The following is a 72089-nucleotide window of genomic DNA, read 5'->3' as shown; positions in this document are numbered from 1 at the left end:
AGCTGCATTTCTCAAGTATCTTGTCCAGGTAGTGAGCTTGGCTTAAGACAATACCACTTTGGGTTCTAGTTATCTTCACTCTGAGAATCACATCCGCTAAACCCATGTGTTTTATGTAAAACCTTACTTTCAACATGTCTTTAGTGGAACTGATCATTTTATCATCACTCCTAGCGATAAGCATATGATCTACATAAAGGGATAATATTGCATAACCTTTGGGTGTATCTTTCACACAGACACATTTGTCACACTTGTTTATTTTAAAACCATGGTCAAGTATGAAATAATCCAACTTTTGGTATTATCGTTTTGGTGTTTGCTTCAAGCCATACAAAGATTTAACGAGTTTACATATTTTGTTCTCTATTTGGTGCATCTTAGGTACTCATATTGCGTATTCGCTACTCATTAAAATGCATATCGTTATAAAATATATTATATTAAGTCATTTATATATGCAATAGGCTATTGAGAAAATAATCTAGAAAGTGTAATAAATCAAAACGAAATATGTTAATGGTTTATAAGATCCTATGTCACGTTTATATTTATGAGTATTTAAAATAAAACAGAGGAAAAGAAAAGATCACATGGAGTGGAGGGGCATTGCAATGTCGATTTTTTCTATTTTGGCGAACGCATAGTGGAGGGGCTATATTGATTGTCGATTTTTGACATGCGGCACCATGTCAGTAAGGGGAGCGATTTTTATTTTATAGTGTAGTGGTTTGTAGTCAAAGATATTATCTCATCACATTACATATATGATGAGGATCCTAAGAAAACTTTTTAAAATTAAGAACTTTAAAAACCATTTTGTACAACAACAGGTCCCTTAGAAAAAATATTAGAAAAAAAAACAAAAAAAAAAACAAAAATTTTAAAAAGTAAAAAACCAAAACGTTTATCTATCATCCCGATTTCATAAAACAATAATAATAATATCGACTTAGCTAAATTATACATATATGTATATTATTATTTAATCTGCAGTTACATAATATATACATATGTACATTATCATGTATCTTAATTGTACATATGTGTATAAATAAAATGCATATATACATATATGTATATGCGTGTTTATAATTATTATACATATATGTAGCATATATGTATAATTTAGCAAAACCGAGATTTTTTTTATGAAACCAGGATGCTAGGTAAACGTTTTGGCTTTCTTACTTTTTTATTTCTCATTTGTTTTAGTTTTATAATTTTATTATTATATTTTTATTTTTATTCTTGAAGTGTTTTTTTGTGGTTCAAAATGGTTCTCAAAATTCTTAATTTTCAAATGATTCTCATACGATCCCAATTATATATATATATATATATATATAGGGTTGGTATCATTTAAGAACTCTAAAAAAGTTAAGAACTCTTAGGAACTCTTTACAACCAAACATTTTTTTAAATTTTTTTATATATTAACATTATTTAAGAGTCGTTTTATCATATTTTATATAAAAAAAATTTAGTGCATATATTAATCACAAGTTTACATATGTGTAAAATTTATATACTAACAAATTTACATATCTGTAAAAAAACATAAATATGTATAAAAACTAATTTTCAAAATTGTAATCGTAAACACAGATATAAAAAATATATATATTACACACACATAAATAATATAATATTTATTTTCAATCACAAGCAAGCGACATGCATTTGTCCCCCCCCCCCCCCTCCCCAACCATAATAATTGCCTAAAATCGCCCGGGGCAGAGTTTATGGGATAAAGGGGTGATTTTGCCCCCAAAACCGCCCCACTGCACTTGGTGATATTGATAGTCACGCTAGTGATGTAATTGTTAATCAAGACTCGTGGAACAAATATAAAAATATGGTGCACTTATTAGTCAAGATTGCGGACTAGTGATGCAATTGTTAATTTGCCATGGGGCGAATAAGAAGGATCTAAAGAGAAGATGAAAGAAAGCTTGTACTACCTCAAAAATAAACTTATGGGCCAACTCTCTTGGGTAGGCCATAGATAGATAAGAAAAGACTAATTATATAAATTGTTTTTTTAGCAGATTTTATCGCTTGTTTTTTACTTTTAAAATTGAAATGTTTTGTACTTTATGTTTTCAATTGCTACACTGGTTGTCATTCGGTCCTAACCCAGCTAGTTTTTTTTGTTAAATCTGATCATGCACATTGCACATGAGGGCAACTAAGTCATTTTACCCTTTTATTTAAAAAAGATATTCTAATAATTAAAAGAATATATTTATATAAAAATAAAGAACAATTTATGTAATTCTGTCATAAAAAAATAAGGGTTGCATTACAAATAATGCCCTGGAGGAATAAATGTGTTTCTTTTTTTTTCTTTTTTTTGAGGGGGGGAGGGGGTTGTTCAAGGACAATTAGATGGATCCTATGAAAAATTTTGGTAGCGGTTGTGGCGGTTTTGACGGCAGGGTTCCGCAAATGTAGCATTTTGGCTGCTGTGCACGGAGATCGAGGCAACAAAGCATCATAGTGGGTAACAAACTTTTCATAGCTAAAAATAGGTAACAAACTTTGTAGCAAATTTTCATAGCTAAAAATAGGTAACAAACTTTTTTTTTTCTATATTTGTAGCTAAAATAATGACTTTTTTGTTGCAAAACTGTAGCAAACGTGACTCCATAGCTAAAACTCGTACAAAAACCCATAGTTAAAATAGCGACGTCTCCTTTTGTTGTTAAAGCCGTCGCAAAGTATGATTTTGTAATTAAAATCCGTAGCACAAAAGATATAGCTATGAGACATGTAATTACGAACAAATTCATAGCAACTCCGTAGCAAAGGTGTTTGCTACGCCGTATCGAATACTTGCGTTTGTAATAGTGATATAGCTCCACTAAATAATGTCATTGATTTAATACATCCGGCAATGAAAATTTGTTATAATAGTTTACCAGAAGGAGGTGATACTCTGTAATTTCAGCAGCCTCCATTTAATTTAATGTCAGGATAAAATTAGTTTCCTATATTGTAGTCCATGCACGGCATCCACTACATTCAAAAACCTCCAAATCAGATTCAAAACATGGTTTTTATTATACACTGGTTAACTGATGTCCAAAAAAAATAAGAAATCTAAGAAAAGATAAAATATTAGTAGTTGGAAGTAAGCTTAACTCAAACAAAGTCTAGAAACTATATATATACTCTCACACACACACAATATTTACTTAAAACACCCAAGAAAGCTTTTGTTCCTAATAATGGCAGAGTTACAACCTCATGTTCTCGTAATACCTTTTCCTGCACAAGGTCATGTGATTCCTACTTTGGAGCTTTCTCAATGTTTAGTAAAACAAGGAGTCAAAGTTACATTCATAAACACAGAGGTCACTCACAAGCTCGTGACAAGCAATTGGTTAGACCATGATGACTTTGGAGATCTGATACAAATGGTCTCGATCCCTGATGGTTTAGAACCGATGGATGACAGTGGTGACCTTGGTAAGTTGATCTTGTCGATACTAGAAACCATGCCTGACAAGCTAGAAGAACTTATAGAGATGATTAGCAAAGAAGAAAGCAACAAAATCACGTGTGTTATTGCTGATGCTAACATGGGATGGGCTATACGAGTGGCAAAGAAGATGGGAATTAGAAGTGCGGCCTTTTGGCCTGCATCGGTTGCTACATTGGCGCCCATGTTGCGCTACAAGAAATTAATTGAAGACGGAATCATAAACGAGAATGGTGAGATATGTATATATGATTATAATTCATAATATATCATTATATGTCTTGATAACTTCTTGGATGAGCACGTAGTTTAGGATTTACCAAGGCTTCGGTCCCAAGCAAACTTTATATAGTTTTTTGAAATACCATGGACCATGGGTTAAATTTGGTAAAAACTCTATTGAGTTTATTTGACACTCACCTTTGGAACCAGTGAAATCCAAAAGAAAAAAAACTTGTCATGACTTCCTAAGGATGGCAAACCACCTAAAAGTATAAGAACTTTCAAAAGTTAAAAGTATTTAGTTAAAATATATGCCACCTACTAATCTAAAAAATTCTATGTCCACAGGATTCATTTAGTTCTTCTTGAACTTTGTATTGTATTGTAGGCATACCTATAAGTGAACAAATAATTCTGACTGTCAGAGACTATGCCACCTATAAAACCGAAGAACCTCGTGTGGTTGTGCTTTGAAGATGTGGTTACTGTGGAAACGATGTTTAAAATTATAGTAGATGTTGAAGAAATGTATAAAATAACTCCATGGTTTATATGCAACTCAACTACTGAAATGGAGCTTGCGGCATTTAACCTGTACCCAAAGTTATTACAAATAGGCCCGCTTTTAGCAAGCAACCGACTTGCTTCCCAAGCAGGCCATTTCTGGAAAGAAGACCGCTCGTGCTTAGCATGGCTTGATCAAAAGCCGGAAAGGTCTGTCATTTATATTGCATTTGGGAGTTTCACTATCTTCCAACAAACGCAGTTAGAAGAATTGGCACTTGGACTTGAACTAACCAACCAATCCTTCTTGTGGGTCTTGCGGCCCGGTATGACCAAGGAGACCTCAACTGCCTTCCCAGATGGTTATATTGACCGAGTCAAGTCTTGTGGAAAGATTGTGACCTGGGCACCTCAACAGGAGGTCTTAGCTCATCCTTCGATAGCATGTTTTGTGAGTCACTGTGGTTGGAATTCTACTTTAGAAGGTTTGACAAATGGATTACCATTTTTGTGTTGGCCATACTTTGGCGATCAGTTTCTTAACGAGGTTTATATTTGTGACATTTGGAAGACTGGATTAGGGTTTAAAAAAGATGAAGCTGGCATCGTTATTCGAGGAGAGATAAAAGATAAGGTTGAGAAGCTACTCGAAGACAATAAATTCAGAATTCAGGCTTTGATTATTAAAGAAAAGGTTAAAAGTGATATCCAAGAAGGAGGGCGTTCATACAAAAATCTTAGCAAATTTATTGAGTGGATTCGTACGGAAGACAATGATGTCAAGGATGAAGTTGAGTCAATGTGAACATGTATACCAATATTATTAGGTATCTACTATTAATAAGGGTGATTAGTTTTGTGTCTTCGTTGTTTTATGTTATCAATTTCGTTAAATAAGAAAAGAGTTAAGAAGAATTTCTCTTCTCTAGCTATTTTAGAATAACCTAAGGGCTTTGATAGTCAGAAGTAATGTAATACCACCATACTTAATATTACATAAAATTAAAGGAAACAATCCGCAAAATATTACGTGCAATATTTTAATGTCTAAAATTGACATCTTAGTCAAACACATGTAAACCTATAACTCTTCAATGCAAGTACATTTTTTTAACAATCCTATTTCTTTCTTCTCTTCCTAATATGTTGTAGTCGTGTATGAAGAAAGAAAGCACAATAATGCGAGGATAAACAAAACTTTTTGTAACATCTCAAATTTTTCGTATTTGAATTTGTATTCGTTTACCCGACTCGAGAATATATTTTGAACCTTTCGTATTAATAAAAACTTATATTTATTAGTATTTAACTTGGTTTAATTAATTTTATATTTTAATAACTTTTAAACTTATCAAACAATTCTTAGAAACCTTTAAAATTGCTTAAAATGGCTTCAAAATGCATTTTTGGAAGTTCAGGGACTAAAAATGACAAGTTGGAAAAGTCTGCACACCACTTCACGCCACGTCGGACCGGGGAGGAGGCGTTAGGTCCCTGGACAGTTTTTGTTTGTTATTTGGTTCGTTAATTCGTTATCAGTGCTAAATCTTTCCTAATCAAGCCCAAATCATGAATTTTGAGCCCCAAGAAAAGTAATCTAGTATAGTATAATGTTTAGGTTAATTCCCCACTAGTTCCCTAAGATTATATTGATCAAAAGATCCAAGTTTCGTAATTAATGCATAATTCGGTTTTCTTAACCGATTAATTGCTTAACTAGGTCATTAATCTCTGTATTACTCATTATAATATTTTCCCTAAACCCTAAACCACTTGTTCCAGCCATCATCTAGCTACCCACATGAATTCACTCATTCAACCATCTTAATCTTCATCAATTTATCAAGCTTGTTCAAGGCTTGTTGACTTTGAAGTTCAAGACATCAATTGCTCTCAATTTCCTCTTAGTTCCTAATCTCGTTTGGGTAAGTTGTCTTGTGTAATATTGTAGTTTTTCATTCAATAAACAAAAGCCCTCAATCAATTTCACTGATTAAGGGAGTTGGTGGTCAATTTGATCCCGGCCCGTCAAGGGGTGTTTTAGTCAAGTTTAGTTGACTTGTCAACATCTCCATCTTCTGGTTGGAATTAGCTTCGGTCTAGATAACTTTTTTTGTTAAGTGTACTGACCAAAACCCGACTCCCGACTCGTTGTTCGGATTCTGGTCAGTACCAGCTCGCTTAAACCTTAAAATCTCATAACCAGAGTTCTATATGTCCGTTTGGATTGATTACGACGGCTATATTCTCGGTTTTAATTATAGTTTATTATCTCTAAGTTTCAGGTCAGTTTGGATTATGTCAGTCAGTGTGTTAAAGTTTGGTTTTTCGTTATTCTTATTATTTTATAGTCTCGTTTAAGTGATAAGGTGATAAATCATTCCCCTTTTTATTTACTATTTTTCAACATATTTTGGGGACGCATGCATACTTACAATATTTATTTATTATATTATACACACTAGCAAACTGTTATATATTGTACGTGTATTCAATTAAATGACTAAATGTTACTTGATTACTTGATTCTGTGTGACTTGGTCATTTGACGCTTTTATTTGGTCATGGTTTGATTCTTTTACATTCACAATAACATTTTTGCCTTTTTATTATATTTATTATTGTAACAAATCTGATGATTATCTCACTCAACCATGTGTTGACAAAACTATGTTATTTTCTATGCATATGCGGGTTATTAGTTGGTGTGAAGCTAGGTGAAGAGACAACTAGCAAGACTTTAAGAATAAAATTAATAAAAGACTATTTAAGTTAATTTATTTTTTTTTATATGTTTAGATTAAATTTGGATTGTTTTATTAATTTGCTCAAACTTGATGTACTTGGATGATGTTTTATTTATCTAAAAATAATTAAATAGATAATGTCATATTATATTTCATGATTGTACCTTGTGAGCTGTCAGCAATTAGTTCGCGCCCCAGGATTTCCGCCTTAGGTTGGGGTGTAACACTTTTTAGGTTGGGTGTAGAGTATATATGTTAAACCACAAGAGGGAAATTTATTATTATTTTTACAGTGAATTGTGGTTTTTGTCCCTGTGGTTTTTCTAAATCTGCGATTGTAAGGCCCCGTTACCGGTAACCCTACTTTCGTGTTGGATTTACTCATAAACACAGTTCTAAATATCAGAGTTAATTAAAAACTTTACGCGGAATATAAAACTTTCATAAAACATTACATATCAATTCATAATCATGTCTTTAAACATTCCTCATGTCTTTCAAAATCAAAACGTAACTTATAAAACATATCGGATCTTCAGATGCCAGGCTTTAGTCTTCTGCCATGTGTCCTCCACTCAAGCCAGCTGTCTCAACCTACTCACCTGCGTGCATACTAAAAGTCAGCTACGCTGAGTGAGTTCTAGTTAATCATACACTACCATGCAATACCTTGTTACATACATACGTACTTAACCTCATAACTTTCTTTCATACACACATAAGTACTCATACCTTCATTCTTACTTACATACTTTCTTTCTTACTTACATACTTTCTTTACATTCATAATCATACGTTTTAAAGAGCCTTTCGCCCTATAACCTCACAGATATTATAAGGGTCTGGTCCCTAACATCACAGATATTATAAGGGTCTGGTCCCTAACATCACAGATATTATAAGGGTCTGGTCCCTATCATCACAGATATTATGAGGGTCTGGTCCCTAACATCACAGATATTATTAGGGTCTGGTCCCTAACATCACAGATATTATTAGGGTCTGGTCCCTAACATCACAGATATTATTAGGGTCTGGTCCCATGTTTTCGAATATTAGTAGGGTTCGATTCCCTCTTCGTTACCATACAACCATACATCATACCTCGAGTATTATTAGGGCTCGGTACCCCTTTTGTAACCATATAACCATACAACCGTCATTTCCTTCTTTTATTAACTTTCTTACGTTCATACACATAAACATACATATCATACTTGCCATATTTATAACGTTACAACCTGACAGTACGTGCAATATCCGAAGATCGTTCACGAACCATCAAGCAATCATTCATACATATCACATATATCACCTATGGCATACACTTATCACTTTGGATAAATGTATTAACAACACATCAAGTATGCACACAGCCCCGAAAACATAACAAGGAATGGGGCTAGAAACTCACCTGTATCCTGTTACGCTCGCCGTTGATCGTAATTCCTTTCTTTAACTGGGCTCGGCTAACTGTATAATATTTACACATATCAATTAACTACTGCTACTCGTTTGTATTTCTATCTATATATGACCCACAACGAACGGGGGTCCGGGGGCAGCGCCCCTGGCAGCGGGGTTCTAGGGGCGGCAGCCCCTAGCGGGGTCCAAGGGGCAGAGCCCCTGGCTGGGGTTAAGCTGCCAGGTCAGCTTGGAAAAATTTTATTTTCGATAACTGCCTTAACACATTTTCCATTAGGTTTTTAATTTATTTTATAGACGAACTTCGCTTCAGGCGAAGTTAAACCTTAGGCGAACTTGGAAACAGCTTGGTTCTGGCTTGATTCGATCGAATAGGAACACGTTCGATCGAATAGGAACACGTTCGATCGAATACAACACGTTCGATCGAATAGGAACACGTTCGATCAAACAGGAACACGTTCGATCGAATAGGAACACGTTCGATCGAATACAACACTCATTCGATCGAATACAAAACTCATTCGATCGAATGAGTTGGAGACCATTCGGTTGCTTCCCTATTCGGTCGACTGGACTTGTTCGATCTACGCATTCGATCGAATGGACTGATTCGATCGACTGGTTCGATCGAATGAGTCTGATTCGACTCCTTCAAGCTGGGCGACGGAGAAACCCACGGTTTTTCCAGATTTTCCAGATTTTTGACCCAAAATCGAAGTTTTTGACATGGAAATGCTCGGGATTGAAAGGGCTATCGATTCCTAGTACTTTTAAACACAAAAGCTTGCATTTTGACACCAAAACAAGGCGGTTTTTGACCCGAAAACTCAAGTTACGTTTTTGCTCGATTTGAGGCCGAAATGGTTATGAAAACGGATGATTTTCGAGAGGGACTTACCAAAAACGATTAGGAACAAGATTGTGGACTCGGATTTGTGATTTGAGAACTTTCTCTCTCTAGCTTCTCTCTCTAGAAATGAGAGTGTTTGGGTGGGTGTAAGTGAAGGAAGATGGTGAAAAATGGTGGAAGTGTCAAGAACTTTCGTTTATATACTACGGGTTTGGTTAGGCTCGGGTTGGCTTCCTACGGGTCGAGACAGGCCGAGTTCATAAAATAACTAAGCCCAAGACCCGTTCCTTACTCGACATTAAATAACTAAAACGTGAAATTACTAAACATAACTTTCTTTTATTTATCAATATAAAAATTTTAGGATGTTACAGCGATTTTAGTCCAATAGTTTCAAATTTATGATTTTCGTCATTGTGGTTTCATTTGACTTGCAAATAAACCCGACCCCATTTTTTAGGGCTACTATTCTATATTATTATTAAGATTGTGTATGTCTTTCTGTTTGCTTTTAGTCGGTGTATTACATACTCAGTACATTTATTTTGTTCTCATGTAATTTAAACTTGGAGAAATGAGTACCATATAAAAGGGTCACTTTACTTATTTCTACACAACAACTTTAAAGGAAATAAAACATCTTTCCACAAATTCTCTCTTTCTTTCTATGTGCTTGCAAACTAAGATCCGCGATCCAAGTGTTTTTAGTTATTTTCGCTAACTAACAACACGGATCGATCTAAGTAAAGTTGTGAGATCCATCTAGAGTACCTACAATTGGTATCAAAGCTTTCGGCTCAACTTTTTGTGGGTTTCGGGTCATACTTTTCAGATTTTGATATTAGTTTTTGTTGGATTTGAGGTTGCTTTTCGCGTTATCAACTACTGTTACACCTTAGTTTTACACGAAAATCATCAAATCTATGTTTTTGATGTTTTTAGTTTTTATGTCCGGATTGTGATTTGGTTGAAAACTCAGATCTAGGCCGATTTATTGGTTTTCAGGCTAAAGTCTTTTTGACTTTATTGTTGGTTTAGGTGTTATCTCTGTAAAACGAAATTGAATCAAATTTTGGCGGGATTCTAATTAAATCGACGTTTTTTGGCGGGAAACGAATCGAATTGGAAAAACAAATCAATCAGAATTTTAGGCGGGGAAAAAAAACTCGATCCGAATTTTTGGCGGGAGAAATTTCAATCAGAATTTTTGGCGGGAAAAAACTTGATCTGAATTTTTTGGTGGGAAAATTTTCGATCCGAATTTTTTTGGCGGGAAAGTTTTAATTGAATTGAATTTTTGTGCATGAAATTTTGAATCGAATCGAATTTTCTTCGGCCATAGCTATAAAAACCGAACATATTAATATCACTTTTACACTTAAAAACCAAAAATTTTCACACTTAGTGAAAACTATTGAAAATGTTGGTTCTGATCAAAAAGTTCCTTATCATTCGTTAAACATCACAACGAATGTGTACATTCGTTATCAGTAACACGAATGAAGAATTCATTCGTTACTGATTACAAATGAATACCAACGAATAGTCTCTTTGACCCAAATTAGTCAAAGGTCAACATTAACAAGAACAATTAAAAGTCAACATGCAATTTGAATTATCAAATCATCCAAAACATCATGTTTTTACATTAAAATTTGTATAGGTATCATCGATAAGACATTGATATCACAACCTAAACTTTTATTTGATTAAAATGATCAATTTTAATGGTTAGTTGGTCATATTTGTGTTCGTCACGGATTGTTTCCAGTTAAACCTTTAAAACTAAATTTAATCCTACATTATGAATATCATTCAACTCGTATTCACCTTCTAATAAAAATCAAACAAGTCTAAAATAGATGTTTTGATTTCTGGAAAAAAATTTCAACAGGTTCTCTCTATTTTCTCGTGTATCAATGGTAACAATGATTGAGCGAATGAGGGTCTATTCGTTTCCATAGGTTATATATACTCCGTACAAAATGACACTAAACCCTAGGTAACGAATCGTCTCATTCGTTATAATAATTCAAGGAATGACCTTTGATTCGTTAACAAAGTCAACGAATAACCCTCATACGTTAAAAATAACGAATAGCATTTGATTCGTTACTCATTCATTAAAATAATTTAACGAATAAACACTCATTCTTTATCAGGTAGTGGAAGCGAATGTGAATGAATAACGAATGTGATACATTCATTGTTTACTTTAACGAATTGGTGCTCATTCGTTTTGACCCGTTTCAATCATTTTCTTTTTTTAGTTTGACCAATTCTGACCCATCTTATACATTTTGATACAACCCATTCAACCCATGGGTCAATATTGCCACCCCTAGTTACACTGTAGTAACGAATGGTGTATTACTTTTAAAGAATGAACAAGTTACAATTCCAACCCATTAAATTAACCATCAAAATCAAACTTTTTGATGTTTTTACCTTAAATAAATTACTTTAAAAATTTACCCAAAGTTAAAAATTTAAGTTAAAATTCTTACTTTAACAAATTTAACTTAAAATCGTAGGAAAATCCTTTTCTTTTCAAACATTTATCCACATAGCTCGGTAATCGAAAATAACGCAGAAAATAAAATCTTTTTGAATTTTGTTTTGAAGTATTTGAAAAACAAAATTAAAATCTAAAAATAAATGAAAATTTGAAACGTCTATTACGAAAGCAGTACATAGTTTTGTGAGTTGAGCAGTGAATCATATTGATCAAGAAATCCATCCATAACAATTTATATTTCGGCTTTCTTATGGCAGCGTTAAGTCAGTCATTGGTGTTGTTATCCACTTAAATATTGCAACAATTTTTTAGGAATTTTTGTGATATGATTAAAGTTCAATTATGGCAGAATTTATCAGAAACCATCAACCTCTAATCTCGATTCAGGCGTAATTTGTTTTTTACCATGTCACCCCAACTTGACTTAAACCTTGAAATTATTTGATCAAAATTATTTTATTTTAAATTTTAACATTCTAGAAAATAATCCCCGCTATAAGATATACCCTCGTTATCAAGCAATACCTCGAGCTTCTTTCCCACTGATGAGTATGCACGATTTCATCTGTATGACTTACATACACTGTATCCCTTGTGGTCCGTTTCTTACTGGTATTAAGACACGAGCAAAGGAGAAACAATTGTATGACTCACAACATGGTTTGATCAAGTCAGTAGTGAATTTTGTGCAAAGTATAATATTGATCAAGTTTAATGACTTATAATGGGTAGAGAAATCTGTGGGTTCGCCTTTTGAGCAAAACAATATTCATGTTTATAAATACCCAAATGGAGTCCATAACTTTCCAAGCATCCCATCAATACAGGATTTAAGGCCATAAGACCATGCAACATTAAAGTTTTAACCATTAACTAGACGCTTGATTAAATTTGTAACATTTTTGGTGATCAAACAGATTTAAGGCTTGAGTATGACAAGACAATTACATTTTTGTCTTCATCACCAAGACTTTGTAAGAGACTAACACCTCTTTCAATTTGGCAATTTTATGCCTATTTTTTACTTGTTTGTCCAAGACCTACCAATGCACTAATACAGTTAAGCACACAGTCTGTTATGTCTATTTTTTTACTGAAATCTAGGATATAAATGATCAATGTACTATCATTTTCACTTTTTTCTTCAAAAGTCATTTTGAGGAGCAATTTGTCAATGTTTTTGAGTTTAAAAATTTGAATGTTTTTGGATTTTATCTTTACAAAAAACATAAATCACAATATTTTTGTATTTTCTCATTTTTCTCCCCCAAAAAAACAAAATATTAAAGAAACAAAAATTAACAAAAATTGTAAAAAAAACAATAAAAATGATTACCCGAGCTTAGGAATATCGCAAATGATTTTAAACCATTTAAACCAAGCAAAAATTTGAATCTCATTTTATAAAAAGCTTTGGTAAAAATGTCTTCCTTTTGATAATCCGTATGTGCCTTACAATGTCAATTAGTTTATTTTCATAACAGTCACAGATAAAATGGTATCGAATTTCGATATGTTTTGTTTTAGAGTGGTTCACGGGATTTTTCGTGATACATAACGCAACCGAGTTATCAATAAAAATTAGAGTAGTAAGAAACTTCAAACCGTAATCCCGCAAATTTTGCTGGATCCATAGAACTTGTGAACAACAACTCGAGGCTGCCACATATTTAGCTTTAGTGATTGACGTGGAGACCGCCGTCTTCTTCTTACACTGCCAGGAAACAAGTCGGCATCCTAAAAGCTGACAATCCGCCATTGTAGACTTGAAGTTGATCTTACATCCTCCATAGTCGGAATTTGAGAAAGAAGGAAGATTAAAACTATCATCCTTGGGATACCATAACCCGATGTCAAGATTACCCCTCAGATAGTGGAAAATACGCTTCAAAACCTCCAGATGAGTCACTCGGGGACTCGGTTGATACCTGGCACAAAGATAAACGACAAACATTATATCAGGACGCGATGCAGTCAAATACATAAATGAACCAATCATCTCTCAGTAAAGGGTCGGATCAACGGTATCCTCTAATTCATCCGGTGAAAAATTGTAACCCCCGGGAAGAGGAGTAGAAGGGACTTTTCGGTAGTCACATACTTCTTCTGATGGATACAAATCTCGTCGTTAGACAGATGAACCTACAACCCTAAGAAGAAACTCATCTCTCCCATCAAGCTCATCTCGGACTTTGTCTGCATCAACTTCTCGAAGTTCTTATATAACTTGTTGTTTGTTGAGCCAAATATGATGTCATCGACATAAATATGGACAAGTGCCAAATCTTATTCAACCGTCTTGTAAATGTAAAAGACAGTACAATCAACAGTCCCCCGTTTAAAGCCACTATTTATCAAATGGTCAGCAAGTGTGATGTACAAAGCTCTCAGGGCTCGGTGAAGACCGTATAGAGCCTTGTTTAATCGGTAAACACGCTTAGGAAAGTTAGGATCTTCAAAACAAGGAGGTCGCTTGTAGATTCCCAGCCGGATCTACACGGAATATCTCGTTCTACGTAGGTGCGGAATCCCTACGTAAGACGTTACGAGCGTAGAAGACGATACGAGTTAACACGATCGAACACACGTTAAAATAAGCAAAGACACGTTGTATATTGCAACCGGAAACACGTGATATCAATCACTGATTACAGGACTCGCAAACACGTAAACTAAACACTCAAACTTATCAAACTCAAGTCGTAACCTAGACCTTATATCAGCGACAACTTCGCCTGGCATGTTCAGGCGAAGTTGTCACTAACTTCGCTTATCTAACAAGTTCGCCTGTATCAGCGAACTTGTTAGCTAACTTCCCTTAACACAAAATACAAATCCAAACGACTCGATTACAGACACTATATACTGAACTACTGACATCATGTACCAACAAACTCCCCCTTGGCAGTAGCTTCAATCTTTATCTTCAAACACGTGTCTTGTAATCTTCAACAATCTTGTATCTTCATCTTTAAGCATGAACTCCTTCACATACACAAACTGATACAATTCTTTGATATTTCTTCGCTTCGTCTTTCCAAGCAGGAATATAAAATATCTTCTTCTCATTCAGCACCTGCAGATCAGCTTGCGACAAGTTCACTAGATGCATCGGATCATAGACTCTCAACAGCTCTTGTTCATCTTCGTCCTCCATTACTGCTTCAGCTGTTTCACAATCTACATACCACCACTTCAGATCCTTCAGCACATCCTTGGGCACTTGTTTCATCGGCACTTCTTTTAAACACCGGATCAGTTTATACTTCATAATCATCCAAGGCTTGCCATCTGCTCTCATCCCTCTATCTTTGTCTTCAATGAGTTTTCCCTTTTGTGGTTTCAACAGCTCGAACTTCTTTTCTTTTATACTTTCCTTCCAAACAATCTTCCCAATGACTCTAGCCATGTTATCATCACTTCTGTTGATTAACCCCAATCTGGCTAAGTCTCTCACTTCACATTTTGGCAATGTATTCAATGATCTCAACATCCTCTTGAAGTATTGAACACCATCATACCTTTTAATCATAAAGAGCCTCAACTGCTCATCATATATCCAGCATATAATCCCCTTTCTCGATTCATAGCCTCTAATGTTGTAACTCTTCTTAAACATAGTAGGGACCGCCGGTTTCTTCGTTTTTACAAACCATTGAGCATAGCCTTCTTTCCATCTTGGCTGCTCTTCCCATTCCGTCTCATCATTTCCAATCTCTTGACTCATATCTGCCTTATCGACTTCTGGAATCTTATGCTCCACATTCTCCTCTACTATCTCTCCCTCTTCTATATCATTTTCAATAAAAATCTCTGCACCAATCTTCTCTATCTCATCCACCGGTAATACATCATCATCACCTACAAATTCATCATCCATCTCCTCAACGTCCACTACCACCACATCATCACCACCAGCTGCACTTGTCGACTCCCCCTGAGTTGTGGAAGTCCCAAGAGCTTGATCAGTTCTTGGCAACTCTCCACCTGCACCTTTCGATGCATTGGGATCATCGTCTCTGTCATTTCGCTTCTTAGTCCTCAGCTCATCGCCCTTACAGCTCGTGACCCCTGAGATGCCAAGAACTCCTTCAAAGCATCAATGATTTTGCCATGTTCTATCAGCAGGGACGACTGTATCTGATTCTCTGCAACGAGGCGTTGAATAGCATGGGTCTGGATAAGATTCACCCTTGATTGTTTTGCCACGACCCGTTCAAGTGCTGCTATTCGTTCAGAGTCTGATAAGGTTGCATCGAAATCAAACCTCTAATGTGATATATCTTGAGTGTACTGAGGAGGGATTTCCGATGTAACCGGGACCTCAGAAGTAGGCATAGACGTAACCGCAGGTGGTATCGTCACCGATAACCCTGCAGTGGCCACAACCGTCGACTCAATAAATCGTGCTACGACCTCCGTTGGAGTAAGAGTTGGAGGTGGCAACGATACAATCTCTGGAGCCAATAGTTGGAATGTAGTGGGTGGGAGGCCAAAGGCAGATGAGGTAGCCACCACGGGAACGTCCGTGGCGCTTGGCCTTGTAACTTGTAATGATGAGGGAACGATAGTCATACCGGATAGTGCGGGTGGGGTGAAACGTACCACCCTTGAGCTCTCACCGGCTCCCGAACCTGCACCTGCCCGTTCCCTTCTTGATCTCCGAATCAACTGATGAACTTCTTCTTCATAATCTGACTCGCTGTCATCATCAGTTCTCTTTCGTTTCCCTTGAACCCGTTCTTGGTTAACTAGAATTCGTCTCGCTTCAGCCAACTCATCATCAGAATCAGAATCAGCCACCGTTGTAGCTGTCCTAGTCACATTCACACTTGAAACTTGTACATTTTCCTCTGGATCCACCTGATCCATATCAAAGAAGCCTTGACCGCCAAACGTAGCGTCAAGGTCTACATTCTCCTCCGGTGATACAACAGGAGCAGCAGGTATAGCTTGAGGTGCTCCTGCCTGTTGTGGTGCCGGGTCCCGAAACTCGTCCCCACGAGCTGGCACATACTCCGGGTTGATCAAGTACCCAAAAAGTGGAGTATGTCGAGGACGGAGCTCAGGTTTGCTCCTCGCACTGGAAGATCTCCATTGGGCGAAGATCCGTTTGCTCACACTTTCCACGTATCTAATTGGGCGGCGCTGAGGTAGCGTTGGAGCCACGTGATTCAAGATCATCTGAATGAATCTTGGATACATAATAAATCTCTCACGCGCCACCGCTCTTCTCTGTCGATCTATCTCGTAGAAGACCATCTGACTAAAGCTGTAACGCTTATTATAAGTCATAGCAGTCATCGCCGACTGCAAGGTCGCGCCCATGCCATCAGTGCCCGCCTTTCTCCCTGACATGCACACGATCATGACATGCATGAGAAAGCGCCACTGATCTAGTAAGAACCCCTTCCTTCTCTGAGTATCTCCCAAGGGACTAGAGTATCCCATCCTCAGAAACGCACCATCACGGAATGGAGCGACGAAATCTGTCGGGTCATCTCTTGTCTCATCTCCAAAACGCAAAGCCGCCCGGATCTGTTCAGATGAGAACTGAACAATCTGATTGTTGACCGTTGCTCGCATCACCGGAGGCTCGACGCGACAGTCATATTCCACGGTCTGCCAAAAATCCTCAATGTTTGGCATGGATATCGGCAGAGTTGTGGTAATCGCGTGGAATATACGCGAGCGTAAAAGAAACGTGATGATTTCGCGGAAATCATCAACTCCGCTCGCCTCTGGGTCTAATGTTATGTACATGCTATGACCCGGAAAGAACTGTCTTTGGTTGTCTCCTCCATCATCATTGCCTGCACCGCCTGCTCCAGCTACAGCAGCCATATCTGCATCAAACAGACTAAGTTAGATAAACGTCAAAGCAAATCACAAATTCGCCTGTTACCATGAGCGAAGTTGTGATCTGTTCTGTATAGGCGAAGTTAGAGGTGGGGCGAAGTTGGGAACAACTTCGCTTCAATCTTGAACTTCGCCAGATAACAGTTAAGTAAAAAGGGCCAGGCGAAGTTAATGATAACTTCGCCTAACCACAACATCGCCTCATATACTGTAACCTAATTAATTATTAGGTGAAGTTGAACCTCAGGCGAAGTTACGGATAACTTCGCCTAAACTGTAACTTCGCCGAATATGAAACGGCGACAGATTAGACTTTCAAACAAAACGAATTGGATCAATTTGGAGAATGTTCGGTGATAAACACATGATATTATGAAGATCTAGACGATTAAGTTGAGTATGACCACGTAAAACCATGTTTGAAAATCGGGTGTTAAGGTTTCATATAAACGAGGTCGCTAATCGGGTAGATACGACCTCTGAATAACATCAATTGACAGAGATTATACGATTCGACTACCCTACACACCTTTAATCACAGATTAGAACTGAGAAAGGTGAACACAGAAGATTCGATCGATAACTTCGCTTAGGGTTACGAAAGTATAATTTCGCTGGTTTTGCTGAAATAATGAACAGTCTGACCTTTAATATCCTTTATATAGGGTCAACGTCATACAGGCGAAGTTATGGATAACTTCGCCGGTATTAAAATTTTTAAAACAAACCCTATAATTTGAACAATTTGCAATTAAGTTTTAAAACAACCTTTAAAGTGTTAAATGATACGATCAAGACCAAGTAACCAGGTATAAAATCATACAACTACATAAGTAGAAAAATTTTAAAAATAAAGTACACGGGATCAAATTTCAGTCTCGATAGGGACTACCATGTTTTAGAAAAGATCCGAACAGGAATCATACTAATTACGTGACTGTCACACAGATCCGTGTTTAGCTGTATTATGACATAAAGAAACAGGTTGTAAGCAGGTAAATGACTTAGAATGGTTTTCATCGTTTCTGTGATACGGGTTAGGTTCAATTAAGCTCAAAACTTAAGTGGGCAACAACTCAGAGATTATGATGCCTCCTATCTATTCTCAAAGCGTATTTGACTTTCCCCAAGTCACCCCGAGTTGACCTCGACCCGTAGTGTCTGATTAAATAGTAATTACTCTTCGATCTTCAGACTCTTCTTCCCGTTCTCTTTCTTACATCTTGATTGAGAAGTCTTAACATTATGAACTCTAGAATGTCTCAATAACACACATTTTTTTAAGCAACTACACAAACTTCAGAGTAGTAAATAACTGCAAGTCCCGAATCTGGATCACTGCAGTTTCTTGACACGCTATCTTCACGGGAATCAGAACACTCACGGGCTCGTGTGTAACTGGGTAATCGCTTTTCTGCCTATCATTCGGAAATATATATATGGAGACATGCACAACTCATAAGGAGTTTCCACATAAAATCGAGTAGATTTAGTTAGTATCACTTGTACTTTTACGCACCATAAAAAGCTACCATGACATACAATGACTGTTCTAAAGTCTTTTAGGCCTTATAACTTCACTAGTTAAGCACACAGAATCAGTATATCTATCACTTTCCAAGGTTGGATCAATTTTCTGTTAATCATAGTAAAGGAACTTCTTACGAAGTAGTAGACTTGAAAAATAATTTCATTTACCAAAAGAAAAAAAATTTTAACTTCTATCGCCCCGATCAAGTCAAAGTCTTCAGGTAAACGGCTATCCTGAAGATCCAATGGATCAGCTGGACCGACCACATTCGAGTATGTGTCCTTCTAACTAAGTTTGAAGGACTAATTTTCAGCGAAAGAATAAAAGCACATCATAAACCGCCCCGGTCACTTTCAGTCATCTGGTTAATGGCTATCCTTATACTCTACAAGTAGAGATGAGGACCAAACATATCCGAAGATATGTCCTTCAAACTGAGGCAACCGACATAATTCTAAGCGATAGTGACGTTTTTTTTTTTTTAAATAAAGACAAAAACACGTTTACTCGGGATTGATCATCCCATTCAGCTCAACAAGGTTTTGAAAACGATTTTTGTCAAACGCTTTAGTAAACAAGTCAGCGAAATTATCTAACGTATCAACCTTTTCGAGCACAATCAATTTCTTCTCAGCACAATCCCGTATAAAATGATGACGGATGTCAATATGTTTAGTTTTGCTATGCTTTACGGGATTGTTAGTTACTGAGATAGCAGTAGTATTATCAATGCAAATAGGAGTATGAGTGAAATTCAGACCATAATCGCGCAACTGTTGTTGAATCCAAAGAACCTGGGAGCAGCAGTAGGATGCTGCCATGTATTCTGCTTCACAGGTTGAAATGGCGACTGAGATCTGCTTCTTGCATTGCCATGACACTAATCTGCCTCCAAGAAACTGACATCCACCTGTTGTTGACTTCCGACTCTGATTGCACCCTCCATAATCAGAATCTGTGTAGGCGACCAACTCCAAGTCTCCTCCTCTCGTGTACCACAACCCCAGCTTAGGTTCGCCTTTGAGATAGCGCAATATCCTCTTCGCGCCCTTCAAGTGAGATTCCTTTGGGTTTGCCTGAAAGCGAGCACAAAGACAAACTGCAAACATAATATCAGGTCTAGAAGCAGTTAAGTACATTAAAGAACCTATTATTGCCCGATATTGGGTTGGGTCCACGTCTGCATCGTTGTCTGAATCAGCACCCAATTTATGGTTGACGCAGACTGGAGTATCAAATGGAGTGCTGTCCTCCATCTTGAAGCGTTTGAGAACATCATGGACATACTTAGTCTGATGAATGAACATCCCATCTTTCTTCTGATCAACCTGCAGTCCTAAAAAGAAAGTTCACCCATAGCACTCATTTCAAATCTCTTTTTCATGACGGCCTCAAACTCCTAACACATGGCGACTTTTGATGCAGCAAAGATGATGTCGTCCACGTAGACTTGCACCAGTAGAAAGTCGCTCCCTTTTCTCTTGAAGAACAATGTGCTATCGATCTTTCCTCTTTCAAACTCATTCTCAAGCAAGTAGTCGGATAGTGTTGAGTACCAGGCACGAGGAGCCTGATGTAGCCCATACAGTGCTTTACTTAGCTTGTATACGTGATCAGGAAAGTCTGGGTCAGGAAAACCCGGAGGTTGCTCAACGTACACAACCTCATCGACTTTACCGTTAAGGAACGCACTCTTCACATCTAACTGAAATACCTTCATCTCCTTATGTGCAGCAAACGCCAAAAACAATCGAATGGCTTCCAATCTTGCCACAGGAGCAAACACCTCATTGTAATCGATCCCCTCTTGCTGATTAAAACCTTTTACAACCAGCCTCGCCTTGTTCCTGATAATAATCCCTTTCTCATCTCTCTTGCATTTGAAAACCCATTTTGTGCCAATCGCATGCACATTCTTGGTTTTGCAACTAAGTTCCATACCTCCATCTTCTTAAACTGGGCTAATTCTTCTTGCATGGCTTCGACCCACGAGCTGTCCTTGAGAGCCATTTGATAGTTCTTTGGTTCAATCTGGCTGATGAAGTAGGTGTACAAGCATTCGTTGATTATGCCCGTATCTTTAATGCTTGTGTAAACACAGGTGTGCTCATTCAAGCTTTGTCTTGTTTGTACACCGTCGGACAGATCACCTATCACATTCTCCAATGGGTGATTTTTGTGAACTCTCGTAGTCGGAACCGAACTGACATCCAGATTGTCTTCCAGGTTCGAAGGTAGCTCATCAATGGGTGTTTGTTGTTGAGAGTGAAAAGGATTGAAGAATTTCTCTTCTGTAGAGGCAGCAGGGGTATCGACAGCATTTGACGAGGAAGGCTGACATTCATCGTACAACGGTCTTTGCACAACATTTTCTTCCTCATCGTAAAGCATCTTCGAAGCTATTCTTTCATCTACTTCTGCACAATCCAAGTAAGGCATGTTAAAAGATTTAAAACGTCTATCATAGTCAAAAACCCCAGCGGGTCCCGTGCTTGGTTTTGGTGATTTGTAACTTGTGATATCAGTGTTACAGACCACCTCAACCTTGCTGGTCGATGTATTAAAGACTCGTCTGCTGGGAGTCCCAACAACGTATCCGACCAAAATTCCTTCGTCGGCTACTTCACCAAATTTAGAATTTGTCTTTAATATCGAACACGGGGACCCGAATGGTTCAAGACCACTCAAGTTGGGCTTTCTCCCATGCATAAGTTCATAACATGTTTTATTCAGTCTTTTAACAGTTAACGCTCTATTAAGGATATAACAGGCTGTTGCAACGGCTTCAGCCCAGAACACCACAGGAAGTTTCGAATCAGTCAGCATGGTTCTGGCTCCTTCAATTAACGTTCTGTTCTTCCTCTCAGCCACTCCATTTTGTTGCGGAGTATACGGAGCGCTATACTGGTGTTTTATTCCTTTCCGTAAGCAGAAGAGCTCCATCTGATAGTTCTTGAACTCAGTCCCATTGTCACTCCTGATGTATTTAACTCTTTTTCCCATAATATTCTCAACCTTGGTAATCAAATTTATTACCATCTGAACAGTTTCATCCTTTGACTTCAGGAAATATACCCAAGAGTATCGAGAGAAATCATCAGTGATCACCAAGCAGTAAGATGTTCCACCTAGGCTTTTTGCATTCACGGGACCAAAGAGATCCATGTGAAGTAAGTCTAGGGTACTAACTATTGAATTAACCTTCTTGGTGTGATGGGATTTCTTGTGTTGCTTTCCCTTTTTGCACGATAAGCATTGGTCTTCAAAGTTGAAATTCTTCAAGGGAACACCCAGCACAAGCCCATTCTTGACAATGTAGTTCATTTTCCGAAGATGAATATGCCCCATTCTCCTATGCCATAATTCGGACTCCGATTCAGTTGCTTTTGACAGAAGACAAGATTCTTCTGTTGCCATCTCAGTCGACCTCATGTCCATAATATACGTATTCTTTTCTCTTGGAGCATTCATAACAATCCAATCCTCTGGTATCTTGAAACCAGGATATAGCACGATCGCTTCATTCTTGGTAAAGTGCACGGTGTAATCTTTGTCACAGATCTGCGATACACTCAGCAGATTATGCTTCAGTTCTTCAACGAAATTTACTTTCTCTAACGTCATCTTTCCGTTAGTCACCATCCCAATTCCTGTGATCCTTCCACCGCTCTCTCCAGCAAAACTCACTCTTCCTCCCTGAACAGGTTTCTATTCGTGTAACAAACTCTTGTTACCCGTCATGTGCCGGGAACAGCCGCTATCCACAACCCATAGATTGTTTGCAGCCCTATTCAACTGTTCCTGCACGATTAAAGCAGATGATTAAAATCTGGGGACCCAAGACCTATTGGTCTTGGGTCGATACATCCCGTACTTTGGCTGTCCAAAGTTAGTATCGGAATAATTTCTGTAAGTCCTAAAAGGATACCTTCTTGTAGATTGACTATGAGGCCATCCATACCTTCGTGAATTATATGAATTATTACTTATGGTTTGGTTGTTAGCAGTGAAAAACTGAGATTGATTTCTTTGAAAACCAGGATTATTCCAATTTCTGAACTTTAATGAGTTTTCATTTTTACCATTATAGTGATTACGGTTAGTTCTGTTCTCAGTTTTCGAAGGCCTCACACCTCTGAATCTCTGCTTCAGAGGGCAATCAGCAATTAGGTGTCCTAATTGATTACATCTAAAACAACTCCTGTATTCAACTTTCTTTTCAATAGTTGTTTTAGATGTTGAGGCTGCAGTACTGCCCGTTTGTCTCACATATGGTGGGACATACGGGTTTAGTGGAGATTTCTTTTCAGTTGTTTTATCTTTCTCTCCACCTTTTGGTAGCACTGCCTCTTCTTTTGTCTCTCTCGACTCGGATGACTTGTCCGAGTTTGATGAGACAGGACTAGGAGCAGAAATCTTAACACTCGAAACAGGCTTACTTGTTTTGCCTTTACTAACTTCTGGTTCTTTAATAGTAACCTTAACCGGAACTGTCTGACCAAAATCAACATCAACAGATTTCTGATTACTAGGATCAAAAGTGTAATTATGATTGTACGGTGGTGGAACTTCATGATTTCCAATTCCTCCCCTTTTAACTGGGGAACCTTGATCACTAACGAGGTGATCAAGTATAGCGGAGGAATTTCTGAATTGCTCAAGTTTCCTGTTTAGTTCCACCACTTTCACCTGGTGATCAGCTATCTGTTTATCCCTTTCAGCTATTAGTTTGGTTTTCTCTTCTAACACTTCATAGCTAAGATCAATTACTTGAATTTTTTCAGCTAGATTTGCTTTAAGACTCCTAATATCTTTCTCACTAGCTTTTATTTTTACTTTATAACTGTTTTCTCTAGCTTTAGTGAAATGATGATCTTCTTTTAATATTTTAAATTGAGCATCCAAACTAACAAACTGATCAGTTATAGTTGTCAATTGTTCAGGCAGATTTTCACATTTAGTACAAGAGAGTTTAGTACTTACCTCGGAGAGCTGGTCTTTCACTTCTGCCATGAAAGCTTCATTTTCGCCAGTCACTTTCTCACTATCTGCAGCTTCGATGTTCGCCACATTGGCCTGTTCGAAAACTTCCTCAACATGCAGATTCCAGTTGTAATCCCCATTCTGTCTGGAAATCATGGCTCTATTCTCACTACCACCCCCATTCTGTTGTGTAGACCTGTTTTGACTGCGTTCTACACGTTCATTTGTGCACTCCTTAGCAAAGTGGCCATTCTGCTGACAGTTATAACATCGCACCTTTGACTTGTCAAAACCCGGTCTCTCACCAACAAACTTTCTACCTGTCTTCTTCATAAACCTCTTAACCCTTCTCACAATCATCGCCATCTGCCACTGCAGATCCATTTCTTCCAGATCATCAGCATCGATCTGATCATAGTCTTCATCCAATGTTGCAGGATCAACAATCTTACCCTGAATGTAATTTTCATACGAAGCAATGAAAGATGCATAGAGAGCAAACTGCTGTTCAGCAGATTTAACACTCATGGGCATCTTTGAGTAGTTGTTGTTCGAAACACTTGGGGAAAAACTGCTCTTGGTTGTTTGAGGTTTAGAAGCGTTTGATCCACCAGCTACAAAACACACATCACCATTCATGTTGAGAGATACATGACCTTCATGTGTTGAGTTAGCGCCCGAGTCTCCCTTAGAGTAGTAAGCAGACGATTCAGACTTCGAACTTGAACTTGAGTTAACTTTTGCACCATACATTCCTGGATCCTGAACCTGATCAGTTGGTGTCTCTTTACGAACCATGTTAAGTTCAAAAGTTCTTAGTTTGTTGACTGCTGTGTTCCAAGTCATAGTCGGCAAACTCTTTGTCTTCTCTCATCAACACAGTGTACATCTCCCATTTCGGCGGGAGAGCATCAAGAAGCTTTTCAACGATCTCATCTTCTTTGTAAGTAATGGAATAGTTGCTGAGTTCGGTCATCAGATGATAATATCTAGTGATGATATCAACAAGTGATTCATTCTTCAAGTACTTGAACACCGAGAATTGGGTTTTAAGTAGTTTAATCTTTGATGCACGAATCCCCACATTACCCTCAAAACGGTTTTCAAGTGCTTCCCAAAGCTCTCTAGCAGTTTTATACTTTCTGAAGGTGTGAAGAATCTCTTGTGGAAGAGCCATTGTTATCGCTGCATGAGCTTTGCTTTCAGCCTCATTCATTTTCTTTTCTTCTTCTTCCATCTCTTTGTATTTCTTAATCTGATCACGACCCTCATACTCAGCAGTTGGTGGAATGTAACAATCTTGTATGCACACCCACATTTTAGCATCTTGGTACTTAACATATTGTTCAAACCTATCTTTCCACGCTACAAAATCAGTTCCCTTAAGCATCTTTGGTGCCTTTGTAGCTGAACCCGCTTCCACTTCCATCTTCACCAGTTCCGTAATGTTTATTGAAGACATCTTTCACAAAACACAAAGAAACCCGAAAAATAAAAATTTTATTTTTAACAGTACTGTAGGCGAAGTTGTGGATAACTTCGCTTAAGTCTGAACTTCGCTGATTCTGAACTTCGCTCCCTTTGTTAAATTCGCCTGATTCGGCGAAGTTGTGTATAACTTCGCTTAAGGTAAGCGAACTTGTGAGGTAGGCGAAGTTGTGGGTAACTTCGCTTGAGATAAGCGAACTTGAGAAGGTAGGCGAAGTTGTGGATAACTTCGCTTAACCTTATATCTTCGCCTAAACCCTACAAACAGTGACGGCAACTTCGCCTGATGAACACGATGGTTTTGCAGGTTTGATTTCTGGATTTTACGAGGTTTGTGGTTTATGATGGTGGGAGGTGAGTAGGACACAAAAACTCGGTAAACTCGTCCCGCGAATAGTCGAGCGGAACGATTTCTACACCCGCGTGATAATCCCGAACCACACAATCACGAGCAAATGCTCTGATACCAATTGTAGGTTCCCAGCCGGATCTACACGGAATATCTCGTTCTACGTAGGTGCGGAATCCCTACGTAAGACGTTACGAGCGTAGAAGACGATACGAGTTAACACGATCGAACACACGTTACAATAAGCAAAGACACGTTGTATATTGCAACCGGAAACACGTGATATCAATCACTGATTACAGGACTCGTAAACACGTAAACTAAAAACTCAAACTTATCAAACTCAAGCCGTAACCTAGACCTTATATCAGACGACAACTTCGCCTGGCATGTTCAGGCGAAGTTGTCACTAACTTCGCTTATCTAACAAGTTCGCCTGTATCAGCGAACTTGTTAGCTAACTTCGCTTAACACAAAATACAAATCCAAACGACTCGATTACAGACACTATATACTGAAATACTGACATCATGTACCAACATCGCTTCACATACACCTCTTCATGAAGTTCTCCGTTAAGAAACACACTCTTAGCATCCATTTGATCGACCTTGAAATTCTTAAAAGGCAAGATATGCTAAAAAAATTCGTATAGTTTCTAGTCTTGCAACCGAAGCATATACTTCTATGTAATCCACACCCTCTTGCTGATTAAAATTTTGCACAACTAATTGTTCTTTGTTACGAACAATGACCCCGTGATCATCTTTCTTACATTTAACAACCCAATTTGTCGGGATAGGCTTTTTAACCCGATCTGGTTTATCGATGAGGTTCCAAACACCCAATCGCACAAACTGCTTCCACTCTTCTTGCATCTCTTCTGTCCAAGATAATTCTTAAAGTGCCATAGGGCCACTTGTTGCTTCACTCTGAGATAAGAAATAGGTGTATCGAGTGATATTCTTGATTCCCGAAGCATGCATATCCGCGTATGCACACAATACTTTATCTTCGCATACGTTAGCAACTTGTCTTCGTGTGCGAACACCGTCATTTATATAACCAATTATGTTGTTCTGAGGATGATACGAATTAATCTGAAAGGTCGGATTCTCAGGAACTACAATGTTGTTTTATAGATTGGTGACAATTTCTTCAGCCGATTGATCAATCATAGGTTGGGAAGATTCTCCGACATGTAACTCAGGAACATCTTGAGTTTCAACCAATGGAGCTAATGACGAATCTTCAAAGTTGGCATCGTCTGAAGAAACAGAAACTGTGTACCACATCATCATCATAAATAGAAGACGTTGGTATGGAAAATACTTGTTCTTCCAAATACGCACGAACCTAGTCTTCAGTTGGTACCTCAACTGATGGAGTAAATGACTTAAATAACCCCTCATAATCAAACGTCCAATCAGGTCCCTTGCCAGCAAATGGTGTAGTGTATATTTAACAATCAACATGTTACCATTCTTCTTCACACCCAGAAGAAAAGTTAAAGACACGTTTCTTGGGTGACGTGTAACCAAGAAAGTAACCTTCAATCGCCTTTTCTTCAAATTTACCCGTCTCACAATTAAGCATAGTACAAGGACACCCGAATGGTTCGAGAGACTGAAGGTTAGGCTTACGATTATTAAGCAGCTCATAACTCGTTTTCTTGAGCTATTTAGCTGTTAGAACACGATTCAAAGTATAGCAATCGGTATTCACAGCTTCCTTCCAGAATTGGACGGGAAGCTTAGAATCCGCCAACATTGTTCTCGTTGCTTCAATCAATGCTCTGTTCTTTCTTTCGGCTACGCCATTCTGTTGTGGCAAATACGGAGCACTGTGTTCCAGATGAATTCCCTTTTAAATACAAAAAAAAGTCTAACACATTATTCTTGAACTCTGTGCCGTTATCACTTAGAATACGTCTCACTTTACATTTATAAAGCGATTGGTGATCAAATTATGTACGAGTGTAGGTTTCTGATCCTTGGAACTCATAAATAACACCCACGAGAATCTTGAATAGTCATCAGTTCGACTAGACAATACAAATCTCCAACAATACTCGAACGATTCACTGGACCAAACAAATCCATATGAAAACGTACCAAAGGAGTATCAATGGAATTAATCTGCTTCAACGGGCGTGACTTCTTCTTCTGTTTTCTTTTCTTTCATGCAGCACAATGATCGGTCAATTTAAATGTTTTAGCGGAACACCGCCCACCAAATCATTTGCCATTAAATGATTCATCTTTCGAATGTGAATGTGGCCCACGAGCCAGTGCCACAAGATTGAGTCTTTCTCGGTTGCTTTCGAGACAAAACACATTTCAGTAGAAGAAGAAGAAGAAGAAGAAGACGATACTTTATAGAGTACATAAATATCATTCGATTGAGATGATCTCATGAGTACCATATCTTCCAGAATTCCGAAACCCGGTTTAAGGATAACACATTCTTTGTCTGCGAATAAAGTAGTAAACTTCTTGTCACAAATCTGTGACACGCTCAACAGATTGTGATCCACTTTATCACAATAATTAACCTGCTCAAATGTAATACTCCCATTTGAGACTTCTCCCTCTTTTGTTATCATTCCACCTTGATTACCAAAAAACACTACATATCCTCCTTGAATGTCTTTAACATTTGAAGAAGATCAAGGTTGGAGTGATGTATCGAGAGCATCCATTATCTATTTATCACCTAAAATGGTCTTGGATACACTCTGCATAACAAGGTAAATGATTAGTTCAAAAAGGCTGCCCAGGCCTTAGTCTTAGGCTCCTATTTTGTTTCTTTCTCATGAATAATAATGTTAGGTTTCACTTGTTATTGATGCACTTGAGTATAACTCATAGGTTTTCATGACTTTCTTCTTAGATAAGAATCTTTAATCACATTTGAATCCATGTTATAACAAATCAGTTTAACAGGGTCAAACAATTTGTATTTTACATTAGACTCGTTTACATTAACCACCTTTCATGGATTAACATCATGAAACATGATATAAGTGTCATCAAGTTTGACTTGACGTGGTTGTCTTTACAAAATTTGCTTAACCACGGAACCTTAGGTGATTGTTCCTTGGTTAAGGGATTTTCAGTCCTTGATTAAGGGACCACGTTCACCACATGAGAAGCAAGTTCTCATATCCACAAAGGTGTGTGGTGAGTTAACAACATTATGTGAAACCTAGGGTTGAAAAGATGCAACCGTTACTTTAGAATCACCCAAATGATTAGTACGTTTTTTTTTCTGAAAAACTTTGAATTGTATCCATTCCAGTTGAACTTACAAATTTCACGGATTCCACAAATTTCACGTGATCTTTTTACTTTTGACTTAGAAACCTTCTTGTTAATCAACTTGGATTTTTCAAATCATTTAAGCTTGACGTCTAATTATGATAAATGCTTTCAATCAATTCGGGTTTGATCAAGTGTAAAGGAATGTTTTTTCATCAAATACTTTATCGACACCTTTTGACTTGTGCACCCTCCCAGTTTAAAAATTAAACTTCACTCGGATTTATAAATCTGATTTAATCCTTATTAGAAATGATTGGTTTTTCTAATTTCTTCTCACTCACTTAGGTATGTTTGAACCATAAACCGCTTCTTCAAACTCATGCGGTTCACAAAGAATGTGATTAGAACAAGGAATGTTCTCTTCTTTGTGTACCACTTCAGGTTCAAACAGATCCTCAATCACAACTCCATAAATAGATTGAGAAAATACTTTATCACTTCGAATATGAGTTTCAAGACTTTTTAGAAACTGGTTTTTCTAGTTTAACTTGTTTAGGTTCCTCCTTACTTATCTTCTCAACAATCACAAGAGGATCAACAGTCAATGGACTATCACTATCAACTTTTTTACGTTCTCCCATGATTGCATTGTTTGTACAACCATTTTGAAATGGTAGAGGAACTTCAACAAAGCTTAAACCATTTTTATTTCCTTTTTTGTTTACCAATCACTTTAATTATTTCATTTAATAAAAATGATTAATTTATAAATTTCACCAATTTATTTTTCAAATTAAGAACCTCATTTTCGAGTTCAGTGATCTTAGTTCTAGATATCAAGATCTCCTGACACTGTAGATCAATAATCACTAACTTGCCTGAAACTTCAGCTTTGAGATCATGATTACTATTAGAAAAGGCCTCAAATTTTACTTTAGATTTTTGTTTAAGATATGTGGCTTGTCTATAGTTATCACGAACCATAGCTAAATCTTTCACCAATGTCTCATTTTGATATTGAATGGAATCAAGTTTAGACTTACTTTCATCTCATTGAGAGCATTATAAATCACAGTTTCATTCACAATTTCTGGAATTACATTAGTAGGTTCACCTAATACAAGAGTAGAGGAGTTAGAACTAACCTCTTCAATTTTAGCCATGCAAGCAAATGAATCTTGTGGCTCCTTGCTTGAAATATCTGAATCAGTCTCAGTCTCAGTCTCTGATTCGTCATTTCTTCAGTCAACCTGTCACCGATCGCATCCTCAAATTGCTCAATCGTCTCAAACATAACCAAGTTTGCTTGATTACCATTAGGTGAATTACCTAACAGTCTTTGAGACCAATCAATGCCCTCAGCAACAATCAAGGCTTGAGACCGACCGGTTAAAACTGGCTCACCCCATAAGTCTTCTCTTTTGACTTAGTATTACACTTTTTCCTTGAACTTCTGTCTTGATTCCGGGGTCTTGAATATTCTTTCTTTGGTTTGTCACACTTCTTTGCAAATTGACCATATTTTTAACAGTTATAGCATTGAACCTTTAACTTATCCAATCCAACCGTCTTGTTTAGTGTTGGAAAGTCCTTCCCATTTTTCTGCATAAACTTCTTTGCATTTCTCACAATCATAGCCATGCTTCATTTCAGATCCATTAACTCCAGATATGCCGAATCAATTTGGTCATAATCCTCATCAGTTAGTTCGCTTGTAGCAATCTAGCTACCCACTAGTTGTTCATAAGATGTCATAACGGCACTCATGAAAAAAATTATTTCTCAGCCTCTTTCATGTTTACATTGGGTGGTGGTGAACTTTGATAAATTATACCATTTGGAGTAGAACCCGGACTAGAAGCCAATAAACATACATTAGGAACATCCTCTCCACCTTGTGGAATATCTGGACTATTTTGTGAATAAAAAGCAGTGATAGGAACATAACTGCTACTCACAGGAAGTGATCCACCATACAAGGTAGGTCTTAATTATCCTTTGATGAACTTTGACACTTCAATTCATATTCCCGTTCTTCAATCTTTTGCATGAATTCCATGGCAGTAAGATTGTCATTTTTTTTAAAGAATCCATTCTCTTTCAGTACAAACAGAAAAGTAGAATATGAACTTGGTAAAGCATTCTTCACGGTGGTTGACTCGGTTTCATCTTTTGATTTGTCATCTCAGCAGTTAAACGACAAAACCTTGTCAACATCTCTTCAACAGTCCCCCCTTTCAATAGACCAAAGTTTCGGACTTTCTTGCTCTCTTGAGTAGTTCCCGTATTCCTCATTCTCAAATTTTGAAACAGTGCAGCACAAATATTGATAATTGCAACTTGATGAAACATATTCTCTAGTAAAGCTATAGTCAAGGTTGAGTAAGCCATTTTCTCAATTTCCAAAGCTTTCTTTTCTTTAACTATGTAAGATTCAAAAGGTTACTCGGTAAAGCTTGTAATAGGATCACCGAGCAATGGAGGAGTATAAGCAATATGTAAGCTAAGAGTACAATCAGGGTGAACAGATCCCAAATTTGCTCGAAACCTTGGTTCCCAGTTTGAAAAATCACACAACTTCATAAGTATCGGGCATTTTGAATGAGACCCGATCTCAACATCCAAGTTACGCATCTTTTGCATATGATCGTTTTGAGAAGCTAAAGAATAGAAATTTGCCATTTTGATAAGTTTAGGATGAAAAACTGTTAAGATTTAAAGTTATGGGTTGAAATTGTCAAATTGTGAAAATTAAGGTAACGGATGTGAGATACTTTAGGAACAAATGAGGTAACGAATGAACAATTGCATATGGGTGTATCACTATGTAACAACTAATTTTTTTTCAATTTATATTACCCGGCCCGTTTTTATATTCGGGAAATTTTCCCAAGAAAATATCGCGTTATTATAGTTAATATTATTTTATTTATATTATTTATTATAATTAATTTATATATTAAAACAACTTTCAAACATATTCAATTTTAACCCTAAACTATAAATTAACCCTATTTTGATTCCACTTCTATAATCCAAGGACCTATTTGAAAAATATGGATATTGAAAGTACATAATCCAGATCATGCATGACATCATTTACGTGAAAACGATATGATCCGGACCAATTAACTTGTTATTTTCTATACTAAAAAATATCACGGAAGAACACTGTAAAGGATTAACAACACATTCACTTATAAGCTCTGATATACTGATATAACAACTTGAGTACAAAATCAGAACTGTTGTCAACTTTTTTTTATAATAATGAACATGACCGCTTATTTATACTGCTACAGTACCACGTATAAGTCCATGGTCATCGTATAAGACTTATACGCCCGTGTAAGTCTTATACGGATGATTGTGACTTATACGCTACAAACAGCTTACAAAATTGATATTTTGAGCCCTTTACACAATACATTTGACATATTTAGCCCAATAGACCTAGCATTAGACATTAATGCTCTAACAAATATTATATCTTTTAACCCATTAACCCAGACCCGCATCCATTTACATATCCATATACCCGTACACAATTTGATTAACTTGGGTCTTAATTCTCGTCATAAACTAGGAAATTGAATCAAGGTTCAGTTAATCTTGACTAACGTGGCTTGCCAACGTTCTTAATTATGCTAAATCACTAAAAAATTTTTTCGTATTGCTTAATTTACATGGCCGACACAAACTCGTTCTTATTATACATGTAAACAAGCAATATAATTCAATTAAATATGTACAAATAGCATCCTTAAACCATCTCCAATCAAACCCCCAATACTAATTTGATTATCGTGGCCTTCATATACCTGTTCTTCATCATGATAGTGTTGTCGGGTCTGGTCTACAATTTACCATCAATTCATCATCAACCCAGGTAATTATATATGTAGTTTAGATCGTCTTTAATCACTTACAATTAACCCTAACCTCAACTGATCAAACGTATAACAGTTTATCCGATTGGTCTTACTAGGATTTGTTCTTAATCTGGGTTCGCGTCTAACAGTGTTTTAATTTTGTTACCTGGTTAATGCTTGAGTTAGCCACCTGCCCCAGTGGCAGGTGCACCTTCGCTTAAATCATAGATTCGTTGGGGGAGAAGGGGTTCGAACCCCCCCTCCCCACCCAGCCCCCTTATTTTTGGAAAAACTTTTTTTTGTTTATTAACTAATCATATCAAATCATAAATTAATAAGATAAATATTATAAAACTTGTAACTAATTGATATTTTGTTAAATAGCCAACATGTAAACTAGCCACATTTTTGAACTTTGGTTAAACACCATATATATATATATGTATGTATGTATACGTAATAGACTATAAAAAATTGATAAAGGTTTTAATATTTAAAAAGAGTTTTAATCTAAAATTTATATTTGATATAATCTTGTTAATTAACGTAATAAAAAATATAGTTTAAGTATTTTATAAAAGATCATATTTTATATAAATAGTATTATTGTTATTTATCATTTATTATCTACAATACTAATATAAAAGAAATCTTATTATTTACTTTCTATTATTTACAATATTTATTTAAAAGAAATCTTTAATAATAATACAAATATATATTAATACATTAAACGTATTTTTAGATTGAAATAAACAAATCTCTTATAAACTATAAAGATTTTATAAATATTTATTTAAATATTTTTGTATAATTAAATTGTATTATTTACGATATAAATTTGATAATAAAATTAATAATAAATCTTTGTAATATTAAACTTTCGCAAGAACACCCGATCAACATCAAAATTCCCGAATCTCTATTTAGTATAGTTCGGTTATCCAAATTATATTTAAATTTTTTAATTATTGTAATTAGGATTTCCCGTCGGTAATTCCTGAAGAGCTTGATCTACCCCTTTTCTTAACCAATTAGTATCTCTTGCTTAATTACTAAGGTGAGTATTTCACTCCCTTTTTTACTTATTTTAAATCTTTTGGGGACATATGTGTACTTTATCTTTTTATCTATTATATAGTATTTAACTGCAACTGTTTATCCTTGTGTGTATATTAGTTTATGCATAACTTGTTATTTGCTTACTTGCTTTATTTTACCGCATTCGGAGAGGTCCATCATTATAGTATGATCATACGACCGTTGTAGTGTCTGGCGTCCAATCGCATGACAATGGTGTCACCGACAACCCATCTTTGGTAACCAATGCCCGATTTTCATGGCAATGGCTTAGCCATTTCTTTGTTATCTGTGTCAATTGTTTATATGCTATGACTTAATTGTTTATCTCACAGAAACAATTTGCGTTTTATCTTATATATGTAAGTCCCAAATCAGGATCTTTCAATGTGATATCAACAAACTCGTTGTTAGGCAGAAACTAACAACGAAATTATTCAAGACAAACAAAGAACAAACATAATTCAACACATGATGGACTTCAAAACACACGTTATATTAATGTCGGGCGCTTAAGCCCTTAATGAACAATTACAAGATGATTGGAATGTAAAACCCCGTAATATACTAACACACAACCAACTCTGTTAATTGATCGACCTCCTTAATGACCTAATACAATATGTATATATATCACCAAACAACTACGGCCCAAGCCCAATACCAAAGCCCACCGAAAAGTAGTGTTTTCGATGTTACATAATCACCAAACCCAAGCTCAAAGATCAAGTATAAACCAACTAACAAGCTTAGCCCAACACTCTCCCCTTTGTTTTATAGTTTTATCTTCATTCATAACGAATGAACAATCAAACGGTTACAATTTCCTCATGAATAAGCAGTTAGCCTTAACGAATGAACATTCAAAAGTAACGAATGAACCTTCAAATCTTCAACCAATATCTCGATTCAAACCAAACCCAAACCACACTAAAACTTGTCAAACACGTCCAAGATTGAACCAAATTCAACAAATAACCAATCCACACACTCGTCCAAACATTCTGAGCACACTCAGACAAATCCAATCCTCAAATCCAGACCAAATCTCAATCAATTTTGACCAAAACCAGGTAAACTAACACAATGTTCCTGCTCAATACAATTTTTTTTCAATTCCTTTGAATTAAATCAAAATCATACAATCAAACCTTCGCAGAATATAAGAACAATGATTAATTGATCAACTTCAAGTCCATACAGTTCTAGTATCAAAGTCAATACGATTAACAAACAATTAGTACGTCAATTGATTCGTATTATATTCCTAATCGTAAATCAATCAGAAACAAGCTCGCATACCACTTGAGAAACCGTGTACTGATCGATTACGAAATCATTACGTTTACGTTAAGGATCTAGTCTTTGATATGATTACGATTAAGCTTTGATTACTTTCAATGTGTGCATTGTGTGTGTCGAGAGAACAATGGAACAACGTAAAAATACCCAAACAATAATAATAAGAACTGATTTATAACTCAATACATTACAAGGTATATATAGGAGATGACCTCATTCATTATACAAGACGTAACGAATGAGCGTCATTCGCTATCATACGTTTACTCATATACGTTATACTAATGAATAAGTACATTCGTTGTTCACTTTCGTTAACATGGAAACGAATGAACACGAACAACCACGCGGGGACACATTCTGTAACACCCCAGCCCGGAAGGGCTGACGTGTTACAATAATATGGTTTCTAAACAAAAGATATAAATTTATATATTTACTTGTCAAAAGTATAACACATTAAATAAGACAAACTTAAGGTTAATTTACACACTAGCACGGTTTAAAAGATATTTTATTAGGATCCTGATGTTTTATTCCTCGCTCTTAATCCCGCCCAAAGTAACCTGTGGACCTGTATATAAAAATTTAAAATAACAGAATGAGCTGAATGCTCAGTACGGAATAATAGGCTCAAACAATCAATGATTTAATGATACGTAGTTTAAATTGAACTTACAGTTGATTATACGATGCAAAGTAATATTTATTAAATAAAATAAAACGTATCATACGGATGTACCCATGAGCGAACATAAAATGTGACAATATACAGGTAGCTACTCCTGCATATTTATCACACGAGATGGCGAGTTGGCATACCCGCTATCCATCTTCTTAATATTAATCCTAGGATCGATCCATACACCTCCTAATAGCCATATGTACCACACTTGTACCTAAAAGACGCCGTGAACTGATCTCACCGTCACGGTTGGTGCACATGTTGTCGGTGCCGCAACAACATGCTCGTGGGACACTCCACGAGAAGCGACACTCATGGTTTCGGAATACAAATGATCTTATTCATAAAACTCATAGCAAACATATTTTCGTAACATATACCGGAACATGCGATAATGAGTATAATCAAACATAATAATATCGCATGACATAAAAGCTAAATCCAATGTTTAATTAGAATTTGAATCCAACGGACATCAAGTGAATTGATAATTCAAAGACGTGAGGAGTTATAAAATATATATTAACTCAATGGGTTTATATCCATTAAATATGAACATAATGAAGAGTGGGGTAAGGATCCGTACCTTTAAACGTAGTTCAATAAATTCCAAACCTTTTCTTTGTAAGGGGGTCGTAATATCCTACATGTAATTAATATTCAGTGAGATTTATATTACCAAATTTCGACGAGGTCCGGCCACACTTATTTATTACTCTGTTTGTAAGTTCATAATTATTATTATTTAATATCATATAATTGAGTGGCACATCAGTAATTATTTGAGATTTATTAAGTCATCCAGATTTAGAGTTGTCGAACGTATTTATTTATTATAATATAAAATTTCTTACAGATTTAACAGTTTAGTTTATTGAATCTTTATTACAATTTTATGTGTTGTATTATCATTTACAATGCAATATAAAATCATTTTATGAGTTCTCTTTTCTCAAAGTTTGTAAGGTGCACACTTCTTTTAACTTAATATTGCTTAAACGTCAATTTTTTTTTTTAACATGAATGGTTAAAAATCTCACATTCATGAAGTTCATTAATGTATATTTTATTCATGTAAAACCTTTTATATTTAATAGATTCTACTAAAACAAAAACATTTTGTGTTCCCTTTCAACTTATTTTGAAGACGTAGTTCTTAATTTTTTTATAGCCGTTTAAATAGTTTTCTTATAAAACATATTTCCTAGACTAAAATACTAGTACACAAAAGAGGAAAAGATACACCCAGTAGGATTCAAATTTTAACTTGAATTACGTCAGTGAAGAAACACTAACCGGACCCCGGGCAGGTTACTGGTAACCTGGGGGTTGGAGAGATGTTTCCCACGAGGGGTTAGACCCTTGGAAGATGGTTCTTCTGATAACCTGCAAAACAGACACCGTGAGCTCGTCACTGAGAAGGGGGGGGGTTCCTCCTTGTGACCACCCTCCGGCGTGAGAATCAGACTAGATTGCTCTTTAAATATAAAAGTATATTAAGAGATTGCTAGAGCAGATATTAGGTATATTATGATGATAATGTAATAAGATATGATAAGATGAGATGATCATACCATTTGTGGTATTTATAGCCGAAGGTAGGTTTCCAAGGGGTTTAGCCGGCCCAACACGCTACCAACTGTAACCTATGCACGTGCCCTGCCTGTGAGTGGTGGATAGGTAGCGGCTGACACAGAGCAGGCGTGTCGTGCACTCTTCCTCTTCTGCCAACTACAGGCTAGGCACGTGGTATGGCAGGAGTTGGTGGGTAGGCGGCGGCTATTGGTCACAGTGCTGTGGCGTGCTGTCTGCCATGCTGCTGTCAGTGAGCTGTCGCATCTCTGATCAGATCTTTTGCCCATACCTCGTCAGGTACAGTAAAAGATCCTTCAGTATACGGACTGGCTTACTTGGGCGGGAGTATTCCCCCTCCCGCCTCTGTGCGGGATTGCTCCCGGCTTGGCTCATTCCTTCAGGTGACACTGAACGATTGAGAGCTAAGTGCCTTGTGCGTGTAGCCATGCTGCGCGGGTGGCCTTCCCTAATGGCTTGTATCCGAGGCTGCGGGGACAGGCGGAGTCCTTCACCATTGGGAGGCATTTCCTGCGGGACCAGCTTGCGTACTGCGCGTAAGGACGTCACGTCTCTGAGCATGGTTGGTCCTGCGGATCCAGTTGGTCTCTGCGCAGACGTCCCTGTTTAAGGTGAGTCTTGCGGGTCCAACTGGGCTCTGCTGGGACCTACCTCTTCAATCACTCGTCCAAACATTCTGAGCACACTCAGACAAATCCAATCCTCAAATCCAGACCAAATCTCAATCAATTTTGACCAAAACCAGGTAAACTAACACAATGTTCCTGCTCAATACAATTTTTTTTCAATTCCTTTGAATTAAATCAAAATCATACAATCAAACCTTCACAGAATATAAGAACAATGATTAATTGATCAACTTCAAGTCCATACAGTTCTAGTATCAAAGTCAATACGATTAACAAACAATTAGTACGTCAATTGATTCGTATTATATTCCTAATCGTAAATCAATCAGAAACAAGCTCGCATACCACTTGAGAAACCGTGTACTGATCGATTACGAAATCATTACGTTTACGTTAAGGATCTAGTCTTTGATATGATTACGATTAAGCTTTGATTACTTTCAATGTGTGCATTGTGTGTGTCGAGAGAACAATGGAACAACGTAAAAATACCCAAACAATAATAATAAGAACTGATTTATAACTCAATACATTACAAGGTATATATAGGAGATGACCTCATTCATTATACAAGACGTAACGAATGAGCGTCATTCGCTATCATACGTTTACTCATATACGTTATACTAATGAATAAGTACATTCGTTGTTCACTTTCGTTAACATGGAAACGAATGAACACGAACAACCACGCGGGGACACATTCTGTAACACCCCAGCCCGGAAGGGCTGACGTGTTACAATAATATGGTTTCTAAACAAAAGATATAAATTTATATATTTACTTGTCAAAAGTATAACACATTAAATAAGACAAACTTAAGGTTAATTTACACACTAGCACGGTTTAAAAGATATTTTATTAGGATCCTGATGTTTTATTCCTCGCTCTTAATCCCGCCCAAAGTAACCTGTGGACCTGTATATAAAAATTTAAAATAACAGAATGAGCTGAATGCTCAGTACGGAATAATAGGCTCAAACAATCAATGATTTAATGATACGTAGTTTAAATTGAACTTACAGTTGATTATACGATGCAAAGTAATATTTATTAAATAAAATAAAACGTATCATACGGATGTACCCATGAGCGAACATAAAATGTGACAATATACAGGTAGCTACTCCTGCATATTTATCACACGAGATGGCGAGTTGGCATACCCGCTATCCATCTTCTTAATATTAATCCTAGGATCGATCCATACACCTCCTAATAGCCATATGTACCACACTTGTACCTAAAAGACGCCGTGAACTGATCTCACCGTCACGGTTGGTGCACATGTTGTCGGTGCCGCAACAACATGCTCGTGGGACACTCCACGAGAAGCGACACTCATGGTTTCGGAATACAAATGATCTTATTCATAAAACTCATAGCAAACATATTTTCGTAACATATACCGGAACATGCGATAATGAGTATAATCAAACATAATAATATCGCATGACATAAAAGCTAAATCCAATGTTTAATTAGAATTTGAATCCAACGGACATCAAGTGAATTGATAATTCAAAGACGTGAGGAGTTATAAAATATATATTAACTCAATGGGTTTATATCCATTAAATATGAACATAATGAAGAGTGGGGTAAGGATCCGTACCTTTAAACGTAGTTCAATAAATTCCAAACCTGTTCTTTGTAAGGGGGTCGTAATATCCTACATGTAATTAATATTCAGTGAGATTTATATTACCAAATTTCGACGAGGTCCGGCCACACTTATTTATTACTCTGTTTGTAAGTTCATAATTATTATTATTTAATATCATATAATTGAGTGGCACATCAGTAATTATTTGAGATTTATTAAGTCATCCAGATTTAGAGTTGTCGAACGTATTTATTTATTATAATATAAAATTTCTTACAGATTTAACAGTTTAGTTTATTGAATCTTTATTACAATTTTATGTGTTGTATTATCATTTACAATGCAATATAAAATCATTTTATGAGTTCTCTTTTCTCAAAGTTTGTAAGGTGCACACTTCTTTTAACTTAATATTGCTTAAACGTCAATTTTTTTTTTTAACATGAATGGTTAAAAATCTCACATTCATGAAGTTCATTAATGTATATTTTATTCATGTAAAACCTTTTATATTTAATAGATTCTACTAAAACAAAAACATTTTGTGTTCCCTTTCAACTTATTTTGAAGACGTAGTTCTTAATTTTTTTATAGCCGTTTAAATAGTTTTCTTATAAAACATATTTCCTAGACTAAAATACTAGTACACAAAAGAGGAAAAGATACACCCAGTAGGATTCAAATTTTAACTTGAATTACGTCAGTTAATTATTTAATGAGTATAAACAGTTTTATCTTCTTCATATGTAGGTTAATATTTTAGCATCTCGTTCTCTACTATAACACAAGTTGACATTTTCGAAAATAGACCATTGGAATTCCTTATTTGTATACATTATACAGTGATTTGACAAAGGGTTGATGGCTACCTGCTTAAGTATTGGACGATCGATGGCGTTAAGGTGGTGGCGGCTCCGGTGACGAGTGACAGCGGATGTTGGCCTGAAATCTGCGGCATCAATAAATGGTTCGAGCGGCACTTCTAGTGTTCGATTTAGGTGGCGCGCAGTGGAGATGACGAGTGGAGGTGTCGTTTTGGGCTTAGTATATGAAAGGCGGTGGTACGAGATTGCTAGTTGGTAACCTTATCTTGAAACAGAAAGTACTAGAAGTAGATGGCATGGTTATCTTTAAAGACCAAGCCTAAATTTATAGTGAGGTCGGTGAAACGAGTGTCATCATGACAGACGACTTTATAAGCGATCCATGTATAATAGGTTTCTTGCAAGTAAACTAAAGAGGTCTGTACACATTTATTCTTCTTTTGACTTTAAGCATTCTATTGTTTAGCATTTTATTGTTTCTTTCATTGAGATATTTCTTTGATTTTGAAGTTACTTCAACTTTTGGGTAAAGAAAAGAAATAAAAGAAACCATAGGGAAAAGTATTAATTAAATTAGATGGTGGTGCCATAAGTCAAAACTGGAATATCTAAGAAATCTTGAGAAATCATTTCTTTTGGCAGGTGTGACTATTCGAAGAGAAGGTCTCCAAGGATGTGCCATGTGCGACAACTTTTGTCAAGGAAGGAAAGATAAGTTGCAGGTTACATAGTGAAGGGTGCTTGAGTATTATTATTATTATTATGATATTATTAACGATCTTTATTTACTTAATATTATACAATATATAACATTATAAACACATTCACCTATTTGTTTATAATTGAAAAAAAAAATTCATGGTTATTACACATTCGTTATTAGCTACTCTAACAAATGTGCCTTACATTAGCAAATGCACCTTTATACAATACCAAAATACCCCCTTATACTTTTAAGTAAAGACCAAATACATTAATACAAAGACCGAGACATATAAAAGTGTACTAACACTTTCCTTTGTTCTTCAACCGATCTTCAAACACGATCAGTTCATTTTTTAGGTTTAATCACCAAGTTTCACGTTCTTGTTTTCTTTTAAGCGCTTCAGCATCTGCAACTTTAGTTTTTTCATCCAAGCAACTTGATCTTGATTTACCTGTCCATGTACAACTATACAAAACTTAGAACGAATAAGATTCGTTCACAGACCCTCTCGAGGGTCAAAGAAGAATTTTCTTCTTCAAAGCATGCCCTTGGTTTGAAGCGTTTGCAGAACAACTTTGAAATTTTATTTTATCTTGACTTTTTAAAAATACAAATTTCAGTCCCCCAACTTGTAATTGATTTGTTTAAGTCTCAGGTTTCCAACGAACTTTGCATGAACGACCTTTACAACAAAACACATGATTTTGAATAAAACAAAGGTTTAATAAAATATGTACGAACACAATAAAAACTTAAAATCTTTTTGGCATTTATATATATATATATATATATATAATTACGAATATATATACATGATGTTTTGAATTTTCTGTGATGAAAAATGCAAATAATAAGCATAGGGCTTAAATATTTTTATGAGAAAGATCGCAACATGGAATCACATTGTTCGTTAATGTCCTAGATCACACTTCTATTTCAATATTATTATGCCAAAAACCCAAAGTCGATTGTAAATATATTTTGTCTACTTTAAATTTAGCAAGTGTTTAGATGTCAAAGAGATACGTTAAGGTATGTGTTAAGCACAATACTTATGTTGTCCCCATTTAATCCAACATGTTATTGACACCATTATACCTCGGGCATAGTTTGGGTTTATCGGATTATCCCGAATTGACTCAGACCCCCTAATGATTGGTCAAAATATTTTGAGGTTATTTAAACTTTTTTCAAACTTATACAAACATTTAAGGTTGAACCATGAACTTACTTTCCAAGTTCTGACTTACATGCCTTCATATAAGGTGTTTAGGACTTACTTGTTTACCCCCACATTACGTGGTTCTAATAGGCCTCTTTTTGTTTGTTAATTATCAACATTTTGTGTTGAGAATTATTAACATTTTTATGTTGAATATAAATTCTTTTAAGCACTTTGCAGTTTTTATACTTTTTCATTTTGATATTTTTAATATATATATCAAAGCAAGAATAATTTTTATGGTGATCAAACACTAACGGACTCGTGTATGACTGACTAATAACATTTTTTCCTTTATAGATAAGACTTAAAGTGGAGTCAAGTAACCGTTTCATAAACGTACAACCACTAGCATAGAGGGTAATTTAGTTTATATCAATCTGACATGTACTCATTTGTCAAATTTATCTACACATCAATCAATGATCTTGTTGGATTTTGATTTATTATTTTCATGTGTTATGATCATTGAAGACAATTTCTTATCATTTCCCAATGGTCAGGTCAATTCATTAAAATTTAATTTTACAATCTCCCTCTAAATATGAGCTTCCTCTAAATAGGAGCACCCTCCAAATGTGATAACATTCTTTTTGAACATTTTCTAATCTTCTTAAAGAAAAGGTAAAATCTTTTTGGCAAGTCAGATTGACTCATTTTTGTTTTTCTTAAAATAAGAAACGTAAAATTTTTTTGGTGAGTTAAACATAACTCATTTTCCCCGTTTAGAATTTGACACATTTTTGAAATATTTACAAATTTTATATCCAAAAAGACATAATCAGTTGTTTTAATAAAAATTGATCATGTCGAGCGACATTCGAATCGGACATGATCGATGGCTTTAGTGAAAAGTTCAGCAAAGCTTTTGTCATATGGACTATCCTAAGCATGCTTTATCACAATGAATAACAAAGTTGAAGAGATTCAAACCGAAACCCAACAGCTAATGTTGGATCCATCACTTGAGAGAGGTAGTTAGACGAAGCGAGTTTGAGAAACGCTCGGCAAGTTGTGTTGAGCCATTTGAACATGATTGGTGTTTTTGAAGCACACGGTACCATATGAGACATTTCTCATTCCTTGAAGTTTGTTCCCCCATGTCACTTATGAAACACTCGAATCCTCCATCGAATCATTTAGCGTCAAATACCAAGGGTTCGTTTCTCATCATATGTCGGGTGCAACCACTCTTTAAGTACCAGACACTATGGATATTGCTCCTCGATTGACCCTGCATGCACTAAGCGTTTAAATAGACATAGATTCTCGAGACATTTTTGTCTAGTGACACTCAACCGTAAACTGATCAAACTTGATTTTATTTCCTGAAACGATGTATTTCTTGGTTAAGCCTCACTTGATGAAGAATACTCTTTAGGGATCCAAGAAAAAATTTGTTCCTTGGTTTTGGCAATTTTGGACTTTTCTTTTCTTGATTTTAAAACATTTTTTGGTGAATCCTCGAACTTTACAGTCTTAGGATCCTTTTTGATTTTATCTTTCTAAGTTTTCCAAAAGGGTTTCCTCTTTTCTTTTACTTTATTAACTTTGGATCTAACATCCACTTCACTGGCTTCACTATCAAGCTCTTTTTGGGGACTGACTAAGCCTATTTTGAGTATCAATTTGTTTATTGAACCAGTGCTTGCAATGTCTTGCAAGGTGAGAAGAGTAACCACAAACAAAACAACATGTTCTCCTATGAGCGCCATACAACTCATCGAACTATAATATGGTTGGTGTGATGGGAAATGTGATCCTTGGAAAAGAACATGATTATAAAATCCCTTTTATATGTGACCCCGATAATCAGAAACATTGGTGTAATATGGATCAACATAATTTTGTTGATAATGACCATAGTATTTGTTATCACAAAAGTTGTATGACTGAGGATTTTTTAATTGGTTGGTTTTTTGAGAAAATTGATGTGCTAAAAATAGTCAAATAACTATTAACTAAATTAGGCTAAACTAGACACTAAGTAATATTTAGACTCTTTAAACTCGACTAAACTATTGACCGGCAAGTGAACCGGTCAACTTTAGCAAAACTAAGTAAATCCGGATATCAAACCCATGAGTCTCTTTAAATTACATAAATTAACTAATTAGACTCGACAAACTGACACGGCTATTTATTTTTTAATTATAAAGGGGGTTTTAAATTAGTAAATATTAAACTAATTAATAACTAATTTAGAAAAGACAAGAAACAAAACACAAGAAAATTTAGTTCAATTGATTCAGATGGTGATGAAAAACCACCAATGCTTGAATCCCCTAAGTTGCAGTTATCAATTAAGTGGAAAATACTTGTTATGGAAATGGAATAATAAAATAGACAGTTAAAATAAAACCCGAACTGTACCTCTGACCCTTCTCAAGAAGACACCTATGTATTTCTAATAAGTTTTAATACACACCAGTTCTATATATTAAAGTCCATTACGGTTATTTAAATAATTATAGAGTACCTTTATAATGAAATCCTACCTTACAGCGCCGAAGTCAAAGGTAATTTAATAAACCCAATTGACTGGATAGACAATGTTAACCAATCTAACCTAGAAGGACTCCTTACGAAGAACTAAATCTAGCAATATTAATCAACAAAGATCTAACAAATAACCTATCACCTTACAACTCTTTAGGTTAGCAACACACTTTTATTTGTTTGACTAATAATATTATTCATATGATTTTATTCGAATTCAATCACAAACTAGTCAAAAATACACAATAAATGACCTAACAAAATCCTATCATATGAAACAATCACCAAGGATGTGGAATAATAAAAACTAATCAATAAAAACCAAACACACATATGCATCAACTAAATAAACCAAACAATTTATTGATTCCTAAAACTATAACGAAAAGCATAATCCAAATATAATCAAACATCAACAAAGGTTCATCGATAGACTAGGTAGTCTATAAAGTTTAGCCTAGCATTTGAAAATTAAAGAAAATAATACTAAAGGAAAACATGGTGAGAAACAATAGAAACGAAATATTAAAGGCGATAAAACTCGTAGTCTTCGATCTTGATCAAGTAGCACTTCACCGGATGATTCCGTGGCTTTAAAACCGCCAAACAGTGCAATCCTAAGCTCAAAAAAACTTTAAATTTGGCTGGTATTCGTAGGGTATTATTCAGGTTAAGGCTAAGGGTGTTTATATAGTGAAACCGAGCCTTAAACATGACCAAATCATGGAATTTTCTTGAAATATGGCCTCTAGGCACCACGCTACCTGGATGGCTATAGGCTGGCCACGCCGCGAGGTGTACGAACGGCTATCCATCTGGTTCCTTCCTAATTCATTCCGGCTTCTCGTTTAAGCTTATTTTGACTCGTTTTTTCGCCCTTTTCAACTATGTTCAACTTTCGGAATCTACAAAACAAAAATATGTTAGTAGTATACAAATCTTAACTAAAAACGAACAAAAAACTAATAAAATAATACAATAAATATACAAGGGAAATATATATAAATCTCAGTATGTCAAAAATGATCGTTTGCTTGGAAGTACTTGCCTTTTCATTTTCAAAAACTCTGCTTTTACTTGAGATATCCTCAGGCTCACAACTTGATGATGAACAACTTGATATGTTCACCTCAACAAGCCTTTTCTCATTGACAAAATTTTCAACAAAAGTTTCATAATTAACAGCTTCACAATCACAACTCATGTCCGTTTCCACCGACCCACTTTCTTCTACACAACTGTGACAACCGTCAATTTTTAGGTCAATATCCGTACATGTTCTAAACGCGCTTACATTTTATGAGTTTCTATTTGGCTTAAATTTCATTAACTAAGTCATATAAAGTCTAGTGACTACATACGTACGGTTGTTATACGTTATGAAATTTTAGAAATTACTAGTACGCATATGCAAGTTAACCCGACGAACCCGAACGTTGGTACCAAATTTTATAAACCAAAGCATGGTGCATGGTCCAGTAGTCCAATATATAAACTTTATATTATGCATTAAGTTCCAATAAATTAATAATTCATATCAATACATAACTAGTCTTAAATTATCATATTTATATGAGTGTGTACGTATAATTAAACCAAAACATACACTCGTACAAATAATTTCACACTAGTAATACTATACTATAAAAACCCCCACACAACATAAACCACCTAAAGTAATTTAACCTAAGTATTATATATAGATATGTAATAATGGCACTTAACCCACAAAATTGTTATATCGCAACTTCCCTTTCCTTTTCTCCATGTCTCGTACGAGAAACCTCCCACCCATGTAATCAAATTTTTATAGCCAATCAACATTGGCTAGTTAGTTAGCACATGCTTACAAAAATGTTGGATAAAGTACAAACATGTTATGGGAGTCAAACATGGGAACTAGCATCTAATTATATTACATGAACTTTATATATCACAAACTTTCACCACCAATCAATCCCTGTACCAACTCTCACCTTTTCAACCTTTCACCAACACATACAACACTAAAGTATTTTGGACCAAAAGTTTATCCAAGAGAACACAAATCTTGCACCTCCCATATAATGAACAAATAACACCAAGCTTAACCCACACTCTCACCTCACAAATCTCTCCCTCTCGGCCACACTTTCACCCAACCAAACACCCTTATTCCAGCCTTAATAATTGACACACACACAATATTACATCCAAGTTCCATTTGAAATAAATTATCCAAGACCAAATTGCTTACAAGTGTTAGAAATGGTGATTCAAGTGAAAGGAAGCCAGAGTGTTGCTAGGAGTTCAAGATCTCTTTTCTTCTTATTAATTTTATTATCTCCTCTATCCTTTACCTAAGTGAGCCTCTACACTCTAATTCTTTATTCTTTTGTTATTAAATATACAAGTCTTAAAAGCTTGTATAATGAACCACCCAAAGTATTAGACTAAAAGATGAATGAACACAAACTAGTAACTAAAACCTTATTTTCTCTAAACGAACATCTTCTCTAAATCATGGCATATTAAAGTGTTTATATAGAAGACATATTTAATACAAGTCTTTCATAAGATTTGCTAGTAAAAGAGTAACTTTTTTTGGTAACCATAAAATACCACTAAAGATCTAAGCATGAGTTGTTTTAAATTAACAAAAATGGTGTGTTCATCCCCTTTAAATATGAGAAAATAACCAATTTATGTTATATATGGTGTTTAAACAAATTTATAATAACAAAGACTAACCAAGGAACATGGGTAAAACCAAGATCTACTAAAAAACATGTATAAGAAAATCGAGAACTATGGACAAAAACAAAACCGAGAATCCGAGACTCGAAATCACCACATAAAAATTGTTAAGGATCTGGAACAAAAGGCCAATATTATTTTAAACATAATGTTAAACAAAGTTTATAAACCATTAACCATAGGATAAAGTGGTTACACACCTAGGAAATGTGTAAAAGGGTCTCACAAGTACAACTAGAGATAGACAGTTTGCTGGCAGTTTTTAAAACTATTCACGAGGTGATATATCAGTCAATACTTAACCAAAAAGTATGATTCTTGATTCTAAAATATACTACTACGAGTCTAGTTTCCAACCCAACCGGTTTAATGCTATTTGGACAAGTTTTGATACCCGAAACGGAATTTACAAAAATATGTGTCAAAACTGTCAGTTTGCTAACAGATGTGACTCTTACTCAAGAACCAATAACTTAGTCATATTAAGTCCAAATGACATGATTCCTTTTGCAAAAGATACCTTATGTCTTAGGTTTAAAGTTTGTACTTACACGTTTCATGAAAATAGGTTTAGGTCAGTCAAATAAAGGTTTTTCCACAAACTATCAATAATTTTCGTTGTATGACTCTTGTGTACTAATAAATGTGTTTGGACATCTTAAACACCTCCAAAAATTATGGATAATAGCTTTCTGGGAACCTAATAAATGTGAGATTATGTGATAAAAAGTCGTTTGATACTATAAAATACGGTAACTTCTTACCCCAAAATATATATAGAATCTGTGAAGAATCTGTGAACACATAAAATGATGAATACTAATTCTAAGTCATCTAACCCCAATATGAAGCATACACGAGAACTTATGGATTAATAATAACATGCTAAATATATATATATATATATTACCTATATATATCGACCCAAAACTTAAATGTACGATAAAACACATAAACAAATCATCAACGGTTCATCGGGATATACATTAACAATAAACGCATACACCATCGAGTCTAACATGTTGGGTGGACTTTATACAAGATCAACTTGTATGTTGATATTGTACTATGAGATTCTAAGTAACCGTAACTGATTATGTCACGGTTAGGAGAAGTCTCATGCTTGTTTTTGATATTCGCTAACTATTCACGCAGAAACTCAAAGGTGAGTTTCACGACCCCTTTACTTTTAAACGTTTTATAAACTGGGGGAAAACATACAAATACCCGTTTTTATACGTTAATAAGAAACAAGTTCCGACCTTTATGTTTACATGAGTTACCGTTTGGATCCATAAAGTCCCCATATCGTTTATTTATAACCATTAGCTATGTTTTAGCCAGAGTTCTATGAATAGTACTATTGGGTTTGACACCCCCAGTCATGGTTAGTCGCTCTAACTGTCAATCCTTATGGTCGAATGATTGCATAGTGTCTACTCGTTGCTCATGAGGTACGAGTGAGGGGCGAAACATCTGTGTCTTGGTTTGGTTATGCATCATGTAGTTCATATTTATCGTATTCTTTGCTAGCTTACGATAGGTCAATCGTTACTTGTTTTTGGTTATCGTATACGTGGAAGCATTTTCATACTAAGAGGTTTTACAAACTTGTAAACGCTAAAACCTGTGAACTCAACAACATTACGTTGACATTTTAAAGTATGTTTTTCAGGTACTTAAGGCACAATCACTCAAGTGGAAAGCGCCGTAGGATAACATGCACACAAGTTTTGGATACACATTTTGAAGGATTTTACTTGTACAACCCATGCCTTGGGTCATATGGGCAAAATCTTAGAAACAATGTCTTTTAATAAATGTTTTGAGACTTAAACGTTGATTTTGGGATGTAAACTCTGAATTTTAACTATGTATCCAATTTGTGCGTTTGTGTTTGCAATAATCATATGCTTTGACAACCACATTTGTCACCCCTCGTGATTCCGCCAAGGCGGGGTGTGACAACAACATACTAAACAAGATAAATCACTAATAGAACTACGCATCAGGATTGGATCAACAGTTTTTGGAACTAGAGGAACAAATATCTTTGGTTTTGGTACATGACCAACTCTATAGACCATTTCGTCCTCTGGTGGGGTATTGAAACTAAAGTGGGTTAGACTCGTATAATTATTATTAAACGGTGGAGGGATGGCAGCATGATCATAACCCAACCCCGTCTTTTATTTCACCCCCATTTGTGCTACAATGATGCCATTTAACTTATCAGACGCCAACTCAAATTTGTCTACAGTAATTTTTCTTTGTGATAGCTCAAGTTCCAGTTTCTCGGTTTTAGCATTTAACTCGAGTATTGGTTTTCCATGAAACTCAACTTTCTTATTAGACTTAAACAATTTTACATGCAATTTTGCCATGTCGTCATGATGAGTTTTGATTCTAGTAGTGTACATCTTACCAGATTTCTTATATTCATCATTCAAGCGTTTAATGCTCAAGTTTACACTAATCAATGCTGCATTATAAGTTCTATAACTTTTTTATCTTATCAATACAAGCTTGAGAATAGAGTTTGTGTACCTTGGGAAGGATATGACTTGCTTGCCCGCTTCTACCTGCAGCACTTGTCCCAGCTTTATTTTCTTTGGAATAATTGTTCATTCGAAGCTTGTCATCCATTAATTCAAAAGACTTGATGGTAGAAGTCAACTCTAAGAGTGTTATGGTATTTAGGTTTGTGGTTCTCTTGATAGTAGCCACATTGATGTTCAATGTGTAAGGCAGTGAGTTCAACAACTTCTTGTTGATCTCACATAAATCATTGATGATACCGACACTTCTCATTTTAGTGATGAGTGACTCAAATCTGTTGATGAGAGAGGCAACCGATTCTCCTTGAGTATGTTTAAACATGTCAAATTCTCCTTTTTACATGTCCTTTGTATTTCGACTCGATTTCCTGCCAAAACAAATTCCACACGATTTCCCGCAAAAAAAATTTCTACACGACTCGAATTTTTTATATATATAATAAAACACCTAGACTACCGATATAGTCAAAATGACTTTAGTCTAGAAACCACTAAATCGGCCTAGATCTGAACCAGGCACAAAACTCAAAAACACCAAAAACACATATTTAATGATGTTCGTGTAGATCTAAGGTGTAAGGTACTCCAAAAGTAGTTACTCGAAAACCAAAATCAAAATCAAAATAACACGAAGAACAACCTCAAACCCAACGAAAACCAAAATCAAAATCCGAAAAGTATTATCCGAAAACCACAAAAAGTTGAGCCGAAAGCTCGGATACCAATTGTAGGTCCTCTATAATGAATCTCACAACTTTACTCGGATCAATCCGTGTTGTTAGTTAGCGGAAATCACTAGCAACACTCGGATCTTAGTCTTGCAAAAACAAAAGAAAGAAAGAGAGGTTTTGTGAGACGTTGTTTTTATTTACAAGAGAGTTATGTTTGGAGAATGGGTAAAGTGACTCTTTTATAGGGTCCTCGTAAGGTTTACATTTCATGAGCCCAACTGGGCTTGCCTAGTGGGCTTTTACCATACAAAATAAGCGTACTAAGTATGTAATACACCGACTGTAAGCAAACAGAAAGACAAACACAACCCTAATAATAGTATAGAATATTAGCCCTACATTATCTATTAAATTAGTAAATGGCCCGTGCGTTGCAAAGGAAGTGTTATAGAAATAAGGATGTATTTATGCAAAGTATAAAAAATATATAATATTTAACCATTTGTTTTGATCACGCATTGCGTGAGGTCGGTGTTGAATAAAATTTATATTGGTGTTTTTATTTGAAATTTAGAGTAGCATTACAATGTGGAAAAAAAGTTTAAAATATAATATATTTAACTCGATCATTTTCGAACGAAACTTATATTGAAATATAATATGAATAGTCATGTTGGAATTAATCTTGAAAAGTAATTAAATATGATCAACATAAAATAATAAAATAATAAGTTAAACTGCACCTTCAAAATTAATTAACTTGCAACTAACTTGAAATGGATTGTACACATATAAAATTATAGTTGGTTTATTTCATAAATAGTAAAGTTTGTAAGACAATCAACATATGATTTTTAATATATATAATTATGGTCCATTCACGTTGAATTTACACTTAAGTATTAATTACTTGACTACTTTGATTTTTATGTACTAATGGCTTGATCATGAGTTTAGTAGGACAATGATGGATGCATATGGGTACTTAGTCTCAATGATCAAAAGCTATCAATATATATCATTAAACCTTACCTAACAAATGGCATCGTTTGTATTTTGCTGAACTGATTAAAGTTGTACAAACTTGTGATTAGGGAAGACATTTTGTATCAAGTTTAGACAAATTGCAAAAAATTTTATTTTACTTAGATAATCTGTACATTTTAGTCGGTTTATATAACTTTTTAGTTACATACTTCTTTAGTTTTATTCTTGTTTGTTTATTTTTGTATGATATTTGATACATTTACAACTAAAAAGCAAAAATATTAACTATTTTTAAATTTTACAAAAACTTTGTAGCAAATTTTCATACCTAAAAATAGGTAGCTAAATAAGTAGCAAACTTTTTCTTATCAAATTTGTAGCTAAAATAATGACTTTTTCGTTGCAAAACTGTAGCAAAGGTGACTCCATAGCTAAAAACTCAGAAAATATTTTCATAGCAAAACCCATAGTTAAAATAGCGACATCTCTTTTTGTTGCTAAAGCCTCTTTTGTTACTAAAGTCGTCACAAAGTATGATTTTGTAATTAAAATCCGTAGCAAAAAGAAATAGCTACGAGGACATGTAACTACAAACATATTTATAGCAAATCCGTAGCAAAATGGTTGTTTGTTACGCCGTAGCGGATACTTGTGTTTGTAATAGTGATATCTAGCGCTACTAAATAATGTCATAGATTTAATACATTCAGAAGCCTCCATTTAATGCGAGGATAAAATTAATTTCCTATATTGAAGTCCATGCACGGCATCCACTACATTCAAAAACCTTCAAATCATATCCCAAACATGGTTTTTATTATATATGATTTAATTGATGTCCACAAAAATATGAAATATGATAAAAGATAAAATATTGGTAGTTGGAAGTAAGATTAGCTCAAAACAAAGTCTAGAAACTATATATACACACACACACAAAAAATATTTACTTAAAACACCCAAGAAATCTTCTGTTCTTAATAATGGCAGACTTAAAACCTCATGTTATCATAATACCTTTTCCTGCGCAAGGTCATGTGATTCCTAGTTTGGAGCTTTCTCAATGTTTAGTAAAAAAAGGTGTCAAAGTTACATTCATAACACAGAGGTCACTCACAAGCTTATGACAAGAAATTGGTTAGACCATGATGACTTTGGAGATCTGATACAAATGGTCTCGATCCCTGATGGTTTAGAACCGATGGATGACAGGAGTGACCTTGGTAAGTTGATCTTGTCGATACTAGCAACCATGCCTGACAAGCTCGAACAACTTATAAAGATGATTAACAAAGAAGAAAGCAACAAAATCACGTGTGTTATTGCTGATGCAAACATGGGATGGGCTATAAGAGTGGCAAAGAAGATGGGAATTAGAAGTGCGGCCTTTTGGCCTGCGTCGGTTACTACATTAGCCCCAGTATTGTGCTATAAGAAATTAATTGACGACGGAATCATAAACAAGAAGTGTGAGATGTGTATATATGATTATATTTCATAATATTTCATTATATGTCTAGATAATTTATTAATGAGCACGTGGTTATTTACCAAACCTTCGATTGCAAGCAAACTTTATATAGTTTTGTGAAATACCGTGAACGGCTTGCTAAGTTTGGTAAAGACTCTATGGAGTTCGTTTGACACTCATGTTTGGAACTAGTGAAATCCAAAAGAAAAAAACTTGTCATGACTTCCTAACCTCCAATAAGTATAAGGACTATCAAAAGCTAAAAATATTTAGTTAAAACACATGTCACCTACTAATGTAAAAAATTCTATGCTTACATGATTCAATTAGCTCCTCTTGAACTTTGTATTGTAGGCATTCCTATAAGTGAACAAACAATTCGTCTGTCAGAGACAATGCCACCTATAAAACTGAAGAACCTTCTCGTATGGACGTGCATAGAAGATGTGGCTACCGTGGAAGCCCTCTTTAAAAATGCTAGTAGACGTTGAAGAATCATATAAAATAACACCATGGTTTATATGCAACTCAACTACTGAAATCGAGGCTGCAGCATTTAGCTTGTACCCAAAGTTATTACAAATAGGCCCGCTTTTAGCAAGCAATCGACTTGCTTCCCAAGCAGGCAATTTCTGGCAAGAAGACCCCTCTTGCTTAGCATGGCTTGATCAAAAACCAGAAAGATCTGTTATTTATATTGCATTTGGGAGTTTCACTATCTTCAATCAAACGCAGTTTGAAGAATTGGCACTTGGACTTGAACTAACCAACCAATCCTTCCTGTGGGCCGTGCGGCCCGGTATGACCAAGGAGACCTCAATTACTTTCCCAGATGGTTATATTGACCGAGTCAAGTCTCGTGGAAAGATTGTGACCTGGGCACCTCAACAAAAGGTCTTAGCTCATCCTTCAATAGCATGTTTTGTGAGTCATTGTGGTTGGAACTCAACTTTAGAGGGTTTGGCAAACGGATTACCATTTTTGTGTTGGCCATACTTTGGTGATCAATTTCTTAACGAGTTTTATATTTGTGACATTTGGAAGACTGGATTAGGGTTCAAAAAGGATGAAGTTGGTATCGTTATTCGAGGAGAAATAAAAGATAAGGTGGAGAAGCTACTCAATGACAAAACATTGAGAGATCAGGCCTTGATTATTAAAGATAAGGTTAAAAGTGGTATCCAAGAAGGCGGACGCTCACACAAAAATCTTAGCAATTTTATTGAGTGGATTCGTAAGGAGGACAAAGATGTCAAGGATGAAGCTGAGTCAACGTGAACATGTATACCAATATTATTAGGTATCTACTTATTAATAAGGGTAATTAGTTTTGTGTTTTCGTAGTTTTATGTTATTGATTTCGTTACATAAGGTAATTAGTTTTGTGTTTCCGTAGTTTTATGTTATTGATTTCGTTACATAGGAAAAGAGTTGAGATAACTGTTTTACAATAACCCAAGGAATTTGATAGTGAGAAGCAAGATAATACCATGGCTAAGGTTATTCACGAACCGAGCCGAACCGGACGCATGTATGCTCATAATTGGTTTGGTTTGAAACCGAGCCGAACCGAGCGGCATGAATTTAAGGAAAAGAGGGATATGTTTATGCTTGGACTTCGTTTGGTTTTAAATCGAGCGGCTTGACTCGGATTGGTTTTGCTTGGTTTCGTACAAAATTTTCAATTTTAAAATTCTAAAACTCCAAAATGTTATTAATTCAAAACTTTCAACTAAAAAGAATGTAGGGAGTTCTAACTCTAAAATGTCTAAAACTCAAAGTTAGCAATTAAACATATATGATAAGTTCAATGAAGATATCTTGTCGATATTTTCTACTAAGAATAGAAAAAATAGTCCGTGTATCAAGTGTGATGAGAACCAGTAGCTAGTTTTTCAAAAGTGTAATTGAAGCACTGAACGGCAGAATGACATAAAAGTTTATGGAAAAGTGGAATTGTGGAAGTATTGAACAAGTGACTAAGTTTATGGAAAAGTGGAATTGTGGAAGTATTGGGCTTTCTCCCATGCATAAGTTCATAACATGTTTTATTTAATCTTTTAACAGTTAACACTCGATTAAGGATATAACAGGCTGTTGCAACAGCTTCAGCCCAGAACACCACAGGAAGTTCATAACAGGAAGTTCTGGCTCCTTCAATTAACGTTCTGTTCTTCCTCTCAGCCACTCCATTTTGTAGCGGAGTATACGGAGCGCTGTACTGGTGTTCGATTCCTTTCTGTAAGCAGAAGAGCTCCATCTGATAGTTCTTGAACTCAGTCCCATTGTCACTCCTGATGAATTTAACTCTTTTTCCCATAATGTTCTCAACTTTGGTAATCAAATTTATTACCATCTGAACCGTTTCATCCTTTGACTTCAGGAAATATACCCAAGAGTATCGAGAGAAATCATTAGTGATCACCAAGCAATACGATGTTCCCCCTAGACTTTTTACATTCACGGGACCAAAAAGATCCATGTGAAGTAGGTCTAGGGTACTGTCTATTGAGTTAACCTTCTTGGTGCGATGAGATTTCTTGTGTTGCTTTCCCTTTTTGCACGATAAGCATTGATCTTCAAATTCTTCAAGGGAACACCCAGCACAAGCCCATTCTTGACAAGGTAGTTCATTTTTCGAAGATGAATATGCCCCATTCTCCTATGCCATAATTCGGACTCCGATTCAGTTGCTTTCGACAGAAGACACGATTCTTTTGTGGTCATCTCAGTCGACCTCATGTCCATTATATACGTATTCTTTTCTCTTGGAGCCTTCATAACAATCCAATCCTCTGGTATCTTGAAACCAGGATATAGCACGATCGCTTCATTCTTGGTGAAATGCACGGTGTAGTCTTTGTCACAAATCTGCGAAACACTCAGCAGATTGTGCTTCAGTTCTTCGACAAAATTTACTTTCTCTAACGTCATCTTTCCGTTAGTCACCGTCCCAATTCCTGTAATCCTACCACCGCTCTCTCCAGCGAAACTCACTCTTCCTCCCTGAACAGGTTTCCAATCGTGTAACAATTTCTTGTTACCCGTCATGTGCCGGGAACAGCCGCTATCCACAACCCATTGATTGTTTGCAGCCCTGTTCAACTGTTCCTGCACGATTAAAGCAGATGATTAAAATCTGGGGACCCAAGACCTATTGGTCTTGGGTCGATACATCCCGTACCTTGGCTGTCCAAAGTTAGTATCAGAATAGTTTCTGTAAGTCCTGAAAGGATACCTTATTGGAGATTGACTATGAGGCCATCCAAACCTTCTAGAATTAAGTGAATTATTACTTATGGTTTGGTTGTTAGCAGTGAAAAACTGAGATCTTTTTCTTTGAAAACCTGAATTAGTCCAATTTCTGAACTTTGATGAGTTTTCAGTTTTACCACTATTATAGTTACTGTTAGATCTGTTTTCAGTTTTTGAAGGCCTCACACCTCTGAATCTCTGCTTCAGAGGGCAATAAGCAATTAGGTGTCCTAATTGATTACATCTGAAACAACTCCTGTGTTCAACTTTCTTTTCAACAGTTGTTTTAGATGATGAGGCTGCATTACTGCCCGTTTGTCTCACATATGGTGGAACATACGGGTTTAGTGGAGATTTCTTTTCAGTTGTTTTATGTTTCTCTCCACTTTTTGGTAACACTACCTTTTCTTTTGTCTCACACGACTCAGATGACTTGTCCGAGTTTGATGAGATAGGACTTGGAGCAGAAATCTTAACATTTGAAACATGCTTACTTGTTTCGCCTTTACTAACTTCTGGTTCTTTACTAGTTACCTTAACCGGAACTGTCTGACTATAATCAACATCAACAGATTTCTGATTACTAGGATCATAAGTGTAATTATGATTGTACGGTGGCGGAACTTCATGATATCCAATTCCTCCCCTTTTAACTGGGGAACCTTGATCACTAACGAGGTGATCAAGTATAGCGGTGGAATTTCTAAATTTCTCAAGTTTCCTGTTAAGTTCCACCACTTTCACCTGGTGATCAGCTATCTGTTTATCCCTTTCAGCTATTAGTTTGGTTTTTTCTTCTAACACTTCATAGCTCAGATCAATTACTTTAATTTTTTCAGCTAGATTTGCTTTAAGACTTCTAATATCTTTTTCACTAGCTTTTATTTTTACTTTATAACTATTTTCTCTAGCTTTAGTGAAATGATGTTCTTATTTTAAGGTTTTAAATTGAGCATCCAAACTAACATACTAATCAGTTATAGTTGACAATTGTTCAGACAGATTTTCACACTTAGTGCAAGGGAGTTTAGTGCTTACCTCGGTGAGCTGATCTTTCACATCTGCCATACAAGCTTCATTTTGAGCCTCTGCCATGTAAGCTTCACTTTCGCCAGTCACTTCCTCAGTATCTGCAATTTCGATGTTCGCCATATTGGCCTGTTCGAACACTTCTTCAACATGCAGATTCCAGTTATATTCCCCATTCTGTTTGGAAATCATGGCCCTATTATCATTACCACCCCCATTCTGGTGTGTCGACCTGTTCTGACAACGTTCAACTCTCTCATTCGTGCACTCCTTCGCAAAGTGGCCATTCTGTTGACAGTTGTAACAGCGCACCTTTGACTTGTCAAAACCCGTTCTCTCACCAACAAACTTCCTTCCTGTCTTCTTCATAAACCTCTTAACCCTTCTCACAATCATCGCCATCTGCCACTGCAGATCCATCTCTTCCAGATCATCAGCATCGATCTGATCATAGTCTTCCTCCAATATTGCTGGATCAACAATCTTACCCTGAATGTAATTTTCATACGAAGCAATAAAGGATGCATAGAGAGCAAACTGCTATTCAGCAGATTTAACACTCATGGGCATCCTTGAGTAGTTGTTGTTCGAAACACTTGGGGTAAAACTACTCTTGGTTGCTTGAGGGTTAGAAGCATTTGATCCTCCAGCTACAAAGCATACATCACCATTCATGTTGAGAGATACATGACCTTCAGGTGTTGAGTTAGTGCCCGACTCTCCCATTGAGTAGTAAGCAGACGAATCAGACTTCGAACTTGAACTTGTATTAACCTTTGCACGATACATTCCTGGATCTTGAACCTGATCAGTAGGTGTCTCTTTTCGAACCATGTTTAGTTCAAAAGTTCGTAGCTTGTTAACTGTTGTTTCCAGGTCATAGTCAGCAAAGTCTTTGTCTTCTCTCATCAACACAGTGTACATCTCCCATTTCGGTGGGAGAGCATCAAGAAGCTTTTCAACAATTTCATCTTATTTGTAAGCAATTGAATAATTGTTGAGTTCGGTCATCAGATGATAATATCTCGTGATGATATCATCAAGTGATTCATTCTTCAAGTACTTGAAGACCGATAATTGGGTTTTAAGTAGTTTAATCTTTGAAGCACGAATTCCCACATTACCCTCAAAACGGTTTTCAAGAGCTTCCCAAAGCTCTCTAGCAGTCTTATACTTTCTGAAGGTGTGTAGAATATCTTGTGGAAGAGCCATAGTAATCGCAGCATGAGCTTTGCTTTCAGCCTCATACATTTTCTTCTCTTCTTCTTCCATCTCTTTGTATTTCTTTATCTGATCACGACCCTCATACTCAGCAGTAGGTGGAATGTAACCATCTTGTATGCATACCCACATCTTAGCATCTTGGTACTTGACATATTATTCAAAACGATCTTTCCACGCTACATAATCGGTTTTCTTAAGCATCTTCGGTGCCTTTGTAGCCGAACCCGCTTCCACTTCCATCTTAACTAGTTCCGTAATGTTGATTGAAGACATCTTTCACGAAACACACAGAAACCCGAAAAATAACAATTTTAATTTTAATAGTACTGTAGGCGAAGTTGTGGATAACTTCGCTTAAGTCTGAACTTCGCTGATTCTAAACTTCGCTTTCTTTTTAAATTCTCCTGATTTGGCGAAGTTGTAGATAACTTCGCTTAAGGTAGGCGAACTTGTGAAGTAGGCGAAGTTGTGGGTAACTTCGCTGATACAGGCGAACTTGAGAAGGTAGGCGAAGTTGTGGATAACTTCGCTTAACCTTATATCTTCGCTGAAACCCTACGAACAGTGACGGCAACTTCGCCTAATGAACACGATGAATATGCAGGTTAGATTTCTGGATTTTACGAGGTCTGTGAAGGTGTTATGGGTTGTTTATGATTGTAGGAGGTGAGTATAACACAAAAACTCAGAAAACTCGTCCTGCGAATAGTCGAACGGAACGGTTTCTACACCCGCGTGATAATCCCGAACCACACAATCGAGCAAAAGCTCTGATACCAATTGTAGGTTCCCAGCCGGATCTACACGAGATATCTCGTTCTACGTAGGTGCGGAATCCCTACGTAAGACGTTACGAGCGTAGAAGACGATACGAGTTAACACAATCGAACACACGTTACAATAAACAAATACTCGTTATATTGCAACCTTAAACACGTGATATCAATCACTGATTACAGGACTCTCTGACTCGTAAACTCGAATAATAAAACTCCTCTTGATTAAGCCGTAACCTAATCAATATATATCACGACAACTTCGCCTGGCATGTTCAGGCGAAGTTGTCCCTAACTTCGCTTGTCTAACAAGTTCGCCTATATCAGCGAACTTGTTAGCTAACTTCGCTTACATCAAATACAAAACATTACAAACTCGATTACAGACACTAGACACTGAACTACTGACATCATGCACCAACACGGCAGAATGACATAAAAGTTTATGGAAAAGTGGAATTGTGGAAGTATTGAACAAGTGACTAAGGTTTAAAATTAAACTTTGAAGTCAACACAAAAGTGAGAAATTTAAATATCCTTAAAATGTATATTTTTATATAAATACATATTATATATATAAATTTAAACTGAAAAAAATAATTTGAGCAAACCGAACCGAGCGAAGTTTTGCTCGTGCTTGGCTTGTTTTCAAATCGAACGGATCCGATCGGCTCATTTCCAAGTCGAGCGGAAATCGAACGAGCATTTTTCAAGCGATTTTCTAACGAGCGGTTTTAACAGCCCTAACCACAGTAATTGATGTTACTTAAATCAAAATAAAATGAAACGGTCCATGAATTATAAAGTGCAACATTTTAATGTCTAAAACTAACACCTAAATCAAACACATGTAAACCTATAACTATTCAATGCAAGTACATTTTTTAACAGTCATATTCCTTTATTCTCTTCCTGGTATGTTGTAGTCGTACACGAAGAAAGAAAGCACGATAATGCAAGGATAAACAAAACTTTTTAGATAAGGTGTAGAATCAGGTTATGGATTGGAATTTCAATAATCACAAGTGCAATATTAACGAATAGTATTTCAACATAGAAATTTAAATAATAGTCAAAATAATTCGAACAAACCCGTTATGGATTGGAATTTCAAGTAACTGATCACAAGTGCAATATTAACGGATTGTAGACTGGTTGGGTTGTGGTTTGTACTATGTGTTTATCGTTATTTGATGAGATTATCTTGTTTAGAAACAGGTATGGGTTGCTCAGGATTAGAGTAAGTTGTAAAAGTTGAGAAATCGGTTTAAAGACCTGCAGCCGACGTATCCTACGTCAGAAGTGGCGTACCATATGGCATACTATAAGTCATTCTCGGTTGGGTGTTGACGTACACCAACATGTATGCGGGTTGTTTAGAGTTTTGGACTTTTTTACTTATTCCAGTTAATACATGTGTATAAGTTGAATACATTATTACAAATACTTGTTATAATAATATTTGCCATCGTTTTACACTAGGTAAAGCTCGTGGATTTGGCGGTGGATCTTGATAAAGTGCTTGAGACGAATCGAGGACACACATCATAAGTTGGATTTGTACTATTTTAAAGTATTTTAAGTAAGTATGAAGATGTATTGTCATTAAATATGAGACAAGTTATTGTAAAACATTATAAGTGGCGTTTGGTCGATAGATTCCAATTTTATATAAATAAAACAAAATGAAAAAAATTTTGAGACCGTATTTTCCGCACTAAAATATTTTATTAAATTGTATTAAAATATTTGGGGTGTTTCACGGGTCGTTCTCGTTCTTTCGGTCATCATCGTCTTTCATTGCATACTCAACCGAGATAACCCGGTCCATCAGCTTGCTGCGCATCAAAGGGTATAATATTATTATTGAAATAAAATAGCTTAAAAAAATGTTATTGTAGATTATGAATATTATTTCAGTATTGTTTGACTATTACTTAAATTTCTATGTTGAAAGACTTTTTTATTTAAATTCAAGCTTACTTAAAATTTTTTGTTATATTTTAGCAGTCTGTAGATGTTAAAAAACAAACAGTTTTCTTCTTGCAGATTGCAGAGGTTTGGTCCACCTCTTCTGCTACAGATGCCTGCAGATGTGGTCTGCAGACTGCAAACATTTTACCTCATAAAAAACAAACATCACCTAATATATATCTAGCTGGAAGGCCCCGTTACCGGTGTCCTACATTTGGTGTTAAATTTACTCATAAACGTTGTTCTACATATCAGAGTTAATTAAAACTTTGGCGGAATATAATAACTTTAACCATAATATAATACATAACTTCCAAATCTCGTTTTACCAAACATTCCTAGTCATTTAAAAATAAAACATAGTCTTTAAATCATCATAACATTTCCTTGAGATGCCAGTATCTTCAATTCCATGCCATGTGTCCTCATCAAGCGAGCCGCCTCATTCTACTCACCTGTGTGCATACTAAAAGTCAGCTACGCTGACTGAGTTCTAGTTAATCATACAACATACACTACATTCGTTACCACATACTTTCTCACATACTTCATATTCTCATGCCTCATTCAAAGTATATATATATACTTACCTTCATACCTTATTCAAATTTCTACTTTCAATTATTTTATTCTGCCTCAGATATTACTAGGGTTCGGTCCCTTTTTCTTCCTTGAGTATTATTAGGGCTCAGTCCCATTCTGCCTTGAGTATTATTAGGGCTCAGTCCCTTTCTTATGTACCTGGCTATCTCCTATGTTCATTCATAACATGCGTACATATCATTCATACATTATACACACAGTATGTCCATAATCATAACTTGCCAATACGTGCAATATCAGAAGATCATTCACGCACCGACAAGTAATCATTCACATCTTTCACATAATACATATATGGCATACACTTATCTCATAGGATAAGTGTATTAACTAATCACATCGAGTATGCACAAAGCCCCGAAAACATAACAAGGAATAGGGCTAGAACTCACCTGAATGCGGTTAGTTTCACCGTTTATGGTTATTTCTCTCTTGAACTGTGCACGACTAACTGTATAACAATTACACGTATCAATTAACTATTACTACTCATATCGTCTTTCTACTCTTAATTATTACCCTCAACGAACGGGGGTCCGGGGTCTAGGGCGGCAGCCCCTAGCAGGGTCCAAGGGGCAGAGCCCCTGGCTGGGGTCGAGGGCTTCTTTGTAATTAAATCATTCTTTTTCTAAGTCCAAGGACCATTATGTCATTTTATTAAACTTCAGTTCGTTATCAGTCCTTAGCGAATTTGGGTTCATTCGTTACTCCTTTCTCTCAAAACGAATTGGCTAATTCGTTACTTTATAACGAATTGATCTTTATAGTGAACTGAGCCCTATAACGAATTGGAGCTTATAACGAATTGAACCTTGTAACGAATGACCCCCTTTTATAACGAATGACCCTTCTAACGAATGAGGGTTCATTCGTCATTTCCCATAACGAACTGTCTGACGAATTGTGTAACGAAATGCTTAACGAATTAGGCTAATTCGTTATTTTCCCCTTAACGAATGGGAGTGCCCAGTTCGTTACACGTGCCTAGGGTTTAGGGCATCTGACAGAATGTCAGATGTCCTTTCAAACATTCTCTTCACCGGCGGCGCCGCCTTTCAGGCGCCGTCGTTGCCGGAAACCGGAGATTTCGCCGGAAAAACGAGATCTCTTCGTTTCTCCACCATTTTCACCGTTTTTCGTCCCGTTCGATCCAGATCTGAGCTAGGGTGACCCCTAAGCTCATCTTAGGTTCGATTTACATCCGATTCCCCCGGATCTCGTGACTTTAACGGTTTAAAGGTGCCGGCTCATCGTTTCGTGACTAAATCTAGCGGATTTAATTTCATACAACATCATACTACTATTACCTCGGGTCGGTGTTCGGTTTCCTTCTTGATTTCGGCTAAGATAAGGAGAGGATTAGAGAGAGAGCTTAAGTGTGTGTTTTGGTGGTGTATGGAATATGTGTAAAATGAATTAAATGGGTGATTTAAGGTTTATATAATTATGGATCACGGGCTTAAGCCCATGGTCTTTCCTTCTTTCCCTCACAACCCAAGTCCATAACCCATATCCCTTTAACCCAACACTAGCCCGACTCGTAATAACTTTTATGTTCATTTTATTAACCGAAACGAGAAAACGGGATGTTACACTAGCACGGTAGCACTCTAGCAGTTTCGTTTAGTCGGTTTAGATTAGATTATATGAGTATATATTTTACTAATATATATCTATGTATATTTTTCAGAAAAATGCCTCCTAAATACAAGTACCTATCGGGCAGTCAAAAACTTAAAAAGAGGAAACGTGCGGAAGAATTAACAAAGTCTCAAGCTGGGGATATATTTAAGTTTTTTTTTTCCAAATATTGATGTTAATATGGAAGGTGTTAATACGGATGAAGGTAATATAAATACAAATATTGATATTTTTGATCCTAGAAATTGGGATACCCTTAATCCTTACATGATCAATATCTTGGTGGAGAAAGGTCCAAAATGAGATTTGACTATTCATAAGGATCCGGTGAATTCAATTGGAAGACGGTTTTCATCAAGCATGTATACAAGACGTCTATCTAACGGGGAGACTTGTGATAGAGTATGACTAGTGTATTCAAAAGAGGTTGAAAAGCTCTTTTGTTTTTGTTGTAAACTTTTTAGAAAAGGGCAATCGAAAGGTGGGTTGGATATGATGGGTTTGCTAATTGGAAAGACTCTTTCATTAGACCTAAAGATCATGAGTCTAGCATTGAACATTTGAAGAATATGAAACAATGGTTTGAAATACGTAAAAGGTTGAAATGTAAGGAAACCATTGACAAAGTAGCATACGAGCAATTCAAGAAAGAAAGAGATTATTGAAGAGAAGTTATATTTGGGATTCTTGCACTCGTGAATGTAACATCACGTAAATTTCGGGCCAAAAATGTCAATTTCCAAAAATCAAGGGACCAAATCTGCAAAATTTCTAAACTCCAGGGACTTAAATGAAAATTTTGGTTTCTTGACCCATCGCGCTACGCGATGGATCAAGAGAGACCCCCATCGTGTACCGCGATGGGATATCTGACACAATGTGACACGTGTGCCACGTGGCACACGGTGGCAACGTCTGCCGCCACGTGGCAACACGTCTGCCACGTGTTGCCACGTGGCGCAACGCCTGCCACGTGAGGTCTAGTGTGTGACTGGCCAGGCCTACGTCGCGGTACGCGACGGGCCAGCCAAAGGACCCATCGCGTACCGCGATGGGATCCAAAAGTAGCTCTATAAATAGCAGCCGCGGGTTCTTCACAAACTCACACCAAATCACACACTTTACTCTCTCTCTAACATCTCTCAAAACCTCGAAATTCGTGCCATCGATCCACCTCGTTTTGCGTACCCGATTTCTCGTAATTCGTGCTATACCTCGATAATCGTGCCACCTCCCGATAATGTTAAGCAAGAAGATGGTATTGGAGTGACGTCCCGACAAGATACCTCGTAAAGCGTGCTGACATAGAAGAGTGTCTCGATTTGCGTGCCGAAGTGAAGTATTGATCAAGTAAGAGTGGAGAAGATCAAGCGGCGTCGAAGTGCTGCCCAAGTGTTTAGGGTTTTTCTATGCCAAACAAGGTAGGCATAATGCCCGACCAAAATAATAATAAAATATTATAAAGGCTTAATACCCCAAGTCGAAATTATATACAATACCTCGAAAATAAAAGAAATACATATAACAAAGAAAAGATAGAAAGAAAAAGAAAATATATATATATAAGGTTTTAAAACTAAAGGTTCATCGGGGTAGAGTTTATAAGACTAAAGGTCTTAAGCCGGATCATGTATCCGATTAACAAAGGTTATACTCGTACTATAGGTGCGAGATAGCAAGGAGAGACTCACGGACGGTGTTGGAAACCGATCCTATTAAAAAGGTGAATACGCCCCACTTTTACAAACTTGTTTTCAAACAAACAAACGTGTTATGTGTAAAACTTTACATGAGATTAAGTGTCTCTAAAAACATTATAAATAAGATTATGAGCCTAGCCCTCAGGCTGTAGTATACGTTTGTCTGGATCCTTACATATGTGGAACGCGGTGTGCACATCGCACCACGCCTGGTCATGACCTCCAGCCACGATGGGCCAAACCAAAGTATGTTCGAGTGAGAATGACCTTATGTATATTTATGGTACCTAAGTACGTCGAAACGCTGCGGTGTTTTGCTGAGGTGACCTAGTGTAGAGACTCGAGTTTATAATGATTGTCTAACTTGATTATTCCTAAGCCAAGATGGGCCGAGGCTTACGTGGTCTCGAGGGGTGATTAAGTAAAGAAAATATTTTTAGCGTCAGCATATTCACCAGCATTCGTTGCTGACGTATTTTATTAACATTTTGCAGGTAACTAAGATTAGAGCTTGATGGACGAAGAAGCTCAAGAATCTGATGGCTCGGATAATTTTGTGTAAATATTAAAATATGGTGGTTTTGTAAAACATATAAACAAGTAAATACTAAACGAGACTTTTGTCTCGTCTTTTTGTAATGTAAATATTTATAAGAAAGATCCTTATGTTTTATAAAGTCTTCCGCATTAACCATTACTCTGATTTATTTACAAATATGGTAACAACTATTGATCACACTCCTAGGCCTAAAATGGGGGTTGTGACAGGTTGGTATCAGAGCCATCGATCTTAGTGAATTGGGTATCATAAAACAATACCCAAGCTTCGATCCAAGCATAGGAAATATTCACTTGTTTATTTGATTAGGGATAAGATTGGTTGGTAACCCTTTCTTTCCCTCTCCACATCCTAAACTACCTATCAAGATGTCTTACGAGAAGTTAATGGAATATTATGATAATGAATCAAGAAGAGCAAGGAAGTATTATAAATTTCCAAGAGGAATCATGAGTAAAGACTACTTTGAATCATTCTTCAACGAAGAACATAACCAAAATCCCAATCCAAGTCCAATCTATCACCAAGATAACACTCCACATCAAACATACCAACCCCCTCAACATTCAAGCTATCATCCGACGAGTCTACCTATGTATCAACCATCCGAAATACCAACATATCAACCCACCGAGATCCCGCCATATTATCCATCCGGAGGTCCAACACAATTACCACCGAATCCTCATCCTTTGTATGCTTTCCTCTCCAAGTTACCAATCAAGGAGGAACCAAAATCTCCTTCATCCGACTGGATGCAATGCCACTCCGATCAACGAAGGTGGCATACCGTCACTTCAACTATGGATTCCGCAGATTCCCGCGTCAATAAGGAAGGGCCATCTCACAAGCCCAAGATGAGAGTGACGATGTCATATGAGAATATTCACATACCGGCAATGAACGAAGAGGAGTCAGAAGAGGAACCGAAAAAGAGGAAACCGACTCTAAGGAAGAATATCCTGACAACCCAAATGAAGTAACCACATCGGAGGAAGAACAACACTCAACTCCAAGTTATGGTTCGGTCGACCCGTATATGAAATTTCTCCATGAACTCAAGGGTTAGGCGTCACAAGCTTCCCACCATACCAAGGTGAGATTCCATCCATTGAAGAACAGGCCGATGAAATCCGAGAGCAGAATAAAGCAACCGATGCATTCTTCAATTATCCCTCCGATGTGACTGCATCTCCATACCCTGATCCCAAGAACCACTACGACATTGTGATGATGGGTTACCGCGACCCACCTCCAAGATACGGGTATCCTACCGACATACCTCAGTCTCAGGAGGAACATTTGGATCGAGCCTTACAAGAGACGGATGAGTTGAGGAAGAAGATTGATGTTGAAGGGAAGAAAAAGAAGAAGATAGGAGACAAGCTTCTTCGCAAATGCAACAAGCTAACGAAAGTTGTGAAGAAATTCATGAAGGATTAGGAGAATGATGATGGTGTGTTCAAGAAAAGAAGTTATGTGTTAAAAATAGTTTGTATGTTATGTATGATATATGTATCATATGTAATAAAGATAGGACTTTATATATCGCTTAAACGATATATAAGTAAGTTATAAAATAAAATACATATCCATTATGATATGTATATGAATGTGAAATAAATAAACTTGTATATTAAGAAAAGAAATATGTTAAAATTTCAGATAAAGAATAAAATATAAAGAATGTCTAGAGAAAGCGATAACCAAGAGGTTTCCCGAAAGGAAGCCGAGAAACGAGAAAAGAAAGGGAAAGGTCCCGAGAAAGAACAAGTGGAACCAACCCCCGATAAATACATGAACCAAATCCAACAAATGATTAAAAAGGTTGTTAGGGAAGAATCTGAATTTCGATCCCAATCTAGACAAACGAAACATTCCCAGTCTGTCCACCCTTCCCAAAAATCCGTTAAGTCTCGTCCAAAACCATCTCATCTAGAAGAAAGCGTTCACGAATCAAATGCCGATGGAGGCGTGAGACAAGAATTTAAGAAACTTAAGATCGGTGGATGTTCGTTTAAAGATTTCAAGTACTATGGACCAAAGGAGTTCCATGGTGACAAGGGAGCCATCACAACCGTGAGGTGGCTAGAAGAAATGGAAACGATCGTGATTACAAGCAAGTGTTCGGACGAAGAAAAGATCCAATACTCCGCCCTAATGTTCAAAAGCGAAGCGCTGGAATGGTGGAACACGTTAATGATGAATAGAGGAAGGGAGGTGATGTATAGTCTGTCATGGAACGAGTTCAAGGAGTTGTTGATGTCGAAGTTATGTCTGATGCATGAAACGGACCAAATTCAAACCAAGTTCTTGGCTCACAAGGTTGTTGGAACAAACCTTCGTGAGTATAACACGAAATTTCATGAATACTGTCGATTGGTTCCCCAGCTGGTCACCCCTGAATCCAGCAAAGTTACACATTACATTTGGGGACTGCCACGAGAGATTCGTGATATGGTAAGGTCACACTTGCCACAAACCGCTGACTTTGCGATGGAGTTGGCTGGGTATTTGATGGGCGGAATGATCCGCAACAAAGAAGAAGACAAGAAGGTTGTGACGACGCAAGATCTGAAGAAGGAAGGGAATGCTCGTTTCAAGGGTAGAGGAGTTGACCACCGAAGGTCAGGCTTCAACCCCGGCATCCCACAATACAAAATCTGCAAAAAGTATCATAGGGGTAGATGCCATTTAACTCCACGACTTTGTGAATTATGTCACAAATCCGGCCACGCAACGGCCGATTGTTAGAAGAAGAAGATGACCTGCTACAACTGCAAAGAGATGGGACATCTTAGCTTTGAATGCCCCAAGAACAAGCCTGCGACTGGTGGTGCGGGAGGTAGCGGTCAAAAGAACGAGCCCAAGAAGGGCAATGCAAGAGTCTTCGTCCTAGACACGAAGAAAGCGGCCGACACACCGGAAACCATTACCGGTACGTTCTTTGTTAACAACGCTTATGCTAGAGTCTTGTTTGATTCAGGAGCCAATTTAAGTTTTATAGATTATAACTTTTGTAGTCTATTAAACAAACCTTTAATCAAACTTAACTAGTAGTTTACCCGTCCGGTGAATGGAAACATCAACTTGGAAATATGATGTATTAAAAATATTACCCGAATAACCTCTAAGTTTGCTTCCAACTGAGATATTATTAAGAATCATCAGTGAATTTGGTAATGATGAAGCACATGTTGTATGTGATATTGAAGTTGGTTCCATCGATTTTAAAAGCGTATTTTTTTCAAACCAAATAAGTAATTTCAAATGGAAGCATGCCGAGATTAGCATACGAGAATTAATAGTCTCAAAAAAAACTATTATAATTAGTTGGTTAATATAAAAAAAATAAGATTTAAAATTGGCAAAAATTATACCACAATCCTATCAAGCAAGTTGTTAGTAGTCTTCTTCAACATTAATCTAGCTTCACAATCAAAGAGAGTTAGAGACACAAGTCCAGTACCGTCTTGTAACCTTAAATGAATTTTGAACCTAAAAAAAATAGTGGTTAGCATGTAAACTATATATCATCTAGAATGATTTCTAATCCCTCCATAAGTTTTCACAAATGATCCAAATTAGCATAGTAAATTAAACCCCTAAGTGGACATGAATAAATGTAAAGAGAACAAATTGCTAATTATCGATTTATCCACCAAAATGAACTGAATTGATGAAGCTGTCATATAGCCAACTCTTGTGACTTGTGAAGATGGAGAGCATTAGAGTGCATTAATTAACTGAGATTTATAACTATCAAACAAATATTTGTTCATTAAGCATTCAGAATAATCTTAAAAGACACCCTTATGAACCAGTATGCACCTTTCCAGATCCTCAACTACCACCAACTACCATGAAAAAGATGAGTGCCCATTAATCAATTCCGTAACTTCAACCTGTTCCATTTATTCACATAATACAAGCATTAAACATCTTATTCAATAATCATCAAATAATGACCAAATCATAACTTACATTCTTGATCACAAGAACATTGACAGCCTGAACTCCAGGTAATTCTTGACTAAGGACTGCCAGTTCAACCATATAATTAAAATCAAATATTTTCAAAGGATGGTTTCAGCACACAACAAACTCAATTAAAGACACATCTTGCATGAAAAGCTACTCCCGTCATCCTATCATTTGTGGAGTAAAGACATATCAATATACCAGAAACCACTTAAAAAAGTACATATCTTATACAATTCACAAACTCATTCTAGATAACTAAAAGCGGTTTAATGAAATTCTTTTCATGGCCCATTTAAACCGAATTATATGGTGTTAAAGATCCCTTACAAAAAGTGCATATCTAATTATTTGGAAGTAAAATGAGCACCTATTATATAGTCAATCACAAGCACCTCCTAACAATAAAAGAAAGGGAGGAAAGCTTGCCCATGAGATCCTGCTGTTGTGGCACTTATTTTGATTCCCATTAATCTTAGAATCTAGTCACCAAAAACGATTATATATATATATGTATAATGTAAGAAAAACCAATATAAGGTGGAGTAACAAACCATGTAGGATGTTGCGCCAATGCTCTTATAGATTTCTTATGATGAGTAAGAGTTGCCATAGTTTAACCTACCCGCGTAACATATGGTTAAATACAAACTTCTAATTTGAAGTATACAACATTCAAACAAAAAATAATAATTACCATATCTTAGATGGTAGAAGTTGATGGCTGAATAAAGGGAGCTGGTTATAACTTGTGAATCCTGAAAAAAAAAGTACCAAATTAAGCATTTGATGATTAAAGAAAAGTTATCGCTACACTAGTTAACTGTATCGCTTACCGTAGGTCCGTAAAAACTGAACAAACTGTATTATCATGACCCATAAGAGAATGATATTGCATCTTGCTATGACTGTTCCATACTTGAAAAAAGAACAAAAAACGAACACTTTAATAAACTAATTATTTGTTCGGCTATGATTAGTTATGTTCATTCGTTTAAGTTTGTGAACCGTTTGTTTATATTGTTAACAAACGAACGAACATGAACAAAAAAAATGTTTTATTAATTATTCATGTCTGGTCATTTATTCCATTAAAGTTAAACGAAAAAAGCACGAACACTTTAATAAACTAAATATTTGTTCGTCTATGATTAGTTATGTTCGTTCGTTTAAGTTTGTGAACCGTTTATTTATATTGTTAACAAACGGACGAACATAAACGAACATGAACAAAAAAATGTTTGTTTAATTATTCGTGTCGAGTCATTTATTCCGTTAAAGTTAAACGAAAAAAACATGAACGTGTTCTATTCGTGTTTGTTCAAGTCATTTACAACCCTATTTAACTTATAACAACATGAAGTAAAAGAAAAGGTGACTTACAAGACTTACAATGATGTGAACATTGTTCTTCTAGGTCTAGTTCTTCTACTTGTATACATTTTCACAAGACATTAGTTCACAAACATTTAAGATATAATAAAAGGTTATAATAAGTCCTTCAAATGAATCTGAGTACTAAAATAATGAAAAAACATATTCACCTGATGGAGCCACTTCTGGTGATAAACAAAGACGTTTTTGTGATAGCACTGGTTCATCTTCTTCATTGCGTGCATCTTTTCGTACAACCTCCATCTGAAAATGAATGTCCGATAAAGAAACAATTAACCACT

The 72089-nt window shown here is 36.2% G+C and overlaps 2 pseudogenes across 2 annotated transcripts; both read left to right on the top strand.

Annotated features, from left to right (window-relative positions):
• The first annotated feature begins 2948 nt into the window (after positions 1 to 2948).
• LOC143611022 (UDP-glycosyltransferase 83A1-like) lies at positions 2949 to 5111 on the top strand (annotated as a pseudogene). Its single transcript, XR_013149691.1, has 2 exons — positions 2949 to 3720; positions 4098 to 5111. The product of XR_013149691.1 is annotated as a UDP-glycosyltransferase 83A1-like (transcript).
• A 47902-nt stretch (positions 5112 to 53013) lies between these two features.
• Positions 53014 to 55013, top strand: LOC143611023 (UDP-glycosyltransferase 83A1-like; annotated as a pseudogene). The gene is made up of 2 exons (XR_013149692.1): positions 53014 to 53669; positions 54026 to 55013. The product of XR_013149692.1 is annotated as a UDP-glycosyltransferase 83A1-like (transcript).
• Positions 55014 to 72089: the final 17076 nt, after the last annotated feature.

The sequence above is a fragment of the Bidens hawaiensis genome, unplaced genomic scaffold, assembly GCF_021521415.1.
Source record: "Bidens hawaiensis isolate Kalapana, Puna unplaced genomic scaffold, B.hawaiensis_p1.1 tig00029001_1, whole genome shotgun sequence".
Taxonomy (NCBI): Eukaryota; Viridiplantae; Streptophyta; class Magnoliopsida; order Asterales; family Asteraceae; genus Bidens; species Bidens hawaiensis.
Note: the sequence above shows the minus strand (reverse complement) of the source record. Positions and strands in the feature narration are given on the sequence as shown.